Raw genomic sequence first — 72,089 nt, 5'->3', positions numbered from 1 at the left:
ATGTAAATATTTTGGTCTATGTTCAGCAGTTACAAAATAAGGGGGCATACGACAAAAAGACATAACAGAATCCGAAAAGCAAGACAAGGGTAGAGGGATATTTAATGACAAAATTTAATAGATAAATCATTAATTAATACACTTGTATTTCAGCTTTACATTAAATTATCACCTTCAACATCGTGCTTTTCAAAATAATAAATAATATACTACTCAATACAACTTGCAAAGATCACCATTAAAACACTAGAATATACAACATATATGAAGAAAAAAATTTATTAAAACATTTTTCATTTTTTTGGTGAGTAAAACATTTTTCATTTTACCATATCCAGCACTTGAACTCAAATAATTTTTAGAAATACTTATTCAGCCGATACAATGCAAATCCTACATAAATCAGCTAACAAGTTAATATTAAGAAATAACAAACTAAGTAACACAAGGTAATTTAGATATGACATCGCAGAAGCATCCACACGTTAGATTCGCTCAAATTAAATTGTACTTGATCTCAAGCTATCTTGCTATTATGTGCACCTCGGGGAATCCTTGCTACAAGTTTAAGGCCGGAGGGGTGACTACAATTGCACGAGAAGCATCTTTGATCCATGAAAATGCTCACCCAGAAAAGATGTATAAAGAGGGTCCCCGCGATGCGCATTGAATCAGGTTCCCTAGGCAATCTTGTTTACCTCTTACCTCGAGATCCAGGTCCAGTTCTTGGTCCAGGAAACCGGGAAAACTGAAGGCGCAAGTGACTGGACTCAGTGTTGAGTTCATCAACTTTATAACCTGTGCCACGCAACAAAATGTCAGCAAACTGCCATCACTATTAGCAAGTCTTTATGTGAAGAAAATCATTGAGTGCTGAGAATATAATCTGAAAATCTTCATTAAGAATAGCCCATTTTCTCCTCATACCTTGCAAGGCACTCAAAGCAGTTGCTGCGCAAGCTGGGTTTGCAAAATCCACAAAACAAAGGATAAGAGGTTCTCCGCTACGCTGTGAAACAAGCATTTTAAAACGAAGATTTTAGAACTGCCAGTGAATTTGTACAACAGCTACAACCAATGCCCAAAGAGGCCGAGCAGAGTCCACTTACAGTTTTGGACTCTTTAGTAACAAGCCTTACTTCTCTGTAACCAACAAAAGGGCGGAAGATATCTAAAGGTGATATTAAGGAGAGTGAATAACTGAATTGAAACGAATTAGGTTTAAGGGGAAGAGACGAAGACAAAATAATACTGTCTCTGAACAGTGTCTCCCAAAAAAAAAAAAAAAAAGAGGATACGAGCCACTTCTCTTCTAGTGCTGCTGTCAGGAGGGAGACCCTCAACATATAGAGTACTTGAAGCATCTGGTGGTAGAGGTACTGTCTCAGGTCCAGGCCTTGGAACAGTGTCCACTGGTAGCTGACCACCAAAATTGACATTTCGTCCATTTGGTGCAAGATCATGGCCACCACTCCCAGGGCGTCTCATGACAGCAGGATCAGCTAGTGAATGACCAGGCATTCCACTGACGGCAGGCCTCACCATACCAACACTGCCTATTGTACTGGCTTCTCCAGAATTATAAGAAGGCAGTTGCTTCAAAACCAAACAGGATAAATCTTTTCAGAAAAAGTAGTAAGTAAAATCATGGGGGAGTACATATTATGCAAACATAAGAGCTCAAAACTTTACCGCACTCTGAAGGTAGTGGTCATAAGCCGACAAGATTGTTTTTGTGTCTTTTATACCCTGAGAACCAGTACGATCATCATCTCGAGCAACATAAGCTTGCATCTCATTACCTGAAGCCAGACCAGAGGTTGGCATCTCTGAAGGGGAAAAGTACGTTCTTAGTCTTCCAACTCATTTCTTTGTAAAATGCAGCAGTTAACTAAGACCAAAACCATACATTTAGATAGAACTCTCCAAAAAAAATGCAATGTCATTTATCCACTCTGACGAAGCTAACAATTAAACCTAAGACTTGATGAAGCAAATATGCTAGGTAGCAGGTACAAGCAAAACTAAGATGCATTTTCCTAAGATTTCAAACTCACCACTGAAACTAAAATTATCAAAGATCCAAAATATTAATTAAACATAACAAAGAAACTTGTTTTAGGCTTTTAGCCAGCAAAAATAATCAGAAACTTCGAATGACATGAAAAGAAAAGGAGAATAACCTATAAAATAAGGCAAATGCAAATGCCTAAACGTCAATCATGAACATTATTGTAAACTCTTGAACAATCCAAATGTCCAATCCACCCCATTGACCAAATGCCGCAGTGATTATGAAGCATGCAAATACCAACCGAAAAAAAAAAAAAACACTGAAATTCTTAATAAATGATTAAATACACAAGAGAGCTGAAAAACTTATGCCTGTGACCATAAAAATGAGAAAAGAAGTAACCCAAACCCATCTAAGCAGCCCAACAACCGGAAATCAAACTAGTTACAAAAAGGATATCATTTTATGGGGAAAATGCGCTTTGTTTCCTTGAAGTATGCCTAAATAAAACCTACGAAATTAAATTCAAGACTGTACAGACTTTAAAAGTTAAAAGCATTAATGACATGTGATATTCAACACATTTTGTCTTGCAATAGGCATGTGTAAAATGGGGAAAATATGCTGTGCCCCTTCAGGTTTACCACCAAACCAAAACAAAATAAGTATACCCGGATAATTTTCAATCTCAAAGGCTCGGCCAAAAATTCTAAGTGTACGTTTGGTTTTCAGTTTGTTATAAGTTCATTTGGTGAAAGTCAGTTGTTGTAACGAAATTTATGTTTGGATATATTTTTTCAAAAGTCAATTTGATACATTGAAAGTTGTTTGGTTTGTGATAGTGAAATGTGCTTTTGAATGTACAATTACAAAAAAAAACATTGATTCATAATGATTTATAATTTTTATTATACAAATGTAATATATTTAAAATATTTAAAAAACATAATAAAGATTTTAAATAACATAAATTTTGATCTATAATGCTAAAAATTTGATCTCTAGTTATTTGTATTTTTTAATTTGTAATTTTAAAAGATGTAATAAAGATTTGTAATTTTTATTATATCAAATTATTATTATTAAAATAATAATTATATTTTTAATGAATTAACTATTTTTTAAATAAAAGAATAAGAGATTAAACTTGAGATAGTATGGTCAAATAACATTTTACTTTTCAAATCCACTTTTCAAAAGCTTCAAATAGTTATGTTTCAGAAATTCACTTTCAGCTACTGTTTGAATGTACTTTCAGAATGTGCTTTCCTACAAAATATTCTACCCAAACAACTTTCAACTTTCTGAAAGTAAAATTTTGCTTTTTGAACGTGAAACAGAGAAAAACTAAACAGACCCTAAGTCATGAGGATCTAATTCTTCAACAATTCAATTCCCATTTAAAAAAAAACTTAAATCACCCCATAAATTGGTAAACTCATGCTAGAACTGAACATAAGAAAAAGGAACTGAAATTGAAGAGAAATCATAAGCGAAGTCATACTCCACAATCAAAGATTAATGGTTCATTGACAAAGAAAACCAAATGGATATTCTATATACCTGCACTTTTATTAAAGCTTAGAAAGGTTTTCTATACGACTCTAAACTTTGTGCACTCCTATAATTTGGGTAAACTCCAGGACAAAGGACAATAACATAGCATTGACAAAGACATCCTAACCAAACAAAGTCTTAAGAGTCCATAAGTAATGTAAAGAAGCATTGACTAATTTGCCCTTCTTTCCTATGAATCCTAGTTCCATTTGCCCAGGCCAAAACAGGGTATATTTACAAACCATAAGGCCCTGTTTGTTATGCAGGCTTGAATTTAAAAGGATTGGAATTGAGATCGGGTTGGGAGTGGGATTGAGGCTTTAAAATTATGTTTGGTATGAAGTAATAATTAAAGAGAATACTTTCCTTCATTTTATTTTATAATTAAACATGAATTATAAAGAGACTATTAAACCCCTTATCGCCTTGTTTGGTATGCAGGCCTGAATTTAAAGGGATTGGGATTGAGATTAGGATTGACTTTGGGTTTGGAAGTGGGATTGAGGCTTTAAAATTATGTTTGGTATGAAGCAATAATTGCAGGGAATACTTTCCTTCATTTCATTTTATAATTAAACATAAATTATAAAACGACTATTATACCCCTTATAATTAATAAAAAATAATTTCCCTAAAACCCATCATTCATCCTCCCTAAATTTAATCTGAAGGCGAGCAAATTCAAAGGCAAGAAAGCGACTAGATGCATAGTGGTGGAGGACAGCGAAGGTAGACGAAGGGAGAAGGGAGGAAGACGAAGGGAGAGGACTCAAACAAAGTATACCAGCATTCTGCCACTCTCTCTCCCCCACGTCGATCACTTCTCTTCTATAGTGTTCGATTTCTTTCCAAACCCTAATTCAATTTCCATGATCAACTACTTAAAGATTCGTGGAGTTCTAGATATTCGGGAAGATAGCATCACAATTTGGATTTTTGATTGTGTTAGTTGCTTTGATATGTTTTACCTACATTTTCTGCTGCAATTTTCGCCCAAATTCATGCTCTGGTATGAACTTTTGTCTGAAGTCGGTCATTCGATTTCTGTCATTTTTGCACGTTTTGGGTTCAATTGGTTCTAACCCAAAGAGAACTGTGTTCATACGGTGCAAAATCTATAATTTTTAACGTTTTTCAAGATGTTCCCAAGAAGGAGATGAGATTTGTGGGATGAACAATACCGGAATTACGTGGTGGAGTGCGCAAGGGCCAAGTAGCAGCAAAGAAACAAGAACAAGAGGGAGGCGGGCGACAGCAACGGTAGCAGAGCCTAAGGCCACAAACCAACAGAAGCAGGTGGTGGTCGATGGGAATGGGGGTAATTTGTTCTAAAAAAAATCAATCTCAGGATTGATTTCCCAATACCAAGGGGGGTGGTGGTATTGAGTAATCCCAAGTAGATGGCATTGGGATTGGGATTAAACTTCCCAATGCTTCATACCAAACACAAAAAGCTAGTACTAACCAATGCCAAGCCCGGTCCCACCCTTCCAATGCTTCATACCAAACTGGCCCTAACAGTGCAATGAAAGAACCAGGACTGAACAGCGGAAGAGAATGAATGCTGGCATCCCCAATAAGATGAAGAGGGCAAGAGTTGAAAAGAAATATGCAGAGAATATACCAGTTGATTCATGCAACTGAATGAAGAAGAGGTGCAGAAGCAGAACAGAAGAGCAAGGAGGTAGAAGAAATTGAAAAGGGAGACTACAAACAGGAAACCTATTGCAGGACTGAGGAAATACAGGGAACAAGAGAGATATTTAAGTTTGACTTTCAGCTTTCATATTTGAGATAAAAGCAAAAATAGGTGAATGGAAAAATTTGTTAGAATAATTATGAATCATAGAATTTGTTAGAATGATTATTCTAATCTATGTATGTTATGTTAATTGTAATAATTACATTACTACAGTACATTACATCAAATGTTTCTCCTTTTATTCTATCATTTAATAGAAGCTTACCTTTTCTAATTATAGTATTTTGTTTTAGCACATTATTTAATGTTTAATTATAATAATTAATATATCATTGCCTCATTTAGTAGCATGACATGCAGTAAAACATCAGTAAATAAACCTACTCCTGTGCCACAGTCACAAATTATATAAATTCAAATATCCCATTCTCATACCATGCGCCATGGTGAACGAGTTATGCAAGAATGATATCTAAAGGGTCACATCCACAAGTTTCCTCCCACTTTGACGATCTGCAGGTCAATGAGAAAGGAGTGGGCCCAAGAACAGACCTTATTATGAGCTTTACCTTCAAACATCTACTACACCAAAAAACTGAGACGAACCCATCCTCTTAATGGTTGACTCATCAAAGAACAATTCCCAAGAACAAGCCAGGGTGCACTAAGTGGGTCAAAGAAAAATGAACAGCATTTCACATGTGGCACAGGGCACACCCAAAAAAGGAGCAATTCCTGAAGTGTCAAACAGTGCAACAGTGTCTAGCACTAGCACAGAGTATTAAGAAGTAAGAATTATGCTTAAATCAAAACCAAAAGTCAGAAAAACCACGGAAACACAAGTTAATCACTGGTCTCAAAAAGCATAAACTATTTCACTAGGCACACCACTGACTACAGAGGCCAAAATCCACATTCCTAGTTTGTCTGACTAAATTTGCTAAATACCTAAACAAACTTTCTCTAAATTTTCTTCTAACTTCAAGCATCAAGCCAATTGTTGAAGGACCAGCAAAACTTAGATAAGAATGGAAATACAATGAATGAGGAGGCTTGCACAGAGGCAAAAGTTTCACACTCATTATCCCAGCCCTTCTCCCCATTATCTATGCTGACATCAACATAGAGATTAACTACAATATAAATCTAAAGATAAAGAATAACTAAGACTTCTAACTAACAATAAACTCTTTAAGACAAGACAATAATAAACTTGAAACACTGGTAGAGACAAGATCCACATCCATTTGGAGCTCCACATAACATTTTCTATTGAGTAACGCCCAAGGAAAAAATCCAATAGTCTGTCACCTTATAATCAACCAATAAAACCCATGGAGGCATGGAGATAGTAGCAAAATCAACTTGGCCTACATAGATGGAAGGTAACCTAATCTCTAAAGAAAATGTCACCAGTCAATAAAGCCCACTGTCAGCCTCATCAAGAAGATCTCACACGCCAACAGAAGCATACATTTTATTTGTCTGTTCCACCAGTTCAGTTTATAACTCCACCATTGTTGACTGCATATTCAAATCAAACTCATAGTACACACCAAAGCAACAAAATTATTCATTTACGATACTCTAATATGAAGCCCCAGTTTTGAAAGGTCAAGTAGTTCGTGGTCCTAGCTTAAACGAACCATGGGAGATAAAATTGAAAAAAAAAAAAAAAAAATCTTTTCACATGCCAAACATGACATCACTGTATCCCCGCCCATAAAGAGTGTAACCATAATTTCTAACCAAAAGTGCCGACCTTGGGCTTAAGCATCGAGCACGACACCAGATCAACTTCATAGTAATTGTCAGAGAACGCAAAAACCTTATGCCAACCTTATTTTATCGACACATAACCTAGTAATAAAACATAACACAAGGCACCCCGCTTTCCACATGAAGATTACATAAAATTAGCATCTGACAAACCCGGGAACCCTCATCAACATCCCAAGGCGAGCATTAATACATGAGAAAAGCGTACCAATCACAAGAAAAAATTTAATAGTAGAATAAGTAAAGCAAATGGGGAAAAGAGAGCGAACCGTATTCAGTACGAGGTCGTTTGAGCACGGCAGAAGAGGGAAGCATCGCCGGCTGCATCGCCTGCTGCATAGCCTGCTGCCGATTCCAGTAGCCGTCCGTCATAGCGAAAGATTAGAGAAATCAAGATTCCCAAATTGGGGAGAGAAGACTGAGTTGGACTTTGATTTGAATAATTGCCCAAACCCTAAACTTTCTTCCTTTCTGGGTTAGTCACCACCTCGCTCTTCCTCGTTCCTGAGTTCCTTAATCAACCTTTTTTCTATTTATTTTTTGGCAACCTTTTTAATTAACTTGTATCCATCCATATTTCCATGTACTTTCTTTTTGCCTGAATCTAAAATTCATGTAATTATGTAATTAGATAGACTAATATATGGTCTCCGGTCCAAAATGAAGTATTCCCTCCCTTAATCTTAATTCAAAATATTTTTTAAATTTTATTTATAAATTATTTTTAATATTTTTAAAGAAATAAAAAAATTATTAACTCTATCTTAAAATTTAAAAAAAATTATAATAGTTTCTCTATTAAATATACTCTTTGTCTTGACTCTTATCTATAAGTCATTTCTAATAAATTTAATAAGAATCAAAAAAAATGTTAGACATTATTAATTTTGTCTTGAAATTTAATAAGTTTTCATATCTATCCATAATAAAGACAAAAAAAATTACTTTTAATATTTTTTTCTAGTATTTTAAAAAGGCAGAAAGGTAAAATAAATATAAAAATAATAAAGTACCCTATAAATAGGATCATAAGAGTACATATTTTAAAAATAAAATACTCTAAAAATTAATAATCTTTTTAACATCTAATAAGGATAAAAGAGTAAAGGTAAAGAGAAAGACTTATGTAGTTAGCATTATATACTTAATATATTTATATTCAATCAAATTATGACATGTGAATCATAATATATTAATTTAATCAATAACAAAAATTTATTATAGAATAAATAATCTATAAAAAATTTACATATATTGATTTAATTAAATACAAACACATTAAGTATATAAGTTTTTTTTTTTTTTGCTAGTGTATAAAAAGTTTGGTATATAAGTTTTCTCAAAAGGTAAATACAATAATCCTTGAGGTGCCCATGAATAAGACCCAAACAAATATTCTTTTTTCACCCAATAAATAAAATTAGAAAAGTATAAGCAACTCAATCTTTGTAAAATAAAAAAAATTATTTTATCCCTCATATTTATTAACATGAATTCTTGTGTATGTAAATTTATGATATTTTTCTTACTCATCATAAATTAAAACTAAAGGTAAAAAGAAAAAAATAATATTATAAGACACTTTCAATTATCTCGTTAGATCATTGGTAAAAAAAAAAAAAAAAAGCTATCTCATCATAATCAAGAAAATTAAAGGTAATTAAGTTATTAAATTTGTCTTAAAACATGATTAACTTCTAATCTTACCTGAAAAAAATTTAAATTTACATTACATTTTCTCTGATAATTAATGAATTTAAATAGGAGTAATATTGAAAAAATTAATTAATACCTTATGTTAAAAAATAAAAAATATTTAGAAAAGGTTCTATATAATAAGAATAGGGAGGATATATTTTTATAAGAATAAGAATTTTATTAATATGTGAATTATTATTAAAAGTTTTTTTTGGACTAATATATACTAACTAGTAAAGTTACTTTATATGGCGCCAAAAACGTTATTGCAGGCCAAAAGTTAATTGATACATATTTATGACAAGTTGACCTCGTTAAATCAAAATTTAGCTGTACTAAAGCTGAACTTCGCTCAATTGCAGCATGTATTTAAATTTGCCTTTAAAAACAACTTTCATATGTTCGCATGTTTATTGCTTCCTTAAAAGCTATGAATCTCATATTTTGAGACAACAATCTTGATCACATATTGTGATCAATAATTCAAAACATTCGATCATCTCTTATCTTTCTCCTTGACTTTGAGCTTCATCACTCTCATAGAGAACAGATCGCATTTGCTGATATGTTAGTCCGAAATGCTACTATAACTCCTTTTTAATCTCTTGTTGTGATGTTATTCTTCCTGAATGTGCTTCTGCTGTCATGAATGACAAAGACTTATTTTTTCACGCTGTTTAGTTGTATTTTGTAATCAAGCTTTTGCTTTCCTTTTTTAATTTAAAAATCAAAATTTAGCAAAATATTTTTTTAATGATAATAATATTTTTGTTTGTATATATGATTTATTAAATTATTATTTAGTAAGCCACAAAATGTACAATTATATAACTTTATATATTATCCATCTAAGAAATTGCAATTCTATTTATATGCCTCTAAATGTAGCCTATATTATTAAAATTTCAATGATGTTTTGAATAAAAAATAGAGATAATATAAATGAAAAGAAAGGAGGAATAAAAGCAATAGAAATGAAGATGAATCTTATATCCTCTTCCATACTTCCAATAATACAAATGAGATGTTATATATATATACACACACACACACAAATACCTACAACTCAAAAGTTTAAATAATTGATTATAAATAATATATCATAAAGAAGATATGAACTCTATGTGAGAAGATAAAGCTTAAGAATCTCATGAACCACAACCTTTGAGTAATGTGAAGGGGAGATGAATATTCTTATAATTAATTATGGCATGAGGAAATGAACATCCACACATAATATTTATATTTATAATTATAACACTTGTCTTGAATGTCCAATATTTAAAAATGTATCTCATTAAAAATTTCAACTAGGAAAAATCCAATAAAACAAAAACCTAACAGAAAGAAAGAGAACATCATTCATTTATACGCTATCCAATACTACCTCATTAAAAATCTTATTAGAAAAACCTAATGAAACAAAATCTTGATTAAGGAAAAAAGAATGCATTGCATATTTACTCCCCCCAATAACAAAGTCACTTTTAAATTAATGTATTTCAGGATAATATACTAATTTCTTATATATAACTCTTCAAAATATATCTTCAGGATAAAATACTTTTCCCATATAATGATATGTCTTTTCCAAATCTATTAGTTCATTCTCAGAATTGTTAACAAAACTATATCTTATATAATATTAGGCAGATGTATAAATATTCATAAATATATATATAGAACTTTAGGACTAATCTAGACTAATCAATTCAGTATAGCATCACAAACAAAATAAACATAGTACTCTCTCTAATCTCATTTATAAGATGCATTTTAAAAGATTTATTTAGTCCTATTTACAAATCATGGTGCAACTTTTTAGATAACATTTGAAAAGTATTTTTAAAATTACCCTTTATGAGAGAGAAAACGTAACATGATATCACTTTTAGAGTTGCTATATAGGAACATGTTTGAAATTTTACAAGTTTTTATTCCTTTTACTTTTTGTATATTGATATTGATGAGGTTGGTAGAAATGATTTATAAATAAGATCAAAAGAGTATAATAATTTTATAACCATTGCATTTTAAATACTTAAGTTGAATGAAAAATAAATATCAAAATTTTATTCTCAAATTATTTTGATCAAAGCCTATTTGCAATACATATTTACAAAGACAATATATACATACATTTAAACTATTTTAATTCATACAAGCTTAAGAACTTACACATGTATATATGTTGAATAATTTTTTTGATATTTTCTATGCTTTTGGCATTTGAACTCCTTCAAAGATTATTATGTAAATTTTATTACATAGTAATAAGTAATTTCCATAGGCTATAATAATATTCAATAGAGGCACATAATATTCAATAGAGGCACATCATATTTCAATTTTATATGCTGCCAGACTAATGGTATATACAAAATCCACCATAAGATAATGTAGTCAATCTTCATTAGACCTCTATGAAAATCTTTATTTTCACATAAGTGTTCATGTATCTCGCGGTAACTTTACACTTTAGGTTTGGACTGCATGTCCATGATTTTCACATATTGAAAATGAATATAATTATACTTGTAGTGCTGATTTTCCTTTGCCTTTACTGTTTGGCCACTCATCTTTTTGTCTACTTTTCATGACAAATTCACATACAAGATCCCCATCTAATCGCATGATATTATCATTAAAACTATTGTCAACAACTTTATCTTTTTAGTTTTATTTTTTTTACTTGTGATATATCTTATTTAGATCTATTTATTGTTTTCAAGTACCTGAATCTTTTCTAGAATTTTACAATTTTTTATGTCATGACTCTCTTTTGGAGTGTCTACCTCCTTAATATGATTATCTTAATTATATGATCTTCTTTTATAAAGATTTTTTAGTAGGGACCAATTAATCTCTCATGCTTTAAGCATGATTTATTTTCATTTATTCTAATTGCATCCAGAGGCAGAGCCAGGAATTTTTATTAAGGAGGGGCCGAGGTAACAAAACATATATGATAATTAAAAAAAGTTATACACACACACACACACATATCATTGACATAATATAAATATTTTAACATATATATTTATATTTAATTTTACACATGTATAAATATATATATATATATATATATTAAGTTTTGCTTATCAATTTTTCACGGTATAAAAATTATTAGTTATTATGTCTACAATAAATATTTTAGCAATTTTTTCTCAATAAGAATTATCATCAAATTGGTAAAAATTTTATCATCTCTGTGAGCATTAAATGATTTACATATATCATTAAAATTTAAAGTTTTATTCAATATAATAAGCTATATTATTTGCTTATTGAATTTGCTTTTTAATTTTTCAATTGATAATTGTAGTAAATAAATATCTCAACACATTAATAATGCTCAATTATCATAAAATCTTTATGTCAATGAGATCAAATTATATTAGAGTAAAAACCATTCATATCATAAAGAGCTTGATTATTTTAAAAAAAAGTAATTCTTGTAGAAGAACATCTTCACCAAATCTCTTAACTTTTGGATAAATAATTTTACAATAGATATCAAGCATATATCATTCAATATATCTTGAAATTTTTGTTACAATACTTAACAATGTTTGTTACTAATAATTCTCACAATTTCTTTCATTAAATATAAAATGAAAGCAAAATAAAAGCCATCAATACTTTAAAAGCATATATAGCATTATCTTGTTAAAAATGAGTAGATCCTATGACAAACATATCTTCAAACTATTAAAATAGTTGCTCTATACATATGTAAAATATTACATATAGAATTAAAATGAGCATTCCATATAATATTTCATAACTTTTATAATATGCTAACTTAAGAGAGTCAAAAATATATAACCCCTACATTTTACTAAGAAATAATTAAAAAGTTAGGGGGGCCATGGCCCCTACTAGTTCCCCCTCTCTACCCTTGATTGAATCACTTTTTGTCAGTACAAGAAATTTAGTAATTCTCATACAAGTTAGTAATTGTATCTACCTATCTGGAAAATTTAGTAAACAATAATATTTGATGAACTCCTTATTGATTTTTTTATATGTGGGAATCTAAATAATATATAATGATAATGCATTTTATATATTTTCTTTTCCAGCTATTCATTTTCTTCCCTTTATTTGGGAAGACCTTGTTAAATGATGACAATTAACTAATCATGCAGTATAAGTCTCCTAAATCCATTTGTTTCCTTTGGAAACATTTTTTTGTTTCATTTATAGACAAACAAAAAGGAGGGATTCTTATCTAAAATTTATCACAACTTTTCACAAATAACTATTTTGTGCAGCATGATGGAACAATAATAATAAGCACTGCAAATTCAAAAATTTTAAGATGGCATATACTTGGCTCTTGACCAAAAGTCAATTTTGAAAAAAAAGAATTTACAACACTTTGTTAGCTTAATGTGTATTGTGCTATAGTTTGTAAAATCAAATATTCTAAATAAAAAATAAAAAATTTGTTCTCATAAACATTGATCTAGCTATTTTTAGAGAGGGCTTTAATGAATGATATTTGCTAGATCACCTTTTAAATAGGATTTTCAACTATTCTTCTAATAATCATACATTGAAAGTCTAAGATATAAATTCACAAGCATTTACAATTGAAATTGTCTAGACCATAGTCTGAAAATTGTATGCCTTTACATTATGATTTATACATATAATCTTGCAAACTTCAAGTTGTAAAAAAATCTTATAGATGCATCTATCGAATCTATTAAATATCTCTACTATTCACATGCTATGTAATGGCCTATATATTTGAATTTGTTATATTTTTAAAAATGGATAGATCCATTTTAAATCATAACTAGTGAACATCTTATATTTTCATTGAGAACAAGTAGCATATATAAATATATATAAAAATCTTAAAGTACATAACATATTTTCTATTCACAAAGAATTTGCTAGTTCTTCAATGGATGTCAATATATATCCTTAATAACCATTTGCATTATATATGATTTAGAATGATCAAACAAGTTATGCTAACAATATGTGTGGTGAATCAATAAACTTCTAGTTTACCATAACGAAAATAAACTATAAACTTTTATTTTTCATAACATGTAATTAATTTATAATATCAAAGTACATTCATTAGAGGGATCCATTGAACTTTATGAGTAAGTATATAAGTGATATTCAATCACGTATTAACTCACTGTAATGACCACAAGCCTAAAGAGAAAACTTATATCAAAAGACTAGTCTATTGAATGGGAGAGCTCCTTGAACTTGTAAACCTTACTTAACCTAAATATGAGACTCATTACAATGCCACCCCATTAAGTGCTGACATCCCTCGCTACTCCACTCTATGGCAATTCACTCAATGTCCTGTCGGTCAAAACCCTCTGTAGGTAGCTCTTTTCGTGACATTGACCTCTCAATGAAAGCACCAATGTAATAAGCACAAGTTCAAAGGAAGTGCTTATTCTAAAAGACTAGTCTATTAAACAGGAGAGCCTTTTAAACTGATAAACCTCAACTAATTTGTGAGGTTCTCTAATGTGAGACTCATTGCACTCACACTTATGCTCTATAATCTCCCCCTAAAGTAGGAGTTACATAAACAAAAATTTCAATATTAATTATTTCATTTTGAAGACAATGCCCGGTACATAGTTGACTAATAGCCTGCCTTTCATTAAAAAAACTCAAGTGCTACTCAACTCATACAAAACCATGGGTTTTAATTTTTAATTGAGTTATTGTATTCAAATCCTTAACTAATTAATTCCTTTAGATAAATCTATTAATTAATTTTTTATTACTTATCTTTTTCTAACCACTTAGTTCTGCAAGAACTAATCAATTATATAATTCTCCAAGAATGAACATATTTCAATACAAGCCATTCATAAATTATTCCATATTCAATTCTTCATAATATAAATAAGAAATATAAATGCAATTTCATAAATATTGCAAGGATGCATAAACATTTTGTTTAAAACTATTTCAACATTAAATTCATATTGAAAAATTATAATAATTACTCATGAAAGTAATGACAATAAATTTAAATACTAATAACAATTAAACACTATATAGGTTTTTAGATATAGTCTTCTAGATGCGAACACCACATATTCTTTTAATTTTAAACATCAATATAACCTTTTAGGCTTGTCATTATTTTTCCTTTCCCTCACAAAAACTTTTTCCATGCATTTTCTTATATCACAACATGTGACTTTGATCATTTTATAATTACCTTATACATTTTTTAGCATCTCATTGCCCTTTTGGCTTCATAACATGTAGCTTTGATCATTTTATTGAATAATTGACCTTTAAAGTTATAGTATATTAACTGTCAAATCATCAAATGCTCTAAATTTTCTTCTCATGTCATTTATTAAAACCACAAAATAATCTTTTTCAAGAAAATCATTATCAAAATGATGTAATTCAGTCAAGAGCCTATGTGACCCCTAAAACTATAGTTGACCATATGTAAACCTAACACACATCTCTCAAGGTTATGATAAGGCATATGGAAGGTACGAACATCAATGAAAACACAAGATTATGCAATTTTCATCAATGACCAAAATATACAAATCACATATCCAAATCAATTCATCAACAAATCAATCTCCATACTGATTGATGAACTCAAGACTATGGTTACAAGCCAATAATATCATTATGGTCTTACAATGTTAAGTACATGGAGAAAGACTAAGAGAAAGAAAAATGTTACACAAATTGAAGATCAAAATGATTCATCAATTCTTCATTCTCCTCTGGGAACTAAGGGAACCTTAGCCTTGAAGCTCCATTGAAGTCTTCCTCAAGTTCTTGCTTTGACCAAAATACTCTATGACTTCAAAATATTTAGGCTTTGGATGGAAGATTAAATGGTAGGAATGTGTAGAGGGTGATAAGAGGAGAAGAATGGTGGTGGTTTTGTAAGGATCCAATCGTTAAATATGAAGATAAGGGTTAGAGTTCTAGAGAGAGACATGAGAGAAAATGAATAACAAGATGAATAAGAGAGAGAAAATAAAAGATGAAATGAAGAAGATGAACGAATTGAGTGTTGAATCTGATTTTTAGTGTATAGGACATGCATAATGAGTTTGAATCAAATTGCCTCTCAAAATTAATTCTAATATGAAATTAAAAAGACTAGAAAGCTTCATACTTTGTGTACATGCCTTTAAGTGGCATCTTCTCATTGATTAGGTGATAATTTCTATATTAATATAAATAATCACATTCTTTGCACTTAAAAATTTAGATCTACCCTAACTATTAAATCTTTCCTCATGCCACATATAGTCTCCCAAGTCCTCTTAAATTTTCTTAATCAATTGATGCAAGTCCAAGTGTATATGTGTCACCTATGTCACATAAATAATAAAATTTAATCAAATAAATGTGTGTGACATAATAATTCATTTCTTGGCACATGAAATTAATTATTTAGATGGGAGAAAAATAATAAAATTTATTCCAAGGGCCACCCACATGAAAATATTCATGCACATAACTTTAATTATGTCAATAGACAAAACTCTAATTAGGTCAACAAAGTCAACAACTCTAATTTGTGATTTTTAATTAATATCTCCCAAATCCAATTGAATTTTAAAAATATAATTTTGTAATTTATTCTCTTGGGTACAAAACACATTGAGTCCAACATTAACCCAAATTTTTATAAAAATTATATTTTTAGATCAAAATGCCCTTAGTGCACAACTTTGTCCCTTAGGCAATTTTATCACAATTAAGACTACAAATGCACCAAAGTGAGGAATATAACATATAAAATGAGTCATAAATGGATAGATAAAGTTTGTAAATAATGTGTCTTATCAAATGGTTTTGTTTTTCATTTATTAACACATATTTAATACTGATTATTTCAAATATTTTCATGTGCTTTTAAAAATTTTTAGGTTCAATTAAGAGTGATCTAAGAGAAAATAAGACTATTATTTAAGAAAAAGGAAAGAAAAGTACTTTGGAATATGAGAAGAGAGAATTGGTAGTATTTTATTGAAAAGAATGGCTTACTTCAGCTAATATTGCGCTAATGATATTATGTTGTGTACAGGGTGATTCTACTTAAAAGTCAAAGCGCTATATGTAAAAATTAAAGATGAAAAAAAGGCAAGATTTACACTACAGCATCTTTAAATTATGCTACAACGTAATGTGTAATGCACAATGACAGTGACAAAGTAGTTTACGCCGTAGCATAACTTGATTATGCTGCAACATAATTGTTAGTTGATGAAACTCAAAACTTCATGAAAAACTGGTATTTTTAAGTTTTTGAACTTTTTTGATCATAATTCTTCATCTTGGCTCCTTTCCAGTAGCTAGAAACTAACTAGGGAAGAGAGAAAAATGCCATGGATGAGATGAAGAAACTTGAATTTCATGAGAGATTAGTGATTTTCATCCAAAATCACTCTGATTAAGCTTTTTTTTCTTTTTCTTTTCTTCATTTTGATGTATTCTTTGTTTAGTTTTGTAATTTCTAGACTTATATGTGGCTGAATCTCTTTAAACCTAGAGAAACTATTAATATATTGATGTATTAGACTCTTTTTTATTCATTAATTAAGCTTAATGTTGATTTTGGTTGCTCAATTTTATGCTTTAATATATATTTGATGCGTGGCCAATATTGAATGTGATTTTGGGTGTTAGAATTTTTTCTTGACAAAAGAGAATCTTATTTAGACCATTGGAACAAGTAATATGGGATTATATTTTATCTAATTTGTAATTAGAATAAATACATATTTAATTGCACTATATAATCATCGTGGAGTGTTCTAAGTTTGAGTTGCCTTTTGAATAATTGTGTTAGATTTAAAGTAATTAATTTAAGAGATGGTTGTTTGTGGATTGAATGACTTTAATAGTTATTAAAACTCTCAATTAACAAAATTGATTTTAAAATTAATTAATTGGGTTAAAATGAAATCTAAGAAGTTAATAGTGAATTAATGACTCTAGGCTACTTTTTACTCAAGTGGTCATTAGTTTTAAGTTTTTGTTGCATTTTTTATTAAATTCAATTTTAATTTTAGGTAATTAATCAATTTCAATTACTTTTGCTTAATGTAAATGAAAGTAAAATTTTATTGCCTAATTGCTATTTTGCTTGATTCCTCATGGGATCGATCTTGACGCACTAATTTATTGCATATTGACCCATACGCTTGCAGTGATATATTTCTGTGTGCATCAAATACTTTTCTGTCAAAATCATAAATCATTATCAAATTGATAATCACAATCATACTATAGATGAATAAATCTTGAACATTTAAATGATAAAACATGAAATATAACAATAATAAAAATTAATAATAGAATCAAAATATTATACTGCCATATGATAAATAGAATCTTCAAGTAATCAATGAAGAACCTTTCAAATATACACCTTATGCAAATTCATTAGAGACTTGTGCTGATAATGTATTATGAATAAAATATAGCGACAAAATAAATAAGCAGAAAAGAGGAGGAGGAGGAGGAATAGGGGCAATAGAAATGAGGATGGATTCTTATATTCTCTTCCATACTTCAAATAATACAATTGAGATACCATATATATACATACATATATATATATAGGCAAATTCATGAGTCACAACCTTCGGGCAATGTGAAGTAATATGGAGAGATGGACATTCTTATAATTATAACATGGGGAAACGTACATCCACACATGATATTTATATTTATGACATGATATTTTGTTCGCATTTGTCATTGTAATTTATACTATATTGTTCTGATCCACTAAGTATATACAATAAGGAAGCAGCGGTCACGCTATTACATGGAGTTTGAGAACTGAGCCTCTAGGGGAAAAAAAAAATAAAAAATTAAATACTTAACCTTACGCGCGCGCGAACACACATCATTTTAATCCAATCAAATTAAGATAAAAATTTTTAATATGTTAATAATATTAATAAAAAAATTTGTTATAGAATAAATATAAATAATATATAAAAAAACCTCTAATTTTATTAATCAGAAACAAGTATATATAAAGTATAGTGTATAATCTTTTCCCAAAGCAATTATTTTCAAAGTTTGCAAATCATGCCATTTTCTATCAATTGCATTTTTTTATTAACACTGATATTATATGGATTTAATTTCATGTTAATAAAAAAAGAGACGAAACTTAAATAATGAACTATTGGATGTAGTTTCATCCATTCCAGGCAAAAATGTTGAAAAGTTTGCACAACTATGGTCCTGAAATATAATTTCCCACCCAAAACGGGAACACAAATTAAATAAAGCGGAAAAGAATGTGTGCATTGTTAGATGCCCCATTCATCTAATAAAGAAACATAAACTCTCAGAGAAAAATGAGAGGAAATATATCAATATCAGTCAACATAAAAATTTTAACAAGCGACATAATTCATAAGTAATAAAGAATATGATTCGTTTTTTCCCCCCTCAAGCTCCACGCACACAATGCGCAAAACTCACATACTTAAACTTGACATATAGGTCTTCCCCCTTGTATCCTCTGTCTATGAAATAATTGCCTTCAATCACTCAAGAACCTAGGCTATGAAGCACGGGCAAGTGGGGGTATGACTACTGCATCGTTAGGTAGGTTCAGTTTGATGTGTCTACTACGCTTTTTCACCAATGCACGTCATTGGTAATGTATTTATGCTTATTAACAGTTTTGTTTCGGTAAAGGAGGAAGGGACAAAGCCCAGTGATATCAAATTAAATAGAAGGACCGTGTCATTAAGCACCAGGGTCCTCAAGTGTCAAAAAGTTCAGACTCAATGATTCCTTCCACCCTTCGCCAATTTATCAGCCACCTGATTCATTTCTCGAGGAATATGTGGCAGCCTCCCCGTCCAATTCCTGTTAGAGCAAATGGCCTACCAATTTCCATCAGCAGCACTTGTTTAAGCCACAGCCGAGATTTCCCTCAACAATTATTCAAGGATGATCTGATTAAATCCAAAGTCAGGTGCAAAACCCCAGTTGGAAAGAGTAACCAACAACCCATTTACTATTATCTCCAATCGCACCTTCGAAACCAGCCTTCTGATCTTGACTGCCCCATCCACATTCAGTTTAAACCATTTCTCCCATCAAACAAATGAGACACTATCAGAAGCGTTGGAATCAACTGAAAAGTGGTTTCTAATATTTAAAACAGCATTGAGGCTTAATGAAATTACTGCTGATCCCACAATTTCCATATACCAACTCCCCAAGTCAGATTCCAGTCAAAATTATCATTAGACAGATTCTTCTTTACGTTAAAAAGAGATCCAATCTTCAAGTGAACATGAGAAAAGAAGTAGGCGCAATGCTAGCCTGTTGACCCAGTTTTACATTGGGCCTATGGCCCATTCGAGCCCATTATTGTAGCCTCCAGAGTCTAGGAAGGCTTTGCAGAGTGTGGGTAAACGTGCACTCAATGTCATCTTTTAAGGGATAATAATTTATACAATGTTTTGCAAGTACAAAAGTATTTCTTTTTTCCTTTTAGAAAAAACTTGAAAGATGTATCTATCTTATTTTGTTCGAGTACATATTCGATTTCCTTTCTAACATTTTCTACTTTTCTTGTGCACCAAACATCCAGTTACATTCTCCGATTTTAGTTTGCCTAATATGTGAATATATTGGCTTGTGATAAACCAACCAATATATTCACATATTAAGGAAAATACACAGAATTTAAAAAGCAAATTAAAATCACTTTCAATAAATTAATTCAACATAGTGCTTTAGGTTTTGGCCAAAAAAAAAACATTGCTTTTGCAAAATAATAAATAATACAATACTTAAAATACAACTTGCAAAGATCACCTTTAATTTAAAATACTAGAATATACAAGAAATAAAAACATTAAAACATTTTTCATTCTATCATAACCAACATTTGAACTCCAAAATGATTTTAAGAAAACATTTATTCAGCCGATACAATGCAAATCCTACATAAATCAGCTAACAAGTTAATATTCAGCAATAATAAACTAACACAAGGTAATTTACAAATGACATCGCATAAGTATCCACTCGTTAGATTCGCTCAAATTAAATTGTACTTGATCTCAAGCTATCTTGCTATTATGTGCACCTCGGGGAATCCTTGTTACAAGTTTAAGGCCGGAGGGGTGATTAAAATTGCATGAGAAGCATCTTCGATCCATAAAAACGCTCACCCAGAAAAGATGTATAATGAGGGTCTCTACGATGCGCATTAAATCAGATTCCCTAGGCAATCTTGTTTACCTCTTACCTCGAGATCCAGGTCCAGTTCTTGGTCCAGGAAATCGGGAAAACTGAAGGCGCAAGTGACTAGACTCAGTGTTGAGTTCATCAACTTTATAACCTGTGCCACGCAACAAAATGTCAGCAAACTGCCATCACTATTAGCAAGTCTTTATGTGAAGAAAATCATTGAGTTCTGAGAATATAATCTGAAAATCTTCATTAAGAATAGCCCATTTTCTCCTCATACCTTGCAAGGCACTCAAAGCAGTTGCTGCGCAAGCTGGGTTTGCAAAATCCACAAAACAAAGGATAAGAGGTTCTCCGCTACGCTGTGACAAAGACAAACAAGCATTTTAAAATGAAGATTTTAGAACTGCCAGTGAATTTGTACAATAGTTACAACCAATGTCCAAAGAGGCAGAGCAGAGTCCACTTACAGTTTTGGACTCTTTAGTAACAAGCCTTACTTCTCTGTAACCAACAAAAGGGCGGAAGATATCTAAAGGTGATATTAAGGAGAGTGAATAACTGAATTGAAACGGATTAGGTTTAAGAGGAAGAGACGAAGACAAAATAATACTGTCTCTGAACAGTGTCTCCCAAAAAAAAAAGAGAGGATACGAGCCACTTCTCTTCTAGTGCTGTCAGGAGGGAGACCCTCAACATATAGAGTACTTGAAGCATCTGGTGGTAGAGGTACTGTCTCAGGTCCAGGCCTTGGAACAGTGTCCACTGGTAGCTGACCACCAAAATTGACATTTCGTCCATTTGGTGCAAGATCATGGCCACCACTCCCAGGGCGTCTCATGACAGCAGGATCAGCTAGTGAATGACCAGGCATTCCACTGACGGCAGGCCTCACCATACCAACACTGCCAATTGTACTGGCTTCTCCAGAATTATAAGAAGGCAGTTGCTTCAAAACCAAACAGGATAAATCTTTTCAGAAAAAGTAGAAGTAAAATCATGGGGGAGTACATATTATGCAAACATAAGAGCTCAAAACTTTACCGCACTCTGAAGGTAGCGGTCATAAGCCGACAAGATTGTTTTTGTGTCTTTTATACCCTGAGAACCAGTACGATCATCATCTCGAGCAACATAAGCTTGCATCTCATTACCTGAAGCCAGACCAGAGGTTTGCATCTCTGAAGGGAAAAGTACGTTCTTAGTCTTCCAACTCATTTCTTTGTGAAAGTGCAGCAGTTAACTAAGACCAGAACCATAAATTTACATATAGAACTCTCTAAAAAATCGCAATGTCATGTATCCACTTTGATGAAGCTAAACAACAATTAAACCAAAGACTTGATCAAACAAATAAGCTAGGTAGTAGGTACAAGTAAAACTATTGCATTTTCCTAAGATTTCAAACTCACCACTCAAACTAAAATTATCTAGTTAAAAGCTTTCAGTTTGCCATTTTGATCAACAAAAAAAGGCGAGCCAATGCTGCTCAACGTTTTCAGAATAAGCATACAAAGATCCAAAATATGAAAAATATCAAGAAACTTTTGTTTTAGCCAACAAAAATAATCAGAAACTTAGAATGGCATGAAAAGAAAAGGAGAAAAACATATAAAATAAGGCAAAATCCAAATGCCTAAATGTCAAAAACAAACATATTACCGTAAACTCTTGAACAATGCAAATGTCCAATCCACCCTATTGACCAAATGCGCATAGATTATGAAGCAAGCAAATAGCCACAAGAAAAAAAAAAAACATTGAAGTGCTTAATAAACCATTAAAGATACAAGAGAACTCAAAAACTTAAGCCTGTGACCATAAAAATGACAAAATAAGTAACCCCAACCCACCTAAGCAGCACTAAAACGGGAAATCAAGCCAGTTACAAAAAGATCATTTTTTTTTTGGGGAAAATGCACTCTGCTTCCTTGAAGTATGTGTAAATAGAGCTTTAGAACATTAAGTTCAAATCTGTACAAAATACTGCTGTGAACTTTCATTAGAAGTTGAAGCATTAATGACGTGATATTGATGGAGACTTGGTAATATGGGATATTAAGTATCATATTGAGTAGCATGAAATGCTCAATAGAGTATCATTGGTTCTCCCACATCAATTGCTACCTTTTGAGGTAGGGCTCTCCATCCTACTTAGGTACCCATCAGACATTCAACACATTTTCTCTTGTAATAGGCATGTGTAAAATCTGGAAAATATGCTGTGACCCTTCAGGTTCACCACAAACCAAAAAAATACATATATACCTAGATAATTCTCAATGTCAAAGGCTCAGCCCTAAATTCTGAGTCACGGGGATCTAGTTCTTCAACAATTCAATTCCAAAAAAAAAAAAAAAATAAATCACCACATCAATTAGTAAAATCATACTAGAACTAAACAAAAGAAAAAGAAACTGAAATTGAAGAGAAATCATAATCAAAGTCATACTACACAAATCAAGATCAATAGTTCATTAACAAAGAAAACCAAGTGGGTATTATATATACATGCACTTTTATTAAAGTTCTATACGACTCTGAACTTTGTACACTCTAATAATTCAGGTAGACTCCAGGACAAGGGCAATAACACAGCCTTCGCACAGGCACCCTAACCAAACAAAGTCTTAAGACTCCATACGTAATGTAAATAAGGGTTGCCTAATTTGCCTTCTTTCCTATGAATCTTGATTCCATTTGTCCAGGCCAAAACACAGTATATTCACAAACTGTAACAGTGCAATGGAAGAACCAGGACTGAACAGGGGAAGAGAATGAATGCTGGCAATGTCCAATAAGATGAAGAGAGCAAGAGTTGAAAAAGAAAAATGAAGAGAATATAACGATTGATTCATTTAAGTGAATGAATAAGAGGTTCAGAACAGAAGAGCGCAGAGGCAGAAGAAATTGAAGGGGGAGACTAGTAAAAGGAGAGTTATTCCAGGACTGAGAAAATACAGGGAATGGAGGAGATATTTAAGTCTGACTTTTAGCTTGATAGAGACAAGAAAAAATATGTGAATGGAAAAATTTGTCAGAACAATTAAGAAGTAAGAACTATGCTAAAATGAAAACCAAAACTCAGAAAAATCAAGGAAGCACTAGTTAATCAACGATCTAACAACACATCAAAACTATTTCCTTAGGCACACTACACAGGCCAAAATCCATATTCTTAGTTTGTCTGACCACAATTGATAATACCTAAACAAACATAAACCCCACATTTTCCAAACTTTCTTCTAACTTCAAGCCAATTGTTGAACGACCTATAAAACTTAGACAAGAATGGAAATGCGGTGAATGAGGAGGCGCACAGGCAAAAGTTTCACACTCATCATCACAGGACATCTCTGCTCCCCTTCATTAATAATGACATCAACATAGAGATTAACTTCAGTATAAACTCCTAAAGATAATGGCAAAGAATAGTTAAGACTTCTAACTAAAAATAAACTCTTTAAGACGAGACAATAATAAACTTAAAACCCTGAGTAGGCCAAAAAAAAAAAATTAAAAACGAACTCATAGTACACACCTATGGCGCAAAATTATTCATTTACGATACTTTAATATGAAACCCCAGTTCTGAAAGACCAAGTAATTCGTGGTTTTAGCTTAAACAAAACCACTGGACATAACAATGTTTCACATCCAAACATGACATCACTGTATCCCCGTCCATAAAGATTGCATATAGCCATAATTTCTAACATAAATTGCCGATGGCCTTAAGATCAACCACTACACCAGATCAACTTCATAGTAATTGTCAGAGAACGCAAAAACCTTGTGCCAACCTTATTTTATCGACACATAACCTAGTAATTAAACAGGACCCAGGATAGGGTACCTTCCGCATGAAGATTACTGCCAATTAGCATCTGATAAATCCAGGAACCCACATCAACAACACAAAGCGAGCATTAATACATAAGAAAAGCGTACCAAACGCAGGCACAGATTTAAGAGTAGAATCAGTAAAGCAAGTGGGGAAAGAGAGCGAACCATATTCCGTACGCGGTCGTTTAAGCACAGCAGAAGAGGGAAGCATCGCCGGCTGCATCGCCTGCTGCATAGCCTGCTGCCGATTCCAGTAGCCGTCCGTCATAGCGAGAGATTAGAGAAATCAAGACTCCCAAATTGGGGAAAAAAAGATTGAGTTGGACTTCGACTTGAAAGATTGCCAAAACCCTAGACTTTCTTCCTTCCTGGGTGAGTCTCGACCTCGCGCTTCCTCGTTCCTGTTCCTTTTGATAAATTGTTTTGTTTTATTTTATTTTTTGGCAACCTTCTTGATTGACTTGTATCCATCTAAATTTCCGGATATTTTCTATTTGCCTGAATCTAAAATTCATGTAATTAGGCAATTAGATAGACTTACATATTGCTCTTTTCTTTTAAAAATATAAAATATTTATTGAGTAGTTAAATGTTAAAAATATTAAGTATTTTTATTTTTGAGGTGTAATTATTATCTTTTTTAAAAAGTGTCTCTATTGATAAATAATTTTATATTTATTATAGCGTATTTGATAAGGGTAAATATAAAAAAATAGAGTTAGGTTGAGAGTAAGTAACTACTTTATTAAAAAGTGAAACTCAATTACAAATAACTTATATTTTTTAATAAAGAGAGTACCTATATAGTAAAATTACTTTTTAAGTAGGCCAAAAAATTACTTTAGATAGATTTATATAAATAACAATTTAACCAAATATTTTTAATAAGGCAGCAACTTTGTGGCTATTATTATTATTATTATTATTATTATTATTATTATTATTTGAAAAATTGACAATAAATATCCCTAATTATGTAGATGATAATCTAATTCTTCAAAATATCATAATTCTACTAAATTTTTGAAAATTTTTGTGTTAATAAATTTTAAATTAAAAAAATTATTTTTCTCGTATTAACAAATTGGAATTTTTTTAATTTTTATAATTCTTTAAATAAAAGTTGTTATTATTAAAACAAAAATTGTGATAGGGGTCTGTTATTTTGAGAACTTATTTTTTAATAACAAAAATTACACTTAACAAGCTGTACTGTTTTATTTAACTCCTGTGATTCATAAAACAAAAGTTGTTATTGCTTAAGTAAAAATTATGATTTGGGCTTGTTATTTAGAAACAAATAATACACTTAATAAATTATAATTTTTTGTTCAATTCTTGCTATTTATAGAATAAGAATTATTATTCCTTAAACAAAAGTTATGATTAGAGATTTGCTATTTTTAAAAATAAAATGGCATTTTTAATTTAAATTTTATTAACACAAAAGTGCTTAAGAATTTTAATGAAATTATGACATTTCAATGGATTAGATTGTCATTTACATAATTTTAGAGGATTTTATTATAATTTTTCCTTTTTTTCAACTTTTTTTCTTTTGGAATGAAAGGGCAAGCAATAAGCTAGAATCAAATCATCTGAAACCTATGTCTCCTCCATATTGTGGGGGGTCACATTACAAGAAGCAAATTCAGTAGCATAAATATTAAAACAATTAATTGAAACATCTTGGAAGATGCTAACTTCAAAACCCCCAAAGTGGGCATTCCTTACTAATCGATCCACACTGCTCAAACTTCCTCTATAATCATGATATATGCGCATGTCCTCCTCCTTCACAGGAAGCACTTGATTTATATATTGAATATCAATGCTCATAAGATAGGCATAATCACCCCGACGGACCAAAACGTTTAACACCTCTAATGAATCACTATAAATGTTTACATTACCCAAGTTGTGTTCTTGACATATTTGTAACGTAGTCTTAATAGCCAAAAGTTCTGCAGCCATAGGTGAATGCGTCTCTGGTTTGCTTTTGAACAAAAAATCCATGCTATAACATCCGAGAAAAAGTAAACGTGATTAGTTAACTTAATGAATATAATTAGTGAATTAATGAGGTGTGTGGTCAAATGGACTTAATTAATGTAATTAATTATGATTTCAGCCCTAGAAATGAGTTTAGATTGATGGTAGGCTACTCGGGCAAGGAAAGAAGAAGAAAAAGTAAGGTTAAGTCCTTTGTGTCACATGTCACGGTGTGTGCACAAAGGCAGATTTAAATGCAATGGGCCTCTCTATCAAAAATATGATTTATCAAATATGATTTTACATGTGAAAAACAGAGAAGAGGAGGGAGAAACTCGAAAAACACAGTTAAGCTCTGTTAAGCCATAAATATTGGAACCCTTGAGGATAGATTGAAGCTTTCCAACACCCAAGGTGAGCAATCTATGCCCTCATCTTCCTTTCTCTTCCTCATTTGTGAAGGTTTGAGTTAGGGTTTAAGTTAAAAAGTTTGTTTTTCGATCTATAGGATTGTGGGTTCGATTTCATTGATTAAAATGGATATAATAAAAGTTGTTTGGTGTAGTTAAACCTTACATTAATAATTTTATATATGGTTGTTAAGAGGAGTACTTAACATCTAAAATTAACACGAATATGGTTGTTGGAAGTGTTAATAGACCATTAATAGTGGTTTAATGACTTATTAGTGTTAATATGAGTCAATGAAGCCTAATGAACCCATTGAGTATGAATAGGTAGCAAATTTATGGATTGATAGAATAGAATGTGTGGAAATTAATGTTGGAAAACTCATAAAATGGGATAATGATTATATCTTTATAATGTGATTGTAGATCTTTGTTATTAGCACCATTCAAGCTTATAAGAAGCTTTGGAAGTTGGTGTTTAGAGGGGTAAATCTTTGACTTCTCGAAGGTTTGAAGTAAACGGGGGAAACCTAACTTTATATAGTTGAATATTAATTGATTATTGATTTAAAATGGGTTGATTTGGATTATGATTTATATTTCAAACTATATATTCAATTTGGCGAATGATGAATTTGTGAATGGTTTTCTAAATGAAAACTTTTTTCATGCCACCCATTTGTGATTTGTGAATTTAATTATGGCATGTTAATGTGGGTAGAGAATTATGATGTGCAATGTGTTAAACATGTAGAGTATTTAAGTATGAGTATATGAGTTTATATGCCACAAATTGATTGTTTAGAAAGCATATTTTGTGTAAAATGTACATAACATGATCATTGGTGGAAGTTCGCCTAAGGAGAGGAGTAGACTGTTAAATCTACATGGTATTGATAGTGATCGTTGGAATCAGGAACTTGCTTTGACATCGAACGTTGAAATCAGGAGGTAGCTCATGTCTTATAGTTGATTCGGGACTATCTCACTTATTTTATTAGGGACTCAAACATAACTAATCTCCACTGATTCATGAGGAGGCTAGATTAGGGGTACAATATCTCATGTTTGTTAGTATTGAGGAAAATCAGATTACATAAGTGAATGAGTTAACCCTGACCCAATAGTCATCAAAAGTGAAAGGTTGGGTTAGTCCGTGAAGGACGTAGCCTCATGATAGCTATTGGTTTTGTGTTGGAGGTAACAGGAGGATATAAGGGTAGCATATAATTATGCATATAAATCCGACCACGTGATTGTTAGTATCATGGTTCGGTATGTGTTAGGGGTGCATAGTTGATAGTATTGTAACCTCGTATTGTGTATTGTAATTTAAAAAGGATATATGTGTTTTAGGCTCAGTCATAAGGTTGTTAATATTGTGAACTGTGGCCAACTTCATCATAGTGTTGTAATGTTGTATTTTTGCCTATTTGCATCTATTTACAATTAATATGCAACTATATAGATTAGGTGAAACTTGATTACTAAGTGGTTATATTCACCTCTCAATTCTCAATATTTTTAGGGCTTAGCTCATTAGATTAGAGTCGAGAAAAAATATTATAAGGTGTACGATTGTAGTGAAATCTTACTTTCATGCCTCTTTACTTTATTTTATGTATAAATATTGTACAATTTTCAACTAGGATCACATGTCATTATTTTGTATTCCTTGCATTAGCTTAGTGTACAACTTGTATATTTTGTACCCCGGGTTAGAGAGTTTTGGCTGTAAACTTGTGAATAGAGCTAAAATACTTGTGTAAGTAAAAACATGTATACTTGAATAATTTGAAATGAAAATGATGATTTTGTAATGATTTTCCTCCCTCTTGTGTTTTATGAAATTTGGGGTCGATGGTGATTTTAAGAAATATAAGTCTTTAGTTGTGTTTGGTGCATTGCACGAGTCCACTAGAATTTATTAAGTGTGGTTGAAGAGTCGGTGTAAGCTTTTGGCACTTATAGTTGAGTTGGAACACCAAAATTGTGAGATTTTTGTGAAAAAGTGGTAAAATGGGTTTTGGTGTTCAACTTTTTATAGAAAATGAATTTGAGTATGAAACCTGTGTCATTAGCTAGAGTTAGGAAAAAGCTTCGTGGAAACACAGAAACCATCGCAATCGGACATTAAACGACGATTTGGGATGCGTTAGAAGTTTGCTCTCTGTGCTATCATTTTGACTACTAATATTTGTCATATTCGTGCAATGCACCGCAGTGCGTGGTATAGATGACAGTGAGTCACAGTGCATATGTCATATGCCACAGTGCATGGGTCATTTTCTACACAAAACACAGTTCTAAATTTTTAAACTCTATTGTGGGTTTTATTTAATTTTTAAGCTTTCGTGTTATTTTTAAACTAATTTGAGCATTCAAATATTTGCTTGAAATTAAAATTTAAATTTTGGAGATTCCATTGTAAATGATTTGTGAATTGTGCACTTTTGAAATTTTTACAATTTTGATAATCCTGTAATTACTTTGATTATGGAGTTAAATGTGATAAAGTAAGAGAGACCTTACACATGCATTGTTTGAGTCTTGAAGAACGCCACCACATGCAGCAAGTCCATCTAATGTTATAGATCCATATATGTTAAAATGCATTTGGCTATTATTTGGTGGACGCCAATTTGTGTCCTCCCGAATTCTAGTTGACAAGATAAGTTGTTTGGTTGTTTCAAAAGCATGATCCTCTCTAAGTTGATGAAGAATGGTATGGTACATGTCTTAAGTAGTTGACCTTATCCTATCAAAAACTCCACGACACCAATTCTTTCATAGCATCCAGCATGCAAAACTAAAAACCTGCTTCCATGGCCATCTTGTTATTATACTAGTCTCACCCTCTTGTTTGAAATCCTAGCTCATCCACCTTTCTACAGCTTGTTATAAAAAAATGGTTAGTTAATAAATCCTAAAGCTCCTTAGCAACAGAGCATTCTTTAAGAATATGTTTGATTATTTCCTCACCAACACACTCAAAGGGACATGACACATTTTACTCAAGCCTCTCTAAGTTCTAAGGTAGTTTGTTGGTAAACTCTCATAGGCTGCTTGCCGGAGAAACATCCTAACCTTTTCTCGAATGGGAAGCTTCCAAATCTTACCCCCGGTTCTATCATCATTCCCATTCTCTGTGTGGTTTACAAAGTTACATACTACCTTGACCATAAAATTACCAGCTGACTCATTTCGCCAACAGAAAGAGTCATCCACTTCTTCCCTAGGGGGCATATCTGTATAAGTGTATCAATAGGCTCGTCAGGCAAGTATTGTCACCATTTTGCAATGTTCTACAAGCCTGAAGGGAGGACAAAGTCTCTTACAATTATCTGGCCCAAAAAAAAACCAAAACTACAAGCTAAACATCCAGATAGACTGATAGAGGCAAATACAAGAATACAAGATTGTGATATAATGGGCCACAGAGGACCACCCATCTTGTTTGTTCTAGATCTTTCTGTCACAAATTTTGAAATAATTAATAATATATGTAATCTTCTTACTCAATTTTAATTTAGAGTCCTTTGCAAATTTATTTTTCAGTCCTTTTAATTTATGTATATAGTTGAAATTTCAACAATATTTTGTTGCCTTTAATTTGTCATTGTAATTAATACTACATTGTTCTGATCCATAAAATATATACAATAATGAAGGAGCTATGGATTTATGTTAATAAAAAAAGAGACGAAACTTAAATAATGAAATATTGGATGTATTTTCTTCCATTCTAGGCAAAAATTCATATCCAATTGCGCCTTCTAACTTAATCGATTTTTATTCTTTTTTTTTTAACGTTCTTCAAGCAAGATGGGACATATACCTTTTTTTTATGCTCTTTTAACTTAAATAATTTATGCTTACTAACTGTTTTACAAAAGAAAAAGAGGGGGAGGAACTATTGATCCAATTTTATATTGGGCCTCTGGCCCATTGCAGCCCATTATTATAATCTCTCAAGTCCTATTTACAGAACAAAGGTGAACATGTATTTAAATTTATCTAGCGGAAGGGCTAGTCCTTTACAATTGACAAATTAATGTTTGAAGTTGCTCATATTTAATGCCCGAATATACCTTAAACAAAATTATCTCTAACAAGATAATATGTGTGAACAATGAAAACAAATCATCATTTAAAATTGCCCTTACAACCTCATACAATGTAAGCTTTGCTGTGTAAGTTGGAAGTTGCAAGTTCAATCACATTTATAACCTTTGGTCGTTAGTGACTTGCCCTATTTAATTTAAAAAAAAGGAGATAATTTATACAATGTTTTGTAGGTCAGAAGACGTTTTTAAGAAAGAAAAAAATAATAAAAAATGTACTTATCACATTTTGTTTTTGGATATCCACTTCCCTTTTAAAGAATATTTTGTTATGCATCAAACATGCAGTTATGTTCTCCTATTTTCATTAAGCTTATCACAGGAACTTCGTTATTTTTACCCTTTTAATATTGAAATGAGTTTATAACCTTTGGTCGTTAGTGACTTGCCCTATTTAATTTAAAAAAAGGAGATAATTTATACAATGTTTTGTAGGTCAGAAGATGTTTTTAAGAAAGAGAAAAAAATAAAAAATGTACTTATCACATTTTGTTTTTAGATATCCACTTCCTTTCTAAAGAATATTTTGTTATGCATCAAACATGCAGTTATGTTCTCCTATTTTCATTAAGCTCATCACAGGAACTTCGTTATTTTTACCCTTTTAATATCGAAATGAGTTTATTTGAACCAATGTGACTTTGATATTAAAAGAGGCTATATATATGTAGAGGGTCATTGAAGTAATAATAAGATAAAGAGACAAAATAAAGTGATATTATCTTTATGCATTGAATGATTTATTGGATCTTAAGTCAACTAATGATCTTGTAACTCAATGGCATGTATGCTCCTTTATTTTATAAGTGAAAGGTCACAGATTCAATATTGTTTGTAATTTTAAGTTATTAATGCTTGTTCCTCTGATTAAACAAAATTAAATTTAGTGCAGGTCTTGTAACTCAAATATTTATTCAATGGCATACTTTTAGAAGCCACTAAAATTGAATTGATAGGGAGGGAAGTAAGATTTAAGTGTTGCAAAGGGAGGGAGAGCAATTGGAGGCATGCACACATGTGAAGTTTGACTGTGATTTTGTGGTAACAGTGTTGCAATGCCTAAAAGGGAAGAGGCTATTGCCTATTCCAACAAAACCTAGAAAGCATTAATGACAAACAAGCCTAATCCTCTCACTCTTCTTCAATATGTCTCTCATTCATACAGACACCCGGCAACATCAGAACTCTCTCTCTCTCTCTTCTTAACTACAAGAGGACCCTCCTTCAGCCCAATTCACTGCCCTTCCATAAATATGCTTATCCAAGGTCGTTCTTGGACACATGAATGTTAGTTATTCCCGCTGAAACTACAGTTAATATTATCAGTTGTAAATACAAGGATAATATTATTAGATGCGAAACTTAAGTACCTGTACCTATGAAACTTCAGTGGCATTTCAGAATTTCTTGAGATTTTATTTTAATTGAATGAATTTCTTGGGACTTAGTTGTCATCCTCACCAGTCCTTCTTTCAAGGACCAAAAAAAAAAAAGTAAGTTAAATACGCTGAACTTTAGGAGGAGCATAATAAACTTGTCATGAATCACAAGGCTAAAATATATCTATAGATATATTTACAGATTAGATTACTTACTAATTAGATCTCTACATCGATATAGCAATGTTTGAATGCATGTTCTGAATCAACTCTTTTTTTCCTTTTTCTGCTTTTTTTGGGGGGTGGGGGGTGTACACGTTATGAGAGGTGAAAAATGAGAGACATTTACATCACATTAGCTATGAAGATTAGCTGAGAATCTAAAGATTTTTGGGGACAAATGTTAGCATGAGAGTTGGGTTGAGCATATACTCCCAACATTTTTATATATATAAAAAAATTATATCACACAGTTTAAAAAAATTGATTAACTATAATAATTATGTTTGAAAATAAAAAAAATATACTAAAATGCTTTATACTAATCAATATAAGTATTAATTAATTATTTTTTGTTAATGTAAATTATGATAGATGATTTAAAAAATATATAATAAATATTTATTAAAATAAATAATTTTGTTTATATAAAAAAATAAATAAAAAGTAATAGTTTAGTTTACAAATACGGGAATATGCATCTATCAGTTTGGGGCTTGCGGAGTTCTTAATTAAGTCGGCCATTTATTTCTGTAGAGCCCCACTTCCTCACCTAACCACACAACGCTCCCCACCTGCGTCTGCTCCCCACATATATTTTTATATTTTACAATTATAATTTGTAATCTATTTATATCAGCGCAACTTGGTGTTTCTGGATGACTACTTATAGAAAGTTTTAACTGACATGCGAGTTTTTTTGGGATGAATGGCAGATTGAAACTTTAAGTTTCCAAATCGTCTGCTTATTTTTTTTTAATATATTAACATTAAAATTTTTTTGAAGATTCTGATTTGATATTAACTCTATTGTGAGGTACTTAGTTAGAATTCTCCCAAATACTCTATAATATTATAACTTTAAAACTTAAACAACAGGACAAAATTACAGTTCAAGATTCAACCTTAAGATTGTCGGTCCTCTAATAATGCTTCAAAATAACTAAAAAAAGAAAAAAAGAAATTAAGATCCTTTAAATTAAAGTGGCAATTTATGTTGCAATATTTTTGTCCTCGTCAAGTCATGTGGGAAATAAGTGATTGGCCATAACTTGCTGGGCGGAAGAGAGAACAAATCTCCTGAAGACCCGTTGAGTTGATAAAGAGACGATGCAGTTAGCCTCTATAACGAATAATGAAATGGACAAAATAAATATTGCTTCACGTTGGTTCATTTAATACTCTCTCCACTCCCTCTTCCCACACCCATATCTTTAATCACATGTTCTTTCATTCATTTTCCCTACATTCGTACCCTTTTATACTGCTTCATATATTCATTTAACATACATATTCTCAGATAAGGTTACCCTTTTTCCCCCTTTTATATATGATATATGCCACCCATTTTTAATTAATTAAAAGCTGCATCAGATTCTGGTTCGGGGCAAGTTTAGGTGGGAGTGATATGCCTTTTGCTATCTATACATTCAAAGAAATTGAACCGTATGAAGCAAATCTAATTAATGAGGGTATGCATTTTGTCTGTATATCATGAGGAGATGGGATTTAAATCCTTGGGGTGATATTCATGAATTTCTATGAAGTGTTTTTTTTGTTATCTTTTTTTTTCATATTTTTAGTTTTTATAAAATATAAATTATTCTATTTCTTTCTTAAAAAGAGAAAACTTCATAGAAATTTATAGATCTCAAACATTGATTTTCTTCTAATCCAAAACCAAACCATATTCAAATTCCAGTTAGAAGAGATGTCCAAATTTAATTTTGGACTATGCCTCAAATAAGATTGCCTTATATAAAAGAATACAACAACAACAACAACAACAACAAGCCTTTATCCCACTAGGTAAGGTCGGTTACATGGATTGCAAGACGCCATTGTACTCTATCATTTATTAAGCTTTTAGGAATATTATTAATTAAGAGATTGCATTTAACAACTTTCAAGAGTGTTCTCTTAGGCCTTCCTCTACCTCTCTTAATCGGACTCAAAGTTATATGTTCACTCTTCTCACTGATGCTTCCCGTGGTCTTCTTTGTACATGCCCAAACCATCTCAACCGATTTTCTACCATTTTTTTCTCAATAGGTGCCACCCTCACTTTTTCGCGTACGTGCTCATTTTGAATTTTATCTTTACGTGTATGTCCGCACATCCATCGTAACATTCTCCTCTCTGTTACTCCAACTTTATGCTCTTGCTGTCCTATTAGAGCCTAGCATTCACTACTATATAACATTGTCAATTTGATAGCAGTGTGATAAAACTTTCCTTTAAGTTTATTAGGCACCTTACGGTCGCAAATAACTCCTTTAGCTTTTCTCCAATTAAACCACCCAATTTGAATTCTATGTGAAATATCTCCACTGATTTCGCCATCATTTTGAATAATGGCTCCCAAATATCTAAACTTTTCCACTTAAGGTATAATTTGATCTCTCAATTTCACTTCCAAATTATTGTCGAATAGTCCTTTACCAAATTTACAATATAAATATTCCGTCTTACTTCTACTCAGACGAAAACCTTTCGACTCCAATGTCCTCCTCCATAACTCAAGTTTGCAATTAACCTCTTCTCTTGTCTTTGCTATAAAACTATATCATCCGCGAAGAGCATACATTTCAGAATTTCTTCTTGAATATGTTCCGTCAAAACATTTAAGATCAAGTTGAACAAATAAGGACTCAGAGATGATCCCTGATGTAGTCCAATCTTTATAGAAAATTCTTTATTTGACCACTAGGCATTCTTATACTAGTTTTTACCCCCTCATACATATCTTGTATGGCTTTAATATAAGCAATCCGTACTCCCTTTTTTTCCAACGCTTTCCAAAGCACTTCTCTTGGTATACGATCATAAGCTTTTTTCAAATCAATAAAAATCATGTATAGATCTTTATCTTTACAACGATACTTTTCCATTAATCCCCTTAGTAGATAAATCGCCTCTGTAGTTGATCTACCTGGCATAAAACCAAATTGATTCTTAGAAATGCTTGCCTTATATAAAAGAATACTTGTAAAAAATAAAAAATAAAAAAGAATATACACGTGTAATCAACAATTGTTAGTCTGCTTTGTAAAGATTTAGTCTATAACTCATAAGAATGTAAGAACATTGTTAGTGAACTTTTTGTAAGCGTTCTTTAATTTGAATTTAGAGACATACCCTAACTCTGTTAAGCTTTTAGGATCTAACTCACTTGAACTTTTTTAAAATTAAAAAAATATACATATGTACTTGTTTTTTTTTTCCTTAATTAGACGCCTTTTTATGCTATTGTAAAAAATATAAATCATAATGTCTGTAACTTATAGATAAAGCAATTTATCGTAGATCCTTCCATTATATTTGTGTGTGTGTGTGTGTGTTGATGCATTGTTTGGTAAAATTTCACTCATTTTTTCTTATTCAGAATTTTTTTTGCCACAATTCAGAAAAAATATTTGAATCTTCTTCAATTTATGCATTATATAAAAATATATGTTCTTTCAAAAATAAATATAATCTCGTACGTGTTAGTTTTGCATGACCTTGAACTGAGTTATCCTAAAAAAAAATTGTGAAATGCATATTGATTACAAATAAAATCATTTTCGAAGTGTTAGGTGGAAAATTTGCTTCTTTGACAAAAACTAAATTATTTCAGAGGATCTTATTATTAAGTAAAGCTAGCAATTAATTAATTTAGATTATAAATTAAATTATCAACTAAGTCTATCTTGTGTTAACTTTTAAGTTAATATATACGATTCCAAAATAACATACAAGACAATCAAATATCGCATTTGCTTTATATAATTCTTACATTAATTTATTTTAATATAAATAAAATTAGTCAACACACATAATTATGAGTACTAAAAGAACTTAACTAAAAAGTGTAACTCCGTATGCCTTATTTATGTATTTAATTGATAATTGATTATGTGACCCACGTCATTTGACAGACAAAGTCAACATTGATAATTTTATCCACACACACACAGACTCAATTAAAAAGTCATATAATCTATTAAACAATAAATGCAAATGAAAATATATTTATTTCCAATGGACCCAGTCTACTATATCTTAAAATTACATTCTCCTCTCCTCCCATGTTCCTATATCTTAAAATTATGTTCACCTCTCCTCCCATGTTCCATTCAATAATCTGTACTGTGTTCAATTCTTTTCATGGATCCTTCATTCACAAGCCACTCCTAGCGATTCTACCAACACTACAAATTCCTTGTTTCTTCATTTATTAAGCATATCAGAAATTAAATCCCTCCTTCTAGTTTGCATCATGCCCATATATAAATCATAACCTACATACCGGTCTCTCTCTATCAACTTTTCTTCTTTAACAAAACTCTCTCTCTCTCTCTCTCTCTCTACATTTCATTCTTCTGTGATTCTTCTCTCTTTCCATAAATAAAAGAAACTTTCTTAGTTTTGTAAAATCAATGGGAAGAAGAAAGCATCTCTTTGCCTTCCTAATGCTTTCATTCTTGCTGCTATCTTTGGCTGGGCATAGTTGCGAGTCAAGGCACACTCAGATTTTCAAAGTTCAGCCAAAGTCTCATCAGTCTCATAATAACTTCTTTGGCTTCTTGCCCAAAGGAGTGCCAATCCCTCCTTCAGGACCTTCAAAGAAGCACAACAACATTGGATTACAAAGCTCACAGATGATTCCATAGTCCTGATCAACAACATCAACATAAAGAGATATCTTAGCTTATCAAGTAGATAGTAGCAGATGGGTAATGTATATGTACCTTTATTTTTTTCCCTCCTTCTTTTTGAGATCTATCTCTTTGGTTTTTTACTTTTTGGGATAGTTTTAAGGTGCTTGCTAGCTAGACAGTTTTAGAAGAAGAAGCTGTTGATGATGAAGTCTTAGAGGGCATATGCTGATTGTTTTCTCCATGAAGGATAATATCTCATGGTTTAGATAGCTAGCTTCATTATATTCTCGTGTACTTGTAATAGAAGCCTTAGTCAGAGGGTTCAAAAATTTCAAAATATAATCAATTTGTAATTTATAGCTTTACTTAGAGATCAAAGCTCGTGTAGGTACTTGAAAGCAAAGGGATCATAATTATTAAGGTCATAGAACCTGCAAAATGTCCAGCTACTTGCACTCCTGTTGAAGCTTCAGTTAATTATTGCAATTAAGTTTTCGGTTGGTAGATACGAACAGTAAACTAAGATTGACATAACTGATGATCTTGAAACCTTGCTTTAATTATGAGTCAGATTAACTTGATCTATGAATGAAGGTTGGTAATTACTGAAATTGGAGATTTTTTCAAGTACTTGTGAACTTGAATGCGTGTGCTGAAGCTTAAAGGGGTTTTAACTGTTGCTATGAATGACCATACTTTGTCATGAAATTTCGGGGAGTGACGTGGGAATCGTCTAGAAGTTGCGTTTTGATTTGATTTGATTTATAAAGAAATGCGTACGACCCTTGTTTTATTATATATTCAAAGTTCAAACAAACCCTATACTCTCATTGTACAGCTATATTGCTTTAGCTTCTTCCCTAAGTTCTAATTTGTCCTTTTCCTTGTCTTCGGTTCAGCATTATGAAGTGCGCTGTGATTCATTTATTCTTGGGTTCTGGTATAATGTTATCTTTAAATTATTTTTAAAGAAATAATATTATTTTTAAATTATTCATTATAATAATATTATTTTTAAATTAATTAAATCAGAGTAATATTATTCCTATTGATTAAACATGCGTTATTATAGTTAGTGAGACATATTTTTTATAAGTTAAGATATAATTTTATTTTTAAATTATTTTTAGAAGAATAATGTTGTCCTTATTGTTTAAAAATTATAAAATTAAATTATTATATATAAAATAAATATAAAAAATATAAATTATAATTTTATAACTTATCAAATATAAATAAATTTTGATTAAATTAGATATGAATAGATTTAAAAATATCTGCATTGCCCTTATAAGACTATAACTATCGACATCTTTATAAAAAAATAATTTTAAATTATATTTTATACATGTAAATTATTCAAAAATAAAGTTAGTTTTTAGTAGGATTTAATTTTTAAATTTTTTTTATTTTTAAAAAATTTGAACTTTTTTTAGTATTATGTTTAAAATTATCTAGTTTTTTAAAAATTACTTTAGTTCCCAATTCAACTTCAATTTTTAACTTAATAACAGCTTAACTCTTGTCCAATTTACTTAATCATGAAAATAATGTTCTGATCCAAATTGAGTCGTTAACGATGGCTCTAATAGATAGTTATAGGTATAAATATAAATACTTTTGAGTTTACTTATATTTAATTTAACCAAGGGTCACTTATATTTTATAAGTTATAAAATTATAATTTATGATTATTAATTTATGACATTTTATTAACATACTATAAATTTTTTCTTATATTTATTTTACATACGCATTTACTATTATTTTTTAATATTATTATAATTTTATATTTATATATACATTTAATATTATTATAATTTTATTTTTGTTTAATTTTATGATTTTTAAATGATAAGGGTAACATTACTCATTTGAAAATAATTTGAACATAAAATTACACTTTAACTCATGAAAAATGAATCCTACTAACTATAGTAATGGATGTTTAAACAGTAGAAATAATATTATTCTGATTTAATTAGTTTAGAGGTAATATTTCTACGACTAGTAGTTTAGGAATAATATTGTTCCTTTAAAAATGGTTTAAAGATAAAATTATACTTTAACCCTTTATTCTTTTATATTCAATTGAATTGAATTAATAAAGTGGCATCTGAAGGAGTTTATTTCTTTCATTATAAAAAGATGAGTACATTAAAGTATTTTTAAGTTCTCAAATAGAGTTAGTACTTCATATTAACTTATTCATTTGATAAAGTTAATTGTTAAATATCTAAGAATGCCCTAAGGAAATTTAAAAAAGATATTTCATGTTATATAAAATAAAAACATTTTTTCTCTAAACATATTAAATATATACCTAAACATGTATATTAAATTGCCTAATTTTTTTTTTTCTATTCCATTGCTCATATTTTGGGAAATCTGGAAGTATTATTATGACCCACTTAGATTAATATAAATTTTGATTGTGTGAAACTGTTATTATCAATGTTAACATTTTTGTTTAATATAATTGCGTAATTCAAAACTTGAATTCAAGACCAAGAATAAGTTAATTCAACTTCCATAACCCCGGTTGAGCCAAGCACGCCTAGGTGAATTCCTTAATGTTCTGCCATGTATTGATAGTTCACACAACGAAATGAATTGACCAGTTCTTTTGTACATATATATTGCAGAATGATTATTATTAAAGTTAATTATCATGCCAAAATGACATCTCTTTGGGGTAGCTAAACTGTTTTTGATGATGTTCATTGAATTCGAATTCGATGGATGGAGTAAATTAAGGTTAATTTGAAGCCACGTGAGACCCATTTGGAAGGTCATTTTCAAGGGCAATTCCTCAAGTCAAAGGTGGGTAAAGTCGAAGTTTTGGGTTTAATTAAAAGAAGGAAATTCAAGTGGGTTTGGTTAACAAATAAGGTCCTCGCTCAGTTTCCACAGGCATTAGAAATTTCCTTTGAAATTTGAGTCTCGTTTAATTTAGCTCTTCAAGTTGGTGAACATGTTAGTGACAATATAAGAATTTTGCGGTTCCTTCTTACACATTATTATATTTTGATTGTTAAAATTTAAGTTGCACAATAATTTTTTGGTTCCTTGTTAAGCATTATATTTTTCAGATATAATTTACATAAAGTGACCAGTGATAACACAATTAAAAATTTTTTATTTTTTTTATTTCTTCCTTTCTTTATTTTAGATAGAGAGGTTCAATTTCTCTGCATTTATAGTAAATAAATGTACGACATATTTAGAGAAAAAATGGTGAAAATAAATACAATAAACTTCATATATAATCATACCCTTGGATTATTATTCTCTGTTAAACTTACCGTATAATATATTTCTAAAGGGAGATATTTGCATATCACCAAACATAATAGACGTAGTTATAGTTTGTTACCTATTTTCCATACCCCACTTTCTCTTTCTTTGCCGTCCATTTATGCAAGTCAAGAACTAAAATGACAATAAGGACTCATGGAGGACTTTTCTTGTCTGTTGGATTAGCTTCTCATAATTCCATCTTTAGCCAAGAGATTAAAAAGAGACTGAGTTTACATTAAATTAAACTACCTATTTTGTTGTGTTGCTTGATGTATTTGGGAGCATTTTCCACCAATCTTGACCGTTCCTCAATCCCTCGCTTTTTCATAGATGGCCCCACACTTTTTTTTTTGGTTGCACCCACACTTTCTTTTAAATAAAGGAAACCTCAAAATCAGAGATTGGGACCCTCAAATTAAGCACAAAACTGGTCCCATGCGAGCTATCAGTTTATGGGTTACACTTTTCATATATGAGATGTTTGTTCATGTATGTATATGATATAGCTACCAGGCAAATAGAATAAACTGAAGGATCAAGAACCAATGAGTCTCCCAACATCACATGTCAAAGTTTGCGGAGGATTTTAAATTTCATCTCTCTAAGCGTACAATTTAATGCATTGGCATACAATTGGTAGGGGAAGTGGTGTCAAAGATTTTTCTTTTTTTTTTTTTAAAAAACAAACTGTAGAAAAGTTCCAGATTTTACATGGGGATGGGAGATTCTTTGCCAAAGATTATCTCTATTGATATAATTTTTCATATATACTGTACATTACAACAGATACGTAAAAGGGGATATACCTAAATGAAATGGAAGATAGCTAATTTAAGAGCATAGGACCGAAGGCCAAAAGACTAAGAAAGGGGAAAAAATATACACTAAAAAGCTGAAAAATGGATGCATGCTTCCCTCGTACTGATTCATGCTTGACTACAATTATGCTCACTTTAACAAAACGTATTTATGGAGAACAACCCTGTGTCTACAACTTTTCCTAGGATTATGAAACAGGTGAAACTGCACTCTCTGCCCCATGAGCTGCTTGGCTTGAGGACTTCTCGGTGCTACTTCGAACATTGTACCTTTCATATACCTTCTCACGATTCTCAGACCACCAAGTCTCTGCTTGGTGCTCTCCAAATCTTCGCCGGCTGCACATTAATTGCTACAAAAGTTTAGATATAAAATAGTGACAATATTGAGAAAGTTTCAAAGTTGTCCGGTTTAAGGCAATGCTGATCATGTATGAGGTTCATGAAGCTATGAGAAGTCCAACCAAAATATACACACATAGATATGTATGCATGCATGTATGTAAGTATGAACTTAGGCTTTTCAGGCACTTGCTAATAGATTCTTCAATAGAACGATGACATTTAAAGAAAAATTGTTTTAGTCAAGGAAATGTTCAGTTACAAAAAATGCCACATGCAGTTTATTATTACACATGTCTAATCCTACTATTAAATTTCAATTTCTATGGCCCTACTGAATTTTATCACAGGTCAATCATCAGAGGTTTCTCACAGTTGGCAGCCATATGGATTATAACAGTTATACATAACCTGGAGGTGTTGGAAGATGCTAGATATAGTACCTGAACCGCACTCGTTTTAGATCTCTCGTCCCATCACTCAATGCCATGAGTGTTATATACACCCCAGGTTCATACTGTTCAATCCATTCTGCCTCAATTTGATTATTAGCTGCCAGTACAACATTCCTTAATCTTGAACCACTCTCACCATCTTGGAGAGGCCCAGAATTCCTGCCATCAGCAGAATCTAATATACTACTGCTAGTTGCCTGAAACACACCACCATTGGTAAGTCTAACATTTGGGTATTCATTTGTCCCATTGGAAGGCACAAGCACCCGGTTTTGATGGTAACGATTGGCTGCATGAGTTCCTGTGACCTCAGTTTTGTTGAAAAGAGAAGATTCAAGAACAAAAGAGGCCAGGCTAGAGCCACTGATTGACTCCGCTCTGGTATGTCCCTCCCCATTCGAGTCAGGATAGTGGATGCCATTTGGTTCCAAACTGTTTGGCAGGTAAGCTGGCCGGATGCTGTCAGTGTCATAAGCTCCTGGAGGTAGTCTCTCAGCTAGATCTTTAAGCTGAGATAATTTGAAAGAGAAATCAGTAAAACGCCAATAATTTCATTACAGTAAAAGGGAAGGTACGGAAGATCTTTATCTGTGTGTTTAAATCCCCCTCCCATCATACAAACAACAACAACAACAACAACACTAAAAATAATAATAATAATAATAATAATAATAATATAAACATATGATAATATAATTTGGACTAAAATGTATATAATTTTTCTGAACTTTGAATTACGTTAACACGATATGAAATCTAGGAAAATGACAACTTGTCAATTCCTTATTTCAGTAACATAACCTTATCTGCATATCAGCCAAAATTTAGGATATTTATGGATATAATTCAAAGTTCAAAAGAGTCATCCACACAAAAAGTTCAAGTGGATTCATTTAATTTGACTTGTCATCCTTCTATTAGTAAATTCACAATTGACAAATTTACTAATGACAACAATTACTTGCAGGACTTTAAAGTACAAGGATACATTATCAAGTTTTAAAAAGTCAAAGGATTACTTATACGTGATTCAAAATTCAAGAAAATTTAGCGCATTTTAGCTATAATTTACTAATAAGAAAAAAGGAACATTAAGATGATAATAAATTAATAATGAAATCCCATGCAATAATATCAAGAAAACTGTGACATCACTCAACAAAAATTTTCAGAATCTTGTGATCATGAGCAATTTGTACATCATGGCACCCAATTTCATAGAAGTTTAATCTGATATTCATTTTCTGAAAAGAAAACCACCATAATACGGCATGCATTACGTGACAAAAGTAAAGCACCAAGATAGAAGGCTGGCACAATTCCAGCATATATATATTAATCAGAATCTAACCTGTGCTGTAAGTGACTTTATAACTTCTTTTGCAGCTTTAGATTTAGCAGATTCCTCAGCAGCCAGTGCCATAGCTTCCTGAGTTCTGTTTTCTGCCCTTTGAAGCTCTAATTCTTGCAGATCACACCTTTTTCTCAGGCTCTCAACCTAACCAGATTTATGTTAGCTTTATTTTGATGCTCTAGATATAGAAGCAGAGATGGAATAAAATCTTGAACAGTGAAAATCAACTTTCTGGTCACTGGGGGACAAGAACTTTTGGAATGGGAACAGATATTTAATTCCCACACAGGGGAGGCATTATATACCTGAGTGCGTAACTTCAGTACTTCATGATTTAAAAGTTCATTCGTTTTCTTCAGACTGTCAGTCATACTTTTTGAGAAAGAAAGTCCTGATGTTGGAATAGGCGTAGCTGAACGAGGTGGACTTGGTCTTCTAGAAAAAGGAGAGACAGACCTAGAGCTTACTCCAGATGATGTCAGAACTGGCCTAGGAGCTGTACGTCTCAGATCAACAGCAGTAGACAAGGCAACATCTTTCAGCTGCAGCAAAGGGGCTTGTGATGTGCGAACCAGGGAGAATGTATCAGTCTTCTTCCCTTGTCTAGCTGCCTTGCTATCTAGCTGCTTTATCAAATCCATATTAGAAGGAATCGGTGACTTGGCCAACCTGATCTCAGCCTTGTCTAACCTGTCCTTGTTTTCACCAGACAAACGAGGCATGGCATTCCTTCTATTATTAATGCCAACTTCTGTCACCTTGTTCAATTTTACAAAACAAGAATCACAAACACGATATGGCTTTCCAGGATTAGGAGCCAGAGCTGCTCTCAATGCTTTCCTTGAACTGCATGAGTGGCAATGCACAAGCCCACAATTATAACAGTTGTGCCTCTTTCTTGTGAAACCAAATGGCTGTCTACAAGTAGAGCACTGAGACTGCTCAGCACCAGACACCCATTTATGAAGGCATATGGCAGCAGAGTAGTTTGAACCACACGCAATATTTTTAACATGTCTATCTTTCAAAGCCTCAACCAAAGTTGGGGTTTTTCGATCTTCAATATCCCCATGACCCAACCTTCCATTAGCACCCTTCCCCCACGTATAAACTTCATTTTTGGATGTTAAAACTGCAACATGATAAGCACCACATGCAATTTCTTCAACAGAGTCTTCAGAAAGATTGTCTTCGACCAAGCAGGGAAGCTTTCCATCAGACTGTGGATTGCCGAGTTGACCATAAACAGTGCTTCCCATTGTAAAAACACGTCCTGATGTTGTGAGGCCAACTGTCAAACTGTGACCACAAGCAATTTTACAAAAATTGTAATCAATGAGCAAAGGCACACAAGTTGGTTCAAGTCGGGCCTCCTTGTCTCCATGTCCAAGGCGATTTTTGTCTCCATCACCCCAAGTAAACAATTTACCAGATGATACACTTGCACTGGATTGTGTCACAATAACCTCGATCACAGCTGCAGTATGCCACACTCCACATGCAACAGCTATTGTTCTTAACCCTGACAATGATTGTACTTCTCTAGGATATGAAACATTCTCCCTATCTCCATGACCCAAGACACCAAATGTTCCATCACCAAATGTGAAGAGTTGCCCAGTTGAAGTTATCAAGGCTGTGTGCCATGGACCACAAGTGACAAAAGCAACTTGAAGCCCCTCTAGTAGACCTGAAATTCGTTTCGGTATCCAATGACTTACATCAGTGCCATGACCAAGAAGTCCAGCATTATGAGTTCCATCACCCCAAGTATATAGCTCCCCAGCCAATGTAACAGCGCAGGTGTGAAACTCCCCACAAGCAACAACATCAACAGTTGTAGAAGCCAGAGCTTCAACTAGACAAGGTAGAACCACATTGTTCTCAACACCATGGCCTAGACGTCCTCCAGATTCTTCACCCCAAGTAAATACTTCACCTTGCCTTGTGACTAGTGCAGCATGTTTAACGCCACATGCTATATGATGTACGTCTAAAACTACACTGGACTCCAGTGGCTTAGGCAAAAGCACATCTACCCTAGGACTGAAGTGATTGAAAATTTTATCTGCATCAACTCCCATAACATTCTCAGTGATAACCTCCCCCCATATGTATACATCACCCAGAGCATCACAATCATCTGGAGCAGATCCATGGCTGGATGAGCTGGGGGCACTTGAAACACTAACTCGAAAAGCATCTGAACCAGATCCCTTTGCTTGCATATTTGTAGGGTCTAGCAATGAATGTGATCTTTCAGAATTCACAGACTTCACCGGTCGAAAGGACTTTGAAGAAGTGTTAGGATTAGAATTCACAGAAGTATCAGGGGATTCAATATCTAGTGTACTAACTGAGCTTTCACTTGGACTAATTGATGTCAAGTCTCTGTTATCCTGAAAGTAATTCAGCCAGAAAGAATTATATCTAGGTTACCATCTATTACAACATGGAAGCAATATGAAGACTAATGCCACCAGTAGAAGTACATGTAATTTGGTGTGCTTTTAAATAATTAGACTATCTGTAATCACAAAAGCTCACATCATTGTAGAAAAGTTGAAAGAGACTGATGTAGAAAAATTAAAATAGACTAATCAGAACAATGAATTACTCATAAATCATGACAAAAGAATTGCATAAGCGAACAGAACTTGATTTCAGACAAACCATCCTATACATCTTTTCAGAGAACAGCAATTAATTCAGAAAATGAAGACAATATCTTTCCTAAAAGGAAATAATACATTCTTCCAATCATCAGATAAGTGGTAAGTTCTCTGTCTTGGTCCACCTAAAACTTTAATCCTAGGGAAAATGGTGGAACACTCCCTTATTTCCAAGATGAAGATCTATCTTCTCCCCCTAGCTTATATATCTTCGTAAAAGAAACATAACACAAGTAAAATGATATTGAACTACACAGAGGTGGATTTACATCAAGATAGAGACCCCCATCATTCCACCCATCAATTTTGGACCGCCCACCTTGGCCAGAAGATATCAGAGCTTTGAGGCCAGCAATCCACACTTCTGCTTCAACTTTATCCTTGCAAATCTGTAAAGAAAAAAATAAATATAGTAATAATACAATGCAGAGGAAGTAGAACCAAGATAATGACGTAATCATACAAAGAATTTCAGAATTCATCACCAACCAAATCAAGAGACTGCTTTCCGTTGTTATAAATAAGGGAAAAGGACAGATAGTCCTTCTCAGGACTCAGATACCGTTGAAAAACAGCCTGCCAGAAGATTGAGGAAAAGCAAACAAAGAATAAAGAATGAGTTTATAAATATCACCAAGTAATAACAACACATGATGAGACATTTGAACAACATAAGATAAAATTCTAGAGATCTCACTGTTCTTTGTCCAGGAATAATTCTTAAGACAGAAGAAAGATTCAATCTTCTTTCTCCACTGCTTGAAATCCAGATTAAAGATGATTCATCCTGTGGTTTTCAGCTAATATAGTAAGTAAAATAAATAAATAAATGAAGAACTTAAACAGGTGTGATATAGCAAGGAAACACAGAAAAGTTGCAATGTAATGAGAATTCAAGAATACAAAAATATAATCATACATGAACCGGACATGATTCCATTCCTGGAAAACAAAAGTAATTCCAAAGATGATATGGTAAAAAGATATATCCTATAAGCACGTAAATGGTGACCTTAAATTAAACAAACTGCAAATTACCAACAAAAGATATAAAGGACTCATCAAACATGAGAAGTGGATATGCCAACTATGGATATATTTTACCTATTATTAATTGTGTGATTGCATATGGCATACTAGTTTTAAAATTGATTGAGCTAATTCCCATGCAGTAAGAATAGAAAGAAGATAGGCCTGAACATATTAGGAGTAGGGTATACAGTCAACACATGAATGTTAGTCAAAGAAAGTCTCAATTTAATGCTTCCATTGTCACACCATAGCAATGCCACTAGGAATGTGGAACCGTTAGTATAAGCATTATGTCAAATTTCAATCCTCCACAAGAATAAAGAGACGTTTTCTCTTATCTCAACCCATTAACATCTAACTTCACTTCAAGTTGAAATCAACGATCATGCTGTGTAATTTAACCTTTGAATGATATACATTACACATTTAGGGTTATCCCGTTCTCAATCTAACTTATTTAACTAGACTGGTTCTGACAGATAGGATGGTCACTAATCTACGACAGTAAGGTAGCTGAAAATTTCAAGAGTCAATTTCACATCACATCATAATATTAGTTTAAAGGGTACAAAAAAGAATTTAAATACTATTTAAATTTGATTCACCATTAGTCACCAAGAAGTGTTCAAAAAAAGTTGATTGATTAGTTGTCATTAATATTAGTTATCAATAATACACGCTTGAGATAAACTAAAACAGGGACATAATTTGTAATAATGCTTGCATCAAAGTGACAATGCCGAAACTTGCCCATGAAGTTATCCGTTAAATGTCATCCAAAGTATATAACTAGGACATTCATACACATATCCCCCTCCCAAAAATCAAAGAAAATCGAGAGGCAGCAATATAATACACACACACAAAGTCACCTAATATCACATCGCTCATCAATATCAGAAAGCACAAAAGAGTAGCTATCTCAATTATTGTCCAACAAGGCAGCTAATAAAGTAGAAGGTTTCAGGATTCAATAGCACCATCCCAACGTGAGCTTTCAGTTATGAGCAGCTTACATTGGAAAGCCTGAATTGATAAAACTTGGGCTTTCCTTTCCGACCACATTTAAGCAGTTGGGCACCCTTTTTCAAAGAAATCAATGCCTGGAGATTGCAGAAGTAACATGGAAAACCAAAAGGAAAGATCAGAAAGACGGGAAAATAATGTACAAGAATAATCAATGGTGTTGAATATAATCAACACTATAAAGAACTATCCAATTGACATTCCAATGGATATACAGTTTTTTTTTTTGGGAAAAGATAATCAGAGAAATTTCATCATTAGAAAATGGCATCCCAAAACGTCTATTCTTTTAAAGATTTAAAGAATAAGCCATTAATAATTTAGAATCAAAGTCACTCACAGTACACACTGAAGCATCGCATTGAAATACAAAAAGTCAGTCCCATCCTATCTTTTGAGACTCCCCAATTTCAATAGCAGTGATAAAGCATTAGATCATTCAATCAACCCTTCTTATTCAAAAGGTCCAAACTTCAATTATAAAATATAACAGCTTGAAAGTTTACTAATCATCCATTTTATTTAAAAAAAAAATCAATATGTGCTGCTGCATATTTTCATTTTGACCTTTTCTCTTCCGGTCCTCCAAGTAGAGTCAGCAGCAATTCCAACTTCCCACAGTATACAAGCAGCGGAATACACACTGATCACAATATTTTTGGCCAAGGAATTTGCCTTCAACATGAAACCCAATTACTATATTGTGTCGAAGCAAACCGAACAAAAACTCCAAGCAAGATGCGAAATTTACAATCACTAAAGCAAAAATTATAACGTTTTACAGTAAGTTTGTGACCCAGAGAGAGAAAGAGAGACCTGCTCCAAGCCACGGTCGGCATTCCCGTAGCTAGTAAGATCTGCCATTCCATGTGAAAGATTCGCCGAAACACCACCACCCTCTCCGATCGCTGGACGGAGCTCCGGTCGTCATATGCAACAATTCCAACCTCTTCGCTATGCTGCCATCCACACCCAAACCTCACCCGTTCTCTCAAACAAAACCAACTTCTTCGCTCTCAAGAATGCACGAAACTCCGTAGATCTATTCCTCCTCACGCAAACCACATGCCCAGAAACTCTATTGACAATTTCAAGTCACAGCAGACAATGCCTCAACGCATGGACTGGCTTGGACCCAAAAAGAAAACTCGGTTCTTAGACAGGGAAGAAGCAGCTTCTAGGACACATTCCGGTGGTGTACAGCTGAATGGAGATTGCAGGAGAGCATTCCGGCGAGCAATGCAGGTTCCGGCGTCGGCAAAGGGAGAAGAGGAGACAGCAGAGAGAGAATGAGAGTGTAAAAGTACAACTAGTCAAAGACGAGGAAAGAGGAAAATATTAAAAAACAATAAATAAATAAGGAAAAGCAGAAACTAACCTGAGTCTCAGAGACGAAATCATAAATGGAAATGAGAGGGAAAATATATCTTTTGGTCCTCAGACCTTTAGTCCATTTGCAAATTGAACCTCGTAGTTTGGATTTCTTTTCACATCTGTCCCAAAGATGGAGTTGAGGACTGAAGGATAAGGACGAGGACCAATTCCTATTTGCGTGCCCACTTGAACTGACAGTTAAGCGCGAGTATGACATGATATCATTTATAGAGTGTATTGACTTCAACGGCCACGATTTTAATCACGGTCTCACATATGCAGACCGATTTCTTCCATTTTTCTTTTTCAATATCTAGGCGTCCGTTTTGTAATCTCAAAAAAATTCCTATTTTTCCCGAAAATGAGAAAAGATTTATGAAGCTCAGCGGTAGTTTTCTTTTTGTTAATTATTTAAATTAAATAAACGTTGGGAGTGGAGGCACGTAGTCACGTAGTCGTAGGTGACAATAAAGAGCGGACGTTTTGGTAATTTGAGGGGGAGCAGGTTTCATGGATATATATCTATATATTGTATATCTACTTAATGCGTGCTGATGATCTATTTTGATTACTGTTGAAAAAAGGGCTAGTTTGTTTACCTAATTTAATTTTATTAATGGTTTGATTAAATATTTAAAAGAATTAATATTAACAAAATCATTATATTTATTCATTGTTTTTCTTTTGAAAAGTTTTAAACCCTTAACCTCTACTCATATCTCACCCATTATTTAAGTTAAGTTTCATTGTTTCATGCAATTATTACGATACTTTTTATAGGTATTTTTGTGTGGCTTTCTGGCTGTACTATGTATGATAATGTCTAAATCCTCGATATATTTTCTCCATGGAAAATTATTCTAAGGAATTAAATTTAAAGTTATTTTATTAAGATATCTCAAATAATAAATGCTTATAATTCTATTCATAAATTTGTATTGTTTAAGTGATAAATATTCTTTAACTTGTATGTCTACTAAAAGCAATCAGAGACAATAGACAAATCAAAGAAGATTGGAAAATGCCATAAGTGAATAGAGGAATCAAGAAAAAAAAGATGTGGAGGTAGCACATAACATGGGAGGAGTGACCTTAGGTAGGTGCATTGAGGTGAATTCAAACATACGACCAACTTTGTGCCCAATCACAACAACCCATTCTGTCTTAAAACCCATCACAACACAATCACGTTTGTTAAATAATATGTCATAACTCATCAACAAGTTGTCTAACAGAAAAAAAGATAAAGCTAATGGTAGAAATAAAATATGTATCGTGGATGGATAAAGAAGGCAAGAAAACAATGCCAATGCGACTAATATGTATTTGAGAATTATAAGCCATGTGTATAGGATAGACAGTAGAAATAAGTGTTATAGAGGAAAAAAAATTTGCCTTGTCTATCATATGATTGCAACAAGCAGAGTCAAAATACCAAATCAATTTACTAGTGGAAGTAGAAAAAGCAACAAATGGGCTAGAGGAATGAGAAATGACTATACACAGCAAAATTTCAAGTTCAACAGGAGAGGATCCTAAAGTAAACTAAGCCTCAAGTTTAATAGGGGAAGATTCCAAAGGAGATTGAGTAAGATCACATTTTTCCAATTAAAGACGGTAACTACAACCATTCAAATTAACTGAGATAGATTGATCGACCTCTGACTTCACCATTTTTTAGGAGAATAACCAGAAAAGCACCAATAAAAAAAATTTAAATATCACAAAGTAGCACAAATTAGGGAACCAACTATAGGAGGCATATTCCAAGGTTGTGCTTCACAAAGGTTGTAGTATGGACAAATTAGCTCTCACACCAAACAATAAATCAATAACCCAACTATTGAAAATGATGGATTGGATGTTACGAACTTAATGACTAAATTTCAACCCGATCCAACGGTTATAAATTTATAAACTCTAATGTTTTGAGATTGTTTTTATGAAGATGTGAAAATGACTTTATCGATTTTTCTCTCTCAAATGGTTGCACATTAATATGAATATGACCCCTTAAACTCATGACAAAGGATGCCAACGCTACGATAATGAAGACACTAACTTTTTGTGAAAAATAATATTTTATAGCTCTGGCACCATGGAAGTTGTCAGAGACCAAAGAAAGATAAAAAAAAATTCAAAAATGCCATAAGTCGAGAGAGGAGTTAAGAGAAAAGAATGTTAAGGCAGCATATGATATGAGAAGAGTGACCTCAAGTAGGTACATTAAGATGAGTTCAAATATATGACCTAACTTTATGCACAATCTCAATAACTTGTCTTATCTGAAAATTCATCACACTGTTTACATTTTTTTAATAGTAAGTACTCATAATTCAACTACTACAATTCTATATCTTTTGAAAATAAGCAACTTTTTAAAACAAGCAACTCCTAAATTCAATTGTTGGGAGTATTCCCTCTGCCCTTTTCTGGTCTATCACCTTCCACACAACTGCACAAGTACACGAGTACATGACTAACAAACTCAGCAGAATTAAGCGCGTTGGAGCCATGTTTGAGTCACATCATCATTATGTGAACCAAGAGGGGCTGGCAGCGCGTACTCTGTAAACTACAAGAGTTTATCTAAAACCTAAAGTACTTGTGCCAATTTCATAACTCATTAAAATTACATGAATTAGAGTACTAGCATCTGTTTGATTTTTGTTTTCATTTTTTTATTTTTAAAAATTATTTTACAGTACAATTAATTTTTCAAATTGCTTTTCAAAATAATGTAAAAGAAACTTTATTTGGTTATATTAATTTAAAAATTTAAAATTTGTTGATAGTGATGGTTATCTGTAATTGATAATGGTGTCTTATAATAATTATTGACCAAAGTAATTATAATTTTCAATAATCAAATGTAATGTATTTTAAAAATAAAAAATAAAATAAAAATAGCTTTAAAATAGTTCTTCTTCTTCTTTTTTGTTTTTTTAAAAAATAAAATTAATTTTAAAAACAATTAAATTCAAAACGCTCATCAAAACAAGATTTTTTTTTTAATTTTTTTGTTTTTAAAAACAAAAAATTGTTTCTGAAAAAAGAGACCAAACAAGCCATTAGTTTTCTTGATCATATTTTTATTATACATTATCATATCAACAAGTTACAAAACAATTCTTATAGGTTGTTTGGTAGTATAAAAGAGTTTTTGATAAAAAAATGAGAATGGAGATAAAAATGGACAAAGAAGAGGAAGTGATGTGAAGATATATATATATATATATATATGTATATGATTTAAAAACATGTTTAGCATGTTATTTTTTATAAAGGAATGGGTTCCATTGGTATGAAAGTAAAAAACTGAGAATGAATTCAACTAATTTTGATGAAATTGGATTTTTTGGAGAAATGAAATTCATTGTACCAAACAACCTATTTTTTCGGTTTCATTCTGGAATGCCAATTTCATGCTACCAAGTGATGCATTATATCCCTTTAAACATGATGTAGGGCTGGATCTTGTAAATCAAAAATAATATATGAACGGAAAGTTATTTTAGCTAAAATTTGATAATATTTAATTTAAAATAGTTAATGCTACCGATTACCAAATATTAGATGATAATTAGAAAGAAAATTTATGACATGAATCGAGTGTTGGATAGGGTTGAATCATGTATTTCTGTACTTTGAAGGAGTGATTGGGACCAATAAGATATTGGTGGTGCCCCTGAACCCTATAGCTTGGCAAATGACTTTGAGATCAAAACATTGATTTTGAAAGGCAAGGAAGGAGAATGTATGGTGTAGCTGCTTTGGTTGAAGCATTTAAACGCCATCGCTTTCTTATATTCATAGCCTTTAATTTTATTTATTACACAACCAATCGTTTGTTCCAAGCTAAGTCTTAGCCCCGCCCATCGATCACGTTTTCTTTTCATGAATGTATCACCTGCATTCACTTGGCAAATGGAAAGGGTTCAAATGTACTCGAGTTATAAGAAACACAAATTATAGGAAAAATTAAGCTCATAGTTCTCATAAGTTTACTCAAATTGTAATCATGTCCCCAGAGATTTAACAGTCAAAAGCGTCAGTCTCTTTTGAATTAACACCGTCTATTTTCTCATGATGTGGCTAGCATGGGGAAAATTGACTAGTCATCCCTGTCACCTTCTCAAACTCAAACGTAGCTAACCTATAACCAACAAAAGAAATAAAGAAACGACACTGCAAAACATTACAAAAATAGCCCTATCTTCCTCAATGGGGAGAGAAGAAGGATCGATAGCTCGCCTCACCTATTCCATTCAAGGCTCCACAAAAGCAAGAGAGACTGCAAGAATTTAGGGAGCACAAGAACACAATTCTGTAGAAAAAAGCATTTTATATATTGGACGATGGCCTTTTATATATATGTTGAAAAGCATTTCACATGGCAGAAGTTTGTAGGCCCGACTTGCTTTGCTTTTGATTTTGTATGGTTGTGCTTGTAATCCTCTGCAGGTGAGAGAGAGGGACAGAACATAGGAAGCACAAACATTTTATCTCTATCAACAACTAGACTGTTATGGCCTTCGAGATGCATACAACTCCACGATGCCTGAATTCTTAAGAGAAAATTAAAGCAAACCAATCCTTCGGCTACAGGGAGAAGAAACGATGCCAAAAAATCAACTATAATACCAAAACAACCCAATCGATTTGCAGGTCCCACGACAAAATAGCTTCAAAATTTCTACGTATTGATGTCAGATAGTACCACCATAGCTTTAAAATTTCTTTGAATTGCTGTCAGATACAACCTCCATGGCAGCTAAGAAGATCGCATAGCAGAGAAGATTGCATCTCCGCAGCTTCAAGCTTTCTCTATTCTGACCTAACAACTCAGTCGCCAAGAACGAACAACTTTTTGTCCTTGTCGCCGAACGATTTCCTCTTCATTGGAGTCGGACCGAATCGTCGAACAAGAACTACGTTTTTATGTCTCTAAATTTGATTCCTCTTTGTGTTTATTCGTAAAAATTCCCATTGCATAATTTTTGTTCTTGTGCATGTAGATGATATTATCATTACTGGCTCTTCCCCTGACTTCATTGGTCTCCTTATCACAGCCTTAGGCAAGTCTTCTCCTATTAAAGATCTCGCTCCTTTATATTATTTTTTAGGTGTTGAAGTGTTGCCCTCCAATTCTAGTCTTGTTTTGTTCCAGCGTAATTATATTCTGGATATTCTTCATGAATCCCGCATGGCCAATCCTCGTCCTGTCTCCACTCTGATGGCTCCTACCTCACATCTCTCTACCTCTGATACTCCTGATTTTTCTGACCCTTTTCTTTATAGAAGCATAGTTGGCAATGTTCAATATCTCAGTTTTACTCGTCCCGATATCACTTTTGCTGTTAATTGAGTTTGCCAATTTATGCATCATCCTAAAGCCACTCACTGGATTGCAGTCAAAAGGATTTTTATGTACCTTCGTTGTACCTCTATTATGCTCTTCATCTTTGTTCCTCTTCTTCAATCTCTCTTTCTACCTTTTTTGACGTAGATTGAGGTGGTAATATTGATGATCTTCAGTCCACCAGTGCTTTTGCTATCTTTTTTAGACCCAACTTGATTGCTTGGAGCTTAAAGAAATAACCTGTTGTTGCTAGATCCAGTACTGAAGCCAAATACAAGGAAATTGCTACCACCACCAATGAACTAATTTGGCTACAAAATTTACTTCATGAACTTAGTGTTTTTCTCCCTCGGGCACCCTTCTTTTACTGTGACAATCTTGGTGCTACGTACTGCCAATCCTATCTTTCACTCATGGGCCAAATATATAGCTCTTGACTACCACTTTGGTCGGGAAAGGCTAGCCTCCAAAATGCTCAATGTACTTCATGTCTCCTCCGGAGATCAATTAGCTAATATACTTACCAAACCTCTTTCCTCATCTCGATTTACTTCACTCAGGTCGAGTCTCACTGTTCTTCCATGTATAGTTCAACTCGCAGGGGGATGTTAAAGCACATAATTCCTACTCCCACACAAGCATCAAAAAGTCACGTGAAGAGCACAAGCACAATTGAGTTCTAGAATATTCTTACACCTGTCATTTCTTGCATTAGTTGTAACTTTCTATAAATTGTGCACGCTGTAGACAGATTATGAATGAACAATTCAATACAATGTTTCAGATGATTTCCTTTCATTCTGCCTATTTTGTCTTTTCTATTTTTGCTTCAATATCCATCTATAATAAAATGCCGACATATTGAATATAGAATGTTCATTTGAAGTTTAAAGATGTGATCTTCGGATAATGTTAAATGTCCAAAATGACAGTCATTTATGATACAGCAACAGATAACCTGAAGAAAATAATAGATTTCGAGATATATATATATATATATATATTATATCATTATCATCTCAGAAAGGGAATAGTGATAAGAATAATATTTATAAGTTTGATATAGACATCAAACTGCAACACTTTGTCCCAGCCAATCGCTTTTTCTTCACTCTAAATTTGCTAATTAAATAAAACCTCAATTACCTTTCAAGCTTCTTCAACCATTCGTTTCGTTTCGGTGGAAAATAGTTAGCTTTGCTTTATTATCACTGTTATCATTATTATTATGATAAAAAAATTAACGACAGGAAGATACAAATTGTAAGTGTGTGTGTGTGATGGTAAAAAATATTTTTCGTAAATAAAACATAATTGCTAGAAACTAGTTTAATATCATATTTATTCTTAGAATTAGTATATAAAAAAAAAAAGAATGAATAAGTTAACATCAACTACGATAATGGGAGGTTAGAAATATGATAGGACATCGAAATAGATAAACCTAACTAAAAGGCTCAATATGATCCGTAAACACATAGATCCAGAAATAAGTATTCGGATCTGTGTATTCCCTCTGTATTCTGGAAAGATGAATCAGGTTGGCAACTTGGCATAAATATGCGCGCGCGCGTAAAATAATAAAATGATGTGAAAATAAAGGCTTGGTGGATCGTGGACAAATTATCATACTGATTTTATAGCTCTCTTTTCTGCAAAAAAAAAAAAAGATTTTATAGCTCTCTTTTATAGAAGAAATTGTTTTTGTGGAACTATGAAACAATAATATCTCATAATCCTATTCTTTCTAGAGATGTTAAAAAATTAAATCTCAAAGGATATATATTTTAAATTTTTTAACTTTTTCAGTGAGTTAAATTGGTTGGGTCATTTTAACCTATATAGTGACACTATTAAAAAAAATGTGAATTAGTGAGAGAATTTAATGAGAGATTATCTATTTTTTTCTAAAATGTTAAATTAGTGAGGAAATTAGTGAGAAATGGTAATTTCATAACTCAACTTAAAATTAGTTAGGAAAACTACTAAGAAACTGTTAATCTTTTTTTAAAATAAGATAATCTGTGAGGGAAATAGTGAAAGACTATAAATCTTTCTCTAAAATAAGATAATCAATAAGAAAAATAATGAGACAATTCCTCTCTAAAATAAAATAATTAACAAAAAAAATGGTGATGCTCTTTCATACTTTTTTAAATTGAGAAAATTAGCACGAAATTTTGTATTTCTTTTTAAAATAAGCTAATTAGTGAGAGATTTAGTAAGTAATTCTATCATTAGCTAATTACTATAAAAAATTATCTCTTGACAATGATTTTTAATTATATATAATTATTTTCATTTAAAAAAGTAAAAACAAATTTAAAAAGTAACTAAAATATTTTTTTTCATAATAAAATTATATAATATTTGATTTATTTTAAATTTATTTCCTTAAAAAATATTATTATATTAAAAAATATAATATAAAGAGTTATACAAATATAAATATAAAATTTTTTATTATATTAATAATTAAAAATAAAATCTAATATACATGTATTTTTTTATAATATATTATTTGACATGTGTGCAACTAAATAAATATATTTAATTTTTTATATAATGACTGCAAATACATTTTAATTTAACTAATAAAAAAGAAAAGTATAAGATATAAAAGATAAAAGGTTAAAGATTCAAATCTTAACCTTTGTAAATAAATATTATAAATATGTGATTTGATAGTGAGTAGGTGATGTAGTGAATGAGGAGGTATAAGTTGATAGGTGACATGGGAGGAATTAACAAAGAGAGAAATTGACAATAACAGGAAAATTATATGGTTGAAAGCCGGCTTGGGAGATCTCGGTACGATTTTGATGAGTGGGTGGCCGATAAAAGGACGAAAATTCTCGATACAAGAGAAGAGAAAAGTTTGTTTGGGCCAAAAGAGAGAAGAAATGTTTCAGAATGATTAACATAACATACGCACACATCCAAAACTATAAAAGCTTGCTTTGTGAAGAAGAAGCCGAAATTTTATGGAGAATCACACCCTATCCTACCTTCATTTGTTTATCGGGCCTTTGTATATTTTTATTTAGATCCTTTCGGACGGAAATTTTACCACCAAATGTTATTGTATTGTTAGGAATGAAACTTAACCTCTGATTAAGGTGATACAATTTTTTTCACTGGTTGAACCAAATACTTGTTGATATTAATAATACACATTTATGAATACGGATCGGGTAGCAAATCATTTAAATGATTTATTTATTTATTTTTGCCAACAAGTTTTAATGATTTTATTCATTTATATTTTAATGTCTCCCGTCACACAGACGTGAATTATAGGCCAAGGACCAAGGGCAATCATGCGGAAATAATTCATCTTTTTGGTTTACTGCGTAGTAAAATTATAATAAAATGTTTACAGTAAACTATACATAACAAACATCATGCAACATAACATCCATATCAACATTCAATATATCAACATGTTTGATATATTTAATTAAAATTCATCAAAAGTCGGATTTGTTTATAAACATCAGAAAATATGGGAACTATAGTCTGGCTGATTATTCTACTGCCCACATTTTTTGTTATCTTTTTGTTTAAACAGGCCTTTAGACAATAACGGGCCTTGTACAATGGATGTAGAGGCGAAGTGCTTTTTGAGAATCGTTTGGGTCATATAGGCCCAAATTTTATTAGAACCTGAAATCCTGTTATTTAAAACTCAAATAAAAGATATAAAAAAAAACTCAAATAAAAATATTGCATGCACACACATAATTACTCCATCACAATCAAGAGAGTAGGATTTAACGGAAATGATTAGCCCTTCACAACATGATGAACAAAAATTTAAATATATATTGGAGATGTGCCTACATATAGTGCTTGATAGTTAAGAGGGAAAATATGATAGATTAAGTTAGGCTTTAACTAAATAGATCTAAACTTATGTAGTAGGTCAAAGGTTTGAATCTAACTTAAAACCTATATAAAATTTGTTTTTTTTAAGTTATGTCTAAACTTACTTAAAGCCTAGCATAGCATGGAAGCCTATTTAAAAGGCACTTAAAAGTAATATGCTTAAATATTATTTGGAGAGATTGTTGTGTAATGGACATGATACTTGATGCATGTAACGGACCTATAAACACGATGATCCTGATAACATATGATTGAAGATTGTTGTGTATTTCACAAGTTGGATGCTTGATTTACAGAAAGTTTGGGCCATGAGGTACAAGAATGAATCTACCAAGAAGGAAGGAGTGATCTATGACAGAAATTTGTGATGTTCCAATGACATGACATAAGCGAGCACTCATGTGCATGTTCAATTAAACACCTTGTTGTTCCTTTCTTCCGAGTTATGAATTGAGAATTAATGTTTGGTGGCAGAGTAGAAATTTAACATTATCAAGATATAAGATGTTAATTTTATAAACTATATGGGGGCAGGACATCAAACTTAACATTATCTAGATATTAAGACGCCAGACTTGCATATTAATTCTATTATTTACCACAATCAAGTGCGAAAATTCTGACGCCCGCAAAGTTACAAACATGTGCAAATATCCAAAGATTTGGTCCCCTACCTATTATTAGAAAATGGTAATAAAAAACCTTGTTTGAAAAGAGAACAAAGGCAATTATTAGAAATAACCAAAACACATATCACGAGACCAACGATCTTGGTCCCCTAGCTAGTTGCTGCTGCATGGTAGCATAGCTAATTAAATATGGAAAGCTACAACTTCAATATATAAGACATTTCCTTATATGTAAAATATTTGAAGTTACTGACCCTTGCCTATGCCAGTAAGATTTACTGGATAAGAGCAACTGTACTATCCTGAGTTTATCGCCATGAAAAATTCAACATGACTTTAAATTTAGCTACTTTACAAAGTTCTTGGGTGCAAATGGAATTATGGATCAAAGCGTCTGTGTGTGTGAGATTAATCGCCATCTGATTACACGCTACAAATTATGTAATTAAGAAGCATCTTAGGTTTCTTCTAGTAAATTCATCAAATCAACTTGTAACACCTTTTGATCATCATCCTCAAATTCTCGAGCAAATGATTCATTATATGTATTTGTCATATATCAGATTCGAATAATCTTATGCCCACAAAAGTACAAAGACACGTGGACTAAGAAACAGGAGAGATTAATAACTAGAAACAACCCAATTAGAACACAGAGAAAGTTCTGCTAGTTGGCAAGCTGCAGCTGACATGGTCCAATCCGTGGCGACAAAGCTTCACCTCTAACACGTGCCACATTTAAATAATCATCTCTCTCTCTCTCTCTATATATATATATATTATATATATAGACGGGGAATAATTGGACAAGGCATCACATAGGCTCTTCTATCACGTATAGTGAAGCTGTATAGATAGCTACAACTTCAATATAATACTATATACACATATATTTCTGTAACACGTGGAAGAAATTGACTCTTATTATTACCCTGGCCCATGCCCATTATAAATTAGCTCTCTATCGTCGTCCACAACAAGAAAGAAATCCCTTTGCAGCTTTGCTTTCTATCAAATCCACTTTGATGGCCTCAAAAGCACAAGCTTCGATCCTTCTGGTTTTGCTCTTCTTGCTAATGTCTCACTCGAGCTCTTCCCAGCGCCCTGGAATTGTAACCTACTGGGGCTTTTACAGGGAAGGAGGAGAGTTGGACGCAGCATGTGCCACCAGAAAGTACGACATAATAAACATCGCATTCCTCAATACCTTCGGCAATGGAGCAACGCCAGAACTGGACCTATCATCACATTGTAGTTTCGGGTCTTGCGCCAAATATGCCTCCCAAATAGCCTATTGCCAAAGCCTAGGCGTCAAAATCTTCCTTTCCATCGGAGGAGACGCCGGCCATTATAACCTTTCTTCACCTGAAGACGCCGAACAGGTCGCCTCCTACCTCTGGACCACTTATCTGGGCGGCCAAACCGGCGGTTCTGGAGGTCCCCTCGGAGACGCCGTCTTAGATGGCATCGACTTCTTCATCAAGGACAACGGATACCGATATTACGATGTTCTTGCACTCGAGCTTCACAGATACAGGATGAACAGGTGGTTTTTCCTTTCGGCAGCACCAGAATGTCCGATCCCTGATCGTTACCTCGGCGCAGCCATGCGCACAGGGCTTTTCGACTACGTTTGGCCTCAGTTCTACGGCGAGGCTTCGTGCGAATATTCCGATGACGGGGATGCTTGGAATTTACTGAACTCATGGGACCAATGGACGGCTTGCTTCAGAGGCCCGACAACGTGGTTCTATATGGGCCTCACGGGGTTCTCTGGTAGTTATGAGGGCTATATCCCCACTGATGATCTCAACAGGAAGGTCATTCCTCACTTAGAAAGAGATCCTAAGTTTCGTGGGATCATGATTTGGGATGATCTTCAAAATCGCTATAGCGATGGTATCGAATTTCATCCCCCTCCTAAGCCCATTGTTAACATGACCCAATCTTACTAGAGACCACTCTCTCTAGGCTTGAATGTGGAAAGAAAACATGAAGGAGAAAAAATTAGGAGAAGAATTTTCTAAAAATAATAATATCATTATTTTTAGGAATTTTTCTTTCCAACTTTTTTTCTTTCTAATTTTTCTTCTCATCTAAATGAAGGGTTAATTTTCAATTTTAGCGAAGCTGTGTGCCATTATATATAATCTTTGTTTTTCCTTCTGGCTTCTTTTACATCTTTTTCATATTATCCTTATTTGACGTTGGCTTATGTTTTTGGATAAAAAAGGAAATGTTGGTCTGTGCTTCTAAAATTACAAACTTGGCTTCTCTCTATTTTCTCTCCTCTTCATTTCCTCTCCACTTTCCATCTTAATCACTAGATTTATTTTTAAATGGTTGTGATTTGATGTGCATAAAATTATTATTAAAATGTGAATTTTTTTAATAAATATAATAATAATTTTATGAAACATCAAATCTCAATCATTTAAAAATGAATCTAATGGTTGAAATGAAAAATAGAAAGGAAATGAAAAGGAGAGAAAATAGAGAAAAGCCAAGTCTTAAAATTGCATGGCCTATATGATGAGTTCGAATGAGGGTAAAATTGGCATTTTTCTCAATTTCCTGAAAGAGTTAATAATCAGTTGCAGGTCTTTTCTTTAATTGTAATGTTGAAAGCATATCCTTAAATATCAACTGACATTTCTTAAAAATTCTAAAACTAGTCAAACTTATATTCAATTATTTTCCCACCCTTCCTTTCCTTAAACTGAACAAGATATCATCGAAGTCTCCGCACCCTGTCCGTTGAACCAGACAGGCTAGCAAGGAATGCTAGGGTGAAAGACAAGATGCAGGATAATTTCAACAGCACAAACACTTGTTCCAAACGCAAGCAAACGAGCATTTAAGTCTGACAATTTTCAAGTAAAATTTGACTTTAATTCCAATTTTTTATTGCTGTTCATTTAATGGAGTATAAAATGGAGTTGTTAATTTTTCATATATGTAATTGTTGAAATTTGGACATCAGTTATACTGCCTTTGTCTATGATCCAGAATTCAATAAAAGCTAGAGTCAAAAATACCCATTCACAGCAACAACAAACCAACCTAACATCTTCACATCAACCATGCATGATAAAAGTACACATCAGAATAATTTAAAAAATAAAAAAAAAACTAACCTCACATCTATGAAGACCAATAACAGGACAAGAGGAACTCGAGGTCAATAGAGAAGACGAGAGAGAGAGGAGAGAACAAGAATTGGAGAGAGGAGAGAGGAGACGACGAGCTGCAGTGTCGCCGACGAGAGTATAGAAGTGGGAGGTTGGGTCTTAGAACTCTAATTGGAGCTTCATCGCCGTTGATAAAATAGAAGGGGGAAGACGGGTTCGAGAGAGAAGCGTTGCCGGAGAGAAGAGAGAGGGAGGAAGCTGAGTTGCTGTCGAGAGGAGAGAAATGAGAAAGAGGAAGGGTTTGGGAAAATTTTAGACAGGGGAAGCAAACAGATCGTGTGGGGTTCTAAAAGTTTTTTTTGAATGATAGGCCACAGAAAAACCGTGCTAACGGACTCATTGAGTCATGTCAGCGTACAAAAGGTCCCTGCAACCTAGGGGCGTAGTGTCAAAAATAAGTACATTGAAATTATCAATAGAGGCTTGGTGTGACAACCAATCAGTACAAGTATTTGCTTCTCTAAAAATGTGGTCAAAGGTGACAGTCCAGTCTCACATAATAAGATTTCTGATATCATTGATAGTGGTAAAGAGAGGGTGATTGGTAGAGAACTCATTGCAGATTAGCGATAGAGCTTCAGTAGAGTCAGAGTAGACATTAACTTTGTTAAACTTTTCTGCCCAGCAAATAGTAAGACCTTCCAGGATGCCCATAAGTTCAGCAGCTGTGCTTGGGTGGTATCTAAGATATTTAGAGAAGCCTTTAATCTAGTTACCTTGATCATTACGTATGAGACCGCCACAAGAAGTTGTACTAATAGAATTAACGGAGTCATCAGTGTCTAGTCTAACCCATCCTTCTTTAGGAGGGAGCCATTTAGCTTTAGTTCTATCTCCTTTTTGAGTGAGAAATTCAATTTTGGATTGGAGATATTGTGATCGCTGATAATATTTTGGATACTGGTGAAAGCAATGTCCCTATCTTGATTATCTTCCTCAAAATAGGCCTTTTTGCATCTTTCTTTCCAGATATTCCAACACACATGGCCAAAGAGTCTTTGCCAAGAACCCTTCCTTGCTAGAGCATTTCCCGCATCATTTTTGACATTTCAAATTATCCAATCCTGTAAAGGAAGAGAAAAGAAAGTGTTAGTTTTGGATTGTTTTAATAATTTTAACCATACCTCTTTTGATGTCTTGCAATCTCTTAAAATATGTATAATTGAATCCAAAGAGTTGCAACCAAGGGGGCATATTTTGTAACAGGGATTGCCCCCATCCGAGTAAGTGAATTTAGGTTGTATGCGATCCCAAGCAACTTTTCAAAGGAAGGTTTTGATCTTTTCATAAGTCGGCCATTTCTAGATTTTGGACCAAATCTTAGAGTTGGTATTATTGCAATGATTTTCAATAGCCTTGTAAGTAGAGGTGGGAATACGGGCGGGCCCGGCCCTTATGGGCTTGACCCTTTAGGGCCTAAGCCCTAAAGCCTGGTTTCCCATTTTGATTCCAATTTTTCAAGCCCGGCCCTTATACTCAGGGCTCAGGGCCAGGCCCGTAAGCCCTTTTTTTAAAAAATAAAAAATTAAAATAAAATTAAACATTATAAATAAATTAAAATATTTTAAAATTAAAAAAATTAAAATCATCATAATTTTTTAGAAATTAAATAACATACATTAGAAGTCTAGTAATAAAATTTAAATCTTCATTTAAAAAATAGTTCATTTTTTTTATAAATATACAAACATAATAATTATAGAAAAATAAAAAATATCATAAATTTTATACTATACACTGATATTTATTAAATTATATTAAATTAATTTTAGAATAAATTAAAATTAATAATAATATAATGTATGTAGGATCAGGTGAGTAGGTCATTGATTTCAAACACGTGTTTTACTAAAAAAATAATAATAAAAATAATATAACAGGGTTTGAAGGGCAGCCTGAGCCCGAGCCCTATTTTACAGGGTTTATTAGGGCCAAGCCCTCAAGCCCGATTATTTTAAAAAAAATTATTTTCAAAGCCCGAACCCTTATTTAAACAGGGCTTTCAAGCCCGGCCTTTATTCTCGGCTCTACTTGTAAGCAGATTTGATAGAAAAACTACCATCATTAGAGGGCCTCCAATATATAGTATCGTCATGAGCATTGGGATGGGAAGGTTTGACGGTAATGATTTGCTTGATGATATCGCGGTGCAAATATCTACGAATTTGGGCCACCTTCCAGACACCTGTACTAGAACAAAAGTCTAAGAATTTTGCATGTAGAATAGGATTTGCATTAGGAGATGCGTACTTTACAAGAGGTTCAGGAAAGGGACACCATTTGTCATACCAAAAGGATATTTGGTCCCCCTTTCCAACCTTCCAACCCACATGATAGATGAATTGGTCCCAGACTTTACATATACTAGACCACGTGTAAGAGCAAGAGCTAGTTTTGCAAATCATAGGGATGTTAGGGTTATTGCATTTATATTTATCACGAAGAACACAAACCCAAAGACAATTAGGTTTTGTAATGATACCCCAATAAAGTTTCATAATATAGGCCTTATTCTGACTTTTGAGCTTTTTAAGGTTGAGGCCTCCCTGTTTGCTATCCTTAGTGACATAATCTCAAGATAAGAGATGAGGTTTTTTGGTACCATTAGTAGAATCCCAGAGGAAATTGCGGGAGTGAGCCTCCATATCATTTAGGACATTATCAGATAAAAGCATGGTTTACATAGCATAGTTGGGAATAGAAGATAGGACAGATTTTATAAGAATAGATTTCCCAGCAGTATTGAGATAACGACTTTTCCAATTTGAGAGCCGAGAGTTAATTTTATCGATCAGTGAGGCAAAGGTAAGCTTAGAAACTCTTTCATGGATAATAGGAATTCCCAAATATTTTCCAAGATTCTCGGTTAGGGGAATTCTTATTTCATCGCTTATCTGGATGACTCTATTAATATTAACATTCTTGGAGCAAAAAAGTTTGGATTTAGTATTGTTAACTTTTTGTCCAGAAGCATTGCAAAAGTTAGAAAGACATTGTTGGATGATCCTAGCTTGGCTGAGAGAAGATTCTGCAAAAAAGAATAAGTCGTGAGCAAAAAATAGATGAGAGATAGGAGGACCATTAGTTGTTAGGCTAATAGGTTTCCATTCTTTTTTATCAATACTACTAAGTATGCTGTGACTTAGTCGTTCAATGCAAAGATCAAAGAGATAAGGTGAAAGAAGGTTTCCCTGTCTAATGCCACGAGTTGGTGTAAATTCATTTGCAGGTTCACCATTCCAAAGAACTTTCATGCGAGTAGTAGAGATGGCTGCCATGATAAGTTTCCTAAAATTATCATTTATTCCAATGATACGAAGAGTATCTTCAATGAAATCCCAAGAAAGTCTATCGAAAGCCTTTTCTAGGTCAATTTTGAGTGCCATGAAGCCCTTCTTTCCCCCTTTATTTCTTATGGAGTGAATGATCTCTTGTGCGATGATGATATTATCACTACTTTGTCTTCCTTGTAAAAAGCTACATTAATGGTCTCCAATCAAGTGATTTATACATTGCCGAAGCCTGTTGGAGAGGAGCTTGGTAATAATTTTGTAACTAACATTGCAAAGAGATATCGGGCAAAAGTCCTTCATGCAAGTAGGGTTTTCAATCTTAGGAATGAGGGTAATGAAGGTGTCATTGATTTTGCTAATGGTAGTAAGATTAGAGAAGACCTTCTTAACAAGATGAAAGATACTCTCTTTTAGGTCACTCCAATAGCATTGAATATAGCCAGCATTTATCCTATCTAGACCAGGGGCTTTAAAAGCACCAATGTCAAAAGCAGCATTTTTAATTTCTTCTTCTGTAACCTGTCTGTGGAGTAACTGCAATTGATTGGAGTTTAAAGTAGGAAAACTTTTATTGGTGACTAACTTAGGCTTGAGCTGAGTGTTCTCTCTAAACATATTTTCAAAGAAAGAAGCAGCCTAGATTTTGAGGGTAGATTGATCATTAATCCATATACCATTCTCATCTTAAAGAGCTAAATTTTGATTTCTTTTCCTTCGAACGATAGCTGTAGCATGAAAGAATTTAGAATACCTGTCTCCCCATTTCAACTATTTGCATCTCAATTTTTGGAACCAAAGAAGTTTCTCTTGGAGAAGAACTTTGTTATAATCCTCCCATAGAGATTTTTCAAGTTTTCACAGGAAATAATTGTCTTTGATGTTCCTATTGCGGTCAATTCCTTTAAGTCTTCTAAGAATCCTTTTTTTATTTGCTGTAATACTGCCTAAATTATATTTGTTCCATTGAGTGGCAGAAGTAGCAAACTTTGAGACTCCATCTTTCCAATCTTTATTCTTCTAGGAGTCTTTGATAATCGATTGGAAGGATTCTTCAACCATCCAAGCAGCATGGCATCTAAAAGGTTTAGCTTGAAATCTGAAACTATCTGGATTCTCAAGCTGAATTCTAATGGGACGGTGGTTAGAGCCATGATTAAGGAGGTGAAAAGTATTAGCTTGACTGAATTTGAGCCTCTATTCAGCATTATAAAAGGACCAATCAAGCCTTTCCTTAATGTTACCCTTTTCCCAAGTGAATCTATTACCAGTGAAATTGAGCTCAAGGAGATTGGAGGAGTTAATGCATTGTCTAAAGCATTTCATAGACTTCCAATTATACCCGCTTCCACCACATTTTTCATCACAAGACAGATAAGAATTGAAGTCTCCAATAATAAGCCAAGGTTCAGAAATATTGGCTGCTAGATCATTAATAGAGTTCCATAGTTGTTCCCGATTACAAGGGTTAGGATCACAATAGACACATGAAATAAGATAAGAGCTTCTTGTCGCTAGGTGGCATATTTTGCAATGCAGAATTTGGATATTGGAATACAAGTAATCAACATTAACCACATCAGTGTTCCAAAGCATCCATATACCACCAGCATACCCAGTGGCTTCGACACGAATCCAGTTAGAGAAACTGAGTTTCCTAATTATATTATCTCCTCTAGTACCACTAGCTCTAGTTTCAACAAGAAAGAGAATTTGAGTATTATAAGAATTTGTAATTTCCTTAATACGAGCAGGAAAACTTTTAGCACAAGAACCTCTATAATTCTAAGAAATAATATCTATAATTAAATAAATAAAATGGAGAAGAAAAGGAAATGAGTTACTAATTAAATGTTGGATTTAGAGATTGAGTCATCACTAAACTCATCGTCATCCAGGTCATTAGTGGCTGGCGTGTGTTCATAGTCTTCAGAAAGGAGATCATCATCAGCACATTCCTCAATATACTTGATGTCTTTTGCGCCTTCGTAGCTCTCCATTAACAAATTTTGATTGCTCACATCCATGCCTCCTTTACTAATAAATTGTGTTTCAGGAATGAAGCTTGGTGATTTTCCCTGGTTAGGAGGTTTGTACTACTCATGAGTTGCAATTCGGACGAGCTGAGTTTCTAATGGTGTGCCAATATTGTTTGGGATTTTAGGGTCTTTCTAAATAGTTAAGTTTGGTTGGAATGATTTCCCAGCATCATTTTCGGTCTCAGACTTCTTAGAAGGGGTTTCGGTTATGGGCTTGCTGCTAGAGCCCATTTGTCTTTTATTTCCTTTTACAACAGAATGGATTCATTTTTTGGGCTTGGCAGTGGCATTTTTGGGCTGGTATTCTGTGTTTTTTATGAGTTCCTAGGATAATGCTTGTGGGCCTTTCCAATTAAACTTAGGCCCATTTGCATTGAGTTTCTTCTTTCCTTTATCCGCCTGGTCCGCAACCTTAAATGCATCGTTTCCTTCTTCAGTATCATCTACTCTCGTTCTCTTAGTTCCAGAGTTTTCTATCTTTCTCCATACTTGCCTGACAGCCTTTGTCTTAGGGGCTTTCGTAACTGTAGCGTTGTGATTGTTAGCTTCCCCATACCTATTGTCGTCTTCGCAGACCTGGTCAGGGTTAGAGAGCAGATCAAAGCGAGATTTGGTTGAGATGTTCGTACCTCGATAAGGGAGATGAGGGCAGTTTCTACGGTCAACAGATGTATTCGTTGCGAATCTCGAAGATCGAGCATGATTGTGGCGTCGGACTGTCATCCACTCCCCGCAATCTTCCTCCGGTATGTACTGATGCTTTTTTTTCGATGATTCTTTAACCGATTGCTGGTTCAAAATCCCTTGTACGTCGACTTGTTTTGAGGGCTAGTTGGAATCCGATTTCCCTTGCTGAGTACACTTCTCCTCTGTATTTGATTGGTTGTTCTTGGGATTAAAAGGGAAGATGTTCTTGTTATGTCCGTAGCAGCCACACCCGAAGCAAATGAGATTTAGACTCTCATATTCAATATTGAACAATTCGTCCCTGATGAGTAGTCTAGGAACAAGTTTTTTTGTAAGTCTATCTCGACGCTAATTCTGGCAAATTTCCCTCTTTCGGTCTTTCCTGTGGCATCTTTCATCTCAGCATCCGAGAGAGTGTTAGTGTCAACCTTGAGAGTTTTCCCAATGCAATTACCCATTCTCTAGAGGATTTCCTTGTCATAACATTGAATGGGGATATTTGTTAAACGAACCCATAGGGCTACTTTCCCCAGAGAATTGGTATTTGGGTTGAATTGGGGACTCCATCTCTGGACAAGGATACAATGATCGAAAATGATCCATGGTCCACCACTGAGTATTCTTTCATAGGCTTCAGTGTTTTTTGTTTGCACAATGTAGTAATTATTCACTAGATCAATTAGCTCAAAATCCTTAAGATTCCACATCTTAGATAACCTAGGCTTGAGGGATCTTGGATGAATTTGTATTCCAAGAGTGTTAATAACCAAAGCATCCGTCCAAGGGAGGCAAATATTTTTCCATTCCTGATCTGAGATAGGTACCATTGGAAACATCTCCATCAGTTTTTTAGTTGTCTCTGTGGGTACCCATTCCTGTTCAAGTTCTTTAGCAAGAGTGTCATTTATGTAGTTTGTGTCTCTGGCCTCATTGATCCCGAAGCAGCCATTATATCTGATAAGTGAGTCTTTGTATGAGATTGGGGCTCTGAAGGCTTTGATCCCATTAACCGTATTTTCTTTCCCTGTTACTACATCTTGCGTCTCTCTGATCTCCATTGGTTGATCAGAAATATTTGTGATGATATTCTCCGACAGATGATGCTGATTTTGATGACCTATGGAATCTTGGCCTTTGTCCACCATAACTTCATCAAGTTTTATGGCATTTCTTTTAAGCAGATCAACTTCTTCTGATGAAGCAGGAGGGTTTAAATTTTCATCTGGCATTGCTGAAGCAGAGAAGATGAAGTTTGAGTCTATCGCAATATTCTGGTTCATAGAGTAGAGTTCCTATCGAGAGAGAGCGAAAAAGTAAGATGGAGTCTATAAAACAATGGGGTTCTAAAAGTTTTAATTTCAAATGCAATGTCGCTTATTCATCAAATGGGATGTGAATTAAAATATTATCCACGTCCAGTTTAATAAAAGCGACGAGAAAACATAAACAACGTCTAACTCCCAGGAAAGCGATGTGTATACAAAGTAATTAAATATGATATTTTTAAAATTAAATAAGCCCAAAAATATTCACGTTTCTTATTACCAAAAGGGATGTGGATTTTAATGTAAACCATATCGTTTTATTTGAAAACGACGTGGTTAATTTGACATAAATTTAAATAAATATTGTATTTTAAAATTAAATAAGATGAAAAACAATCCATGTCCGTTATCAATAAAAGCGATGTGGATTTTAAAATAACCCACGGCATTTTGTTTGAAAAGGATGTGGTTAATTTTACTTAAATAAATTATGTTAAATTTTATATCAATTTTAATTAAAATCCACATCCTTTTTGTATAAGTCACTTTTTTTTAATGAGACATTAATTTTAATGTTTCTACGTCTTATTTTTTGTATGTGATGTGAAAAGGCTTCTTGGTTAGTAATTTAATCATAGAATTGCTATTGTTTCTACTTTTCACCTTAGTTTTTATAAAGATGTAAATTGGGCGTAGTAAAAAATGTTTCTTCTAATGCTGCACGCTTCAATATAAATAGGCATGGACCCAGATGAGTGCTAGGTGCTCATTAACTCACTGGTTTCAAAAAAAATAAAATTCCATAAAACCTTGGTCAATGAACGTTAGCTTAAAAATCTGTTTAATGGTTTAAAGAAAAATAAATATATCTCATTTAAGGACAATTAAACTAACCACCATTTATGAAACTCTTTAAATTTAAAATTCATTTGGTCAAAAACCGAAGTCTTCATGTGAGCAAAATAATAAATTTAAAAATTATTTTTGTAAATTTTAATAAAAAGAACCCAATATTCCTTAAACTTGCGTGTAAGGAGGCAAATAAATAAACTATTTTCAATTGTCATTGCCCTGTATAGATATGTTTTATGCATGCGAGTCTATCTTTTTTTCAAGTCTTTTATTAACCCACTTTCATCTCTTAGTTTTTTATTAGATTTTTTCTTTTAACACATTCACTCAATAACTACAACACTGTGTCGGAGGTTAGTTCCACATTCCAACTTTAATTACCTAAACCAATTAAATGACAATTCTACTATTTAATTATCCTCCAATAAATAAAACTTTCATCAAATGCACACCATGCTTTTATGCCTTCCATTAAGAACAATCACTGAACACTCCCTCTGTTCCTCGCGCGAGCGCGCTAGAATAACAAGAAGTGTATTGACATTAATTGAATTACAATAAGTTGATGTTATATAATAGCGTAACTAAGACTTAAATAATTAGTCTTATATATGCTAAAGATATTTTTATTCAATCCAAAAAAAATCAAGACAAGTGAAAGTTATATTGTATCATAATAATATCAATAATAAAAATTTGTTATAAAATAAATAATCTATAAAAGATTCATATATATATATTGATTTAATTAGAAATAAATATTTTAAAAATATAAAATTAAGTATATAATTTATTTTTCCCTATATAATACTATGCATCTTATTCTTATATGAAAGAAATTTACGTTATTGAACCCACGGCTTGCAAGCCCATTGTGAGAAGGTTCTTACTGCTACTTATCCTAAAAAATAAAGCATTATGATAT

General features: G+C 32.7%; 4 protein-coding genes across 4 annotated transcripts; 1 reads left to right on the top strand and 3 right to left on the bottom strand.

Moving 5' to 3' along the window:
• Positions 1 to 341: 341 nt before the first annotated feature.
• Positions 342 to 7,569, bottom strand: LOC129292620 (RNA-binding protein 2-like). Its single transcript, XM_054930201.1, has 6 exons — positions 7,322 to 7,569; positions 1,693 to 1,829; positions 1,299 to 1,596; positions 1,110 to 1,171; positions 928 to 1,009; positions 342 to 798 (listed from the first exon to the last, which is right to left on the bottom strand). The coding sequence occupies exons 1-6, from the start codon at positions 7,422 to 7,424 to the stop codon at positions 695 to 697; spliced, it is 786 nt and encodes a 261-aa protein (XP_054786176.1). The 5' UTR covers positions 7,425 to 7,569; the 3' UTR covers positions 342 to 694.
• A 13,114-nt stretch (positions 7,570 to 20,683) lies between these two features.
• Positions 20,684 to 25,239, bottom strand: LOC129293408 (RNA-binding protein 2-like). The gene is made up of 6 exons (XM_054931351.1): positions 24,987 to 25,239; positions 22,020 to 22,156; positions 21,630 to 21,924; positions 21,446 to 21,507; positions 21,256 to 21,337; positions 20,684 to 21,126 (listed from the first exon to the last, which is right to left on the bottom strand). The coding sequence occupies exons 1-6, from the start codon at positions 25,087 to 25,089 to the stop codon at positions 21,023 to 21,025; spliced, it is 783 nt and encodes a 260-aa protein (XP_054787326.1). The 5' UTR covers positions 25,090 to 25,239; the 3' UTR covers positions 20,684 to 21,022.
• Positions 25,240 to 41,625: 16,386 nt separating this feature from the next.
• On the bottom strand, positions 41,626 to 49,930 carry LOC129293830 (PH, RCC1 and FYVE domains-containing protein 1-like). The gene is made up of 9 exons (XM_054931943.1): positions 49,404 to 49,930; positions 48,578 to 48,664; positions 47,227 to 47,316; positions 47,019 to 47,105; positions 46,799 to 46,918; positions 44,163 to 46,256; positions 43,855 to 44,001; positions 42,492 to 43,012; positions 41,626 to 42,045 (listed from the first exon to the last, which is right to left on the bottom strand). Exons 1-9 carry the CDS (start codon positions 49,449 to 49,451, stop codon positions 41,895 to 41,897), a joined length of 3,345 nt encoding a protein of 1,114 aa, XP_054787918.1. The 5' UTR covers positions 49,452 to 49,930; the 3' UTR covers positions 41,626 to 41,894.
• A 10,935-nt stretch (positions 49,931 to 60,865) lies between these two features.
• Positions 60,866 to 61,795, top strand: LOC129292464 (acidic endochitinase-like). Its single transcript, XM_054930014.1, has one exon. It carries the CDS (start codon positions 60,866 to 60,868, stop codon positions 61,793 to 61,795), a length of 930 nt encoding a protein of 309 aa, XP_054785989.1.
• The last annotated feature ends 10,294 nt before the right edge of the window (positions 61,796 to 72,089 follow it).

Source organism: Prosopis cineraria, unplaced genomic scaffold (assembly GCF_029017545.1).
Source record: "Prosopis cineraria cultivar Desert tree isolate PC_DT_omini unplaced genomic scaffold, ASM2901754v1 PC14, whole genome shotgun sequence".
In the NCBI taxonomy this organism is placed as follows: Eukaryota; Viridiplantae; Streptophyta; class Magnoliopsida; order Fabales; family Fabaceae; genus Prosopis; species Prosopis cineraria.
This window is presented reverse-complemented; position numbering and strand designations above follow the sequence as displayed.

Excerpts from the sequence above, each read along its gene's own strand:
- LOC129292620 (XM_054930201.1), bottom strand. The coding sequence starts at position 7,424 with ATGACGGACGGCTACTGGAATCGGCAGCAGGCTATGCAGCAGGCGATG. Across the intron at positions 1,172-1,298 it reads CACTAGAAGAGAAGTGGCTC|ATATCTTCCGCCCTTTTGTT; the intron begins GTATCCTCTTTT and ends TATCACCTTTAG. Across the intron at positions 799-927 it reads TGCTTTGAGTGCCTTGCAAG|GTTATAAAGTTGATGAACTC; the intron begins GTATGAGGAGAA and ends TGCGTGGCACAG.
- LOC129293408 (XM_054931351.1), bottom strand. The coding sequence starts at position 25,089 with ATGACGGACGGCTACTGGAATCGGCAGCAGGCTATGCAGCAGGCGATG. Across the intron at positions 22,157-24,986 it reads ACGACCGCGTACGGAATATG|AGATGCAAACCTCTGGTCTG; the intron begins GTTCGCTCTCTT and ends TTTTCCCTTCAG. Across the intron at positions 21,925-22,019 it reads ACCGCTACCTTCAGAGTGCG|CAACTGCCTTCTTATAATTC; the intron begins GTAAAGTTTTGA and ends TTGGTTTTGAAG.
- LOC129293830 (XM_054931943.1), bottom strand. The coding sequence starts at position 49,451 with ATGGCAGATCTTACTAGCTACGGGAATGCCGACCGTGGCTTGGAGCAG. Across the intron at positions 47,317-48,577 it reads ATCAATTCAGGCTTTCCAAT|GATGAATCATCTTTAATCTG; the intron begins GTAAGCTGCTCA and ends TGAAAACCACAG. Across the intron at positions 46,257-46,798 it reads ATGGGGGTCTCTATCTTGAT|GATAACAGAGACTTGACATC; the intron begins GTAAATCCACCT and ends AATTACTTTCAG.
- LOC129292464 (XM_054930014.1), top strand. The coding sequence starts at position 60,866 with ATGGCCTCAAAAGCACAAGCTTCGATCCTTCTGGTTTTGCTCTTCTTG.